We start from the raw sequence: 60,948 nt of genomic DNA, 5'->3' as shown, positions 1-60,948 counted from the left end.
TTTTTTTTTTTTTGGATGTTTGTTCGTTTTAAAATTTATTCATTTATTTATTTAGGCCACAGCACACGGCTTGAGGGATCTTAATTCCCCAACCAGGGATAGAACCCATGCCTCTGCATTGGAAGTGCAGAGTCCTAACCACTGGACCTTCATGGAAGTCTCAAGTTTGTTCACTTTTATCATTGCTTTTTAGGGAGAGGATTTGCTGAGCTCCTTACTTGGCCATTCTGGAAGTCCTGCTCCTTAAATCATACAAGTTGTACAAATTAATTATACAAACTTATCTTACTACTTGGGGGAGAAGGTGGGACCTTCCTTGGGATGTGAAATCTCCAGGGTAACGTCATCTTGGCAAGATGTTGACTTCAAGCCTGGAATCTAACTGGAGCTGCAGGAGTAAGTCCTACTTTGTAGATGAGAGTGCCTGAATCAGTGGTCCTTTTTGTTTTCTTTCAGTTACTCATTAGCCAGGCTTTTGCAAGAGCAATCATGGATCATATATATTCCATGAAAAAAAAGAGCTCAGTGGTCAAATGTTTGATTTACACCTAGCTAAACCAAATAAAAATGAATTAACATCAGGACTTCTCAGAGGAGATGTTTGTATTTGCTGTTTGAGATTCTCAAGAGATGAAATGTAGAATGAAATAAGATTATTGTGACCACTGAACACTTGCCCCATCCTCCACCCAGAGCATTTCAGGAGATTAATGATCTACAAAACACCCCTTGGTCTTGTTTTATTTAAAGTTTTCAACCTGGGTCAGAAATATTGGATATTAAGGGAAGAACTATCTGTTAACAACTGTATAGCTGTATGCATCAACCTTTTAGACATAGGAGCAGTGGTAGTGGAAACTGAATGGAGGGAAATTCCTCAGGGAGGTCAGTTTTGGCAGACAATCAAGCTCTCTAATAAAACTGCCCCTCCTCACCAGGAGTATTTCAGTGGTGACCTTCCAAGTTTCTGGGTTCTATTTTTATTAAGGAAGACTTACCCTGTCCCAGACATTATCAGATTCTTGGAAAATAAAAAGACAGAATCTTTCCTCAATGCATACAGTTAAAGAAGACAGTCATAATCAAGTGTCAAGAGGAGGTGATCTAGGTATGCATAGGGGACAGTTCAAAAAGATAGAAAAAGGCCATGATGCTCGGGCTGGTTCTTGAAGGTCAAGAAAGGGTTAGCCAGGAAAGGAAGATGGAAAGAGCATGTGTGAAGGAAGACTGGAGAAAACATGACATATTCAGGGAACTCCCAGTATCATGCATAGCTGGAGAACTGGGCACAAGAGAGACTGAACAGGTCCAATGGGCATGCTAAGGAGTCTGGATCTTATGGTGAAGAGGGATTATTAAATGCTGCTGAATCTCAGGACCAGATTAACCTTTTAAAAGCTCCCTCTGGCAGCAGAGTGGAAAATGGATTGTGGAGGTAGAAGATCGGAGAGAAAGCTCCAAGACGTTGGGGAGAAGTGGGAGAGGCAAGGGTAGACAATTCCAGGTTTCTGACTTGTAACGATCTCAGGCAGTGAGAGAGCCACATAATAATACAGGGAATACAGGACAAGGGGCAAGTTTGGGGGGGAAGATAATGCATTCAAGTTTGTACTTGTTCAGTTTGAGATTCCTATAAAACATGTAAGACATGTTCATGAGATAGTTGGAGATATTTCTCAGTTGAGAAATACAGATTTACAAGATATTAGAATAAAAGTGGTAGGTGAAGCCATAGCTGTGGGTGAAACTGGACAGGCAGTAGACTTGAGAAAAAAGCAGAGACAAAAACCTTGGGGAACTATATTATCTCCCTCTTCTGAATGTCTATAGCATCTTTCTATAGCTCAGGTAGAATTAGTCACATGCTACGATAAACATTTAGCTCAGTGCCTATTATGTACAAAAAGTATCACACTAGGTATGAGGGTACAAAAAGGAATAAAAGACGGTCCCTTCATCCAAGGAGATTATGATCTAATTGTGGAAGGAATTATACCCAACTAGTATGCAAAATGAAATAAGAGCTATAAATGTGTTGAGTACAGAAGAGGCAATTAATTCAATGGAAGTAACACAGGTTTCAGGAGGAGAGAAGAGTATTTGAGTTGGGCTTTGCAAAATAAATGGATTTTGCAAGCAGGGAAGGGGAAAGAAGGCAAGTGATTTGAAGCTGGAAATTAACATACAAAGATCACAACAGAAAGGAGTGCAGGAAGTGATAACAAAATAGGCTAGAAAGGTGGCTTGAGGCCAAGATCCATGGAGGCACACACGTGCCTAAAAATACCCAAGTGCTTGTGTTGTAGCAGATTCATTTCTGCTGGGTTCCCTAATTTCAGAAATGCCTTTAAGAACAATGAGGCAAAAATGCTAAAGAAAATAAAAAATCACCAAACTAAAGCTTGAGGGCTTATAAATGCTATTTATTAGTTCTCTATTTCCATTCTGCAAAATTCTGCTAGTGGAACTTTAATTACTTGGCTTCATTGTAAAATTTCCATTGCATGTAAGTGTAAATAATTTCACTCAAATGCTCTCATTTCAATCTGTGGCTGAAAGCATCAGTAGAAATTACATTTTTGTGGCACTTCCTTGGCAGGTTGAAGGAATATAAAATGTATACTGTTAATCAAGTCATGAGTGACTTTGAAAGTGATAGATTATATCAAGATAGTAAATAATAAGAGATGGAAGTATATTTTAAAGATTGAAAATATTTTATTTAAACTTTTCTTCATAAACACTTTTAACATTTTTTTCAATTTAAAAACAGAATGGATAGCATAAACATGTTTTGAATAGATTATATTCACGGCATGGGAAAAATTACCTGACAGAAATGTAAAGGCTTTCAAAATAGGTATAAAAGGCAAACCTTAAATTAGTCTAAGATTTTTAAATCAGTCCTAGGATTACTTGACTACTGGCCCAAAATGTACCTAAAGGTCAAAATATTTCTTCTATAGACAAAGTATGCCCAAGAGGTATAGGGCATAAACAAGTTAGATAGAAAATAACCTCTCTGATCACCTCACTGGAACATTCTTTCGGAAAGCAAACACCTAATCCTTACTGATATACTGATTAATAAGGTTCTTAATGTAGTTGTTCCCAAAGATGTAAAACGAAAATCCAATATTAAGGGGGAACAAATCTAATGACATTCTCTCAATGTTACTCATGTAATATTGAAGTTATACTGGTATACTGAAAGGATACGACTTGCATGAGTTTACCTATTCCAGTCTATGTCTATGGAATATTTGACTTTATAAACTCTTGATAAACTAATTTTTCAGGACTTTCATTTTTAAGATAAATCTCTTTTTAGAAGATACTTATTCCCAAACCAACTCTAATCTGATAGATGATCCCTAAAAATGTTCAGAGTACAAAAAAAATAAAATAAAAAATGTGTAATAGGCAAAGAGGAAAAATGGCACTAGCAGTTTTACTGCCATATAGCCCTCATTTATATCTAATTTTACTATTATCTATGTTGTGTTTTACTTCACTCTAAAACTTTAAATTATGTATTCTCAAAAGAGCTAGTCTTTTCTGAGAGATAGCTTATAAACTGAAATAACAATTTATATTATAAACTGAAATGTTATGACCTACAACCACATATACATATATAAAAATAGTCCCACTGAACGTTTGACATGTTTAGATTATGCAGCTCAAATAATTTGTTATAAAATATTTTAAAGCTTAGTTTCATGTAATTAAGACACAACTCTCCATTTTTTACCACTTCTCCCCACACAAATGTGTGTGTCCTTTACTATAACTCGAGCAGGCTTCCCAGAATGAGGTGTCCAAAGGTGCTGCTTCAGAAAAGATAAGTGAAGGGCTCAGTCAGTATTTCACAAATTATAGTAACACTCACACAGAGTAGTGAGGACACAGAAAGCTGTCTCAAGAAATGCTAATAATTCTATTAATTAAGCCTTGCTTTTTAAAAACCAGTAGTATTTCTTCCAATACAAAACCTTCAATGTGAGCATCTTGAATTTTATGAAAAGGTTGTAGTGCAAGGATTTTCTTTAAGCAGACTAAAATAAAAACTTAGAAGGTCAAAGACATGGAAGAGAACAAACGTTTCTAATTAAGATGCAATTAATAAAGATCAGCTATTTTTGTAAAGTCTGGCATTTAAAATGTAAAGTGAAAATACACAAAGATCACAGCGTGTTACACTGTAGTTTTAAATCTTACTGAATTAAAAAAAAAACTATTTTGAGCACATACAATGTATATAAACAAAAATGGTTCCAAATGAAGCACACAAAAAATAAACTTGAAAAAAATTCTATGAAAAAATTTTCCATAGTCTAGTATAACAAAAATAAATCTCTTTCAGCAATTAAACCATAATTTTAAAAGGGAATGTATGTTAATCATGGATTTAAAATAACCTAAGTCAGAACTACAAATAAACAGAAGAGTTTTCTCATACATTCAGAACCCAAGCAATAACAACTATTCTTAAAGCTCAAAACTGATTACAGCTAACATCAGGTCAGACATGACTCACGTGTGAAGCTGAACCCAAAATTAGTTCAAGTTAAGATTTCACAAATTTTCCAAAACATGAACTTTCATCTTGGCCTTGTGCTTTTACAATGAAGACCAAGAATATTCAATTGTTTGTTCCATCTTACTTTAACTAGGGCCGCTGCTACTGCTAAGTCGCTTCAGTCGTGTCCGACTCTGTGCGACCCCATAGACGGCAGCCCACCAGGCTCCCCCGTCCCTGGCATTTTCCAGGCAAGAACACTGGAGTGGGTTTTAACTAGGGCTACGAAGTCATATCTAAGCAATTAAAGAGAACCACCACGGGAGTGTAAAAGCCTGATAGGGGTACCCTGTCTCAGTCTTTTTCAGCAAAAGACAACAATGAGGAAAATAAGACATTGTTATTTTCTTTAAAGCAAGATAGCACACATATAAAACACTACACCAACTAATACATTAGAAAAAGAACCAAATGGCTCACCTAATTCCTAGTTTTCCATTATTAAAAATGATTTTTCAGATGTATAAAAAGACTTTTACCTATATAACCATGGGAAACAAGATATCAAATTTAATTTTTAGAAACTAAAATGACAGGTGAGGTGAAATTGCTTACTCATGTCCGACTCTTTGCGACCCCATGGACTGTAGCCCACCAGTTTCCTCCATCCATGGAATTTTCCAGGCAAGAGTACTGGGGTGGGGTGCCATTGCCTTCTCCATAACAGGAGTCATATCTAAGCAATTAAAGAGAACCACCACGGGAGTGTAAAAGCCTGATAGGGGTACCCTGTCTCAGTGTTTTTCAGCAAAAGACAAGAATGAGGACCACTTATTTCTAAAGCCAATCCCAATGTTTTGCTTTAAAAAAAACAAAACTACTTCTGTACCTGACTGTTTCTTAAACTCAAATGCCTCAAGCCGTGGAGTTTTAAAATCAGGTCTTTTTCAGTTGTCTATTTTAATCGCAAAAATGAAACAAGTCTTCACATTTCCATGATTTCGCATTTCCATTTTATGTTCAGTGGTGGCAGCAGCAAAAAAAAAAAAAAAAAAAAGAAAGAAAAAAAAAGGTGAAACTCGAAACTTTTTACAACAGCCGTATAGAAGGCATTGCAATATTGCACCAACATCTAAGATCTGGCAAGTTTTGCCAGTGTAGATCTAGTATCAGATATAGACTCTACTCAGGATAAAATGGCATCAATTTGAATGATCCACTCCCTGGTTATTCTTGCTTAATTTTGACAACTATATGTTTTTCCTTTGAGTTGAAAGAGTTGAAAGGTGCGGCTAATCCTAAAACACTTAAGAATGATTTTGAACAGTTATTCTTGATCCACTCTGAACTTGGAGGTTACTATCCTTCATGCTAGTAGCTCTCAGTAAATAAAACAAAAGCTGAGGGCTTACATCCCCAGCGCCACTAAATATTTTGTACTAAATAAACAAGAAGATATGACCAGTTAATATTATAATTCTATTCCTTACCTCGAAGTCAAAACTGAGCTCAAATTTTCCACAAGTTGCTACTTTCCATTCAATAACAGATGCAGCAGCCTTATTGAATGCAAAGAATGGGAGTTGCACTTACTTTGAAGGGGCCTTTATTTAGGAGTCTGGTATTACCTAAGTTCTCTTTAAAAGTGCTTGCACGCTGCAGGACCAGGCCTTGTCACATACCACTCCAATTTTCACTAAAAACAGGGTAACATTAAACAGACTGCAAAGAAAAACATTTTCAAAAAGAAGACATACATCGATAAGGAACACTAATGTTTACTTTTGAAAGTAAAACATAAAATGTTAGCTTTCATAAAACCATACGTTTCAGGAATATAAGGAGTTTGAATATTACTGAATCAGTATGGACTGAAGATAGGCTACTCTGATACGAAACGAGGACTCCAGTTATTATCTTTCTAAAAATGTTAATACATGAAAAGACGTTACATCTAAAATACAACACGTATGGCAAACTGTGTGTGCAAGTGCACTAGCTTAAAAATATAGAATCCTAACCACGCATAAAAGGGGATGTGCCTTATATATTCATAAGATGTAAGCAAGTATGGATATGCTTTCACTAACACAATGCAGGTAAGAGAAGGCAGCTTAGAAATAGTGTTCTGAATATAAAAAAGTTAATCTTGTAGAAAATTTATACTTTTGCGTTTTCAGCAAAAAGCCATGCAAAAAGGTCAAGAGTTTTAAACTTAAATAATAAAATCAAAAAGTCTAACAGACTGAAATAAATGTTCAAAAAGATTTCAGCTAGAGATAGGAACTGAAATTACATCCAGTGACACTTATCAGGTCTTCTCTTAGAAGATGCATGACTCCTACACTGACATTTGAAAGAAATGTTTAAAGCATAACATCAACTTCCCAGATAAGTGAATTGTTCTATTAAACTGCTTCTGGAAGTAGTTTCAAGAGCTAGCACTTACAACTGACTTATTGCATGAGTTTGAGGCCACTAAAAAGAAAAAAAAGGATGCTAGCACAGAATGAAAACATTTTTACGATATTAGACCAATGGCTTTGATAGTAAAACTGGTGAGGTTTTTCTTATGTTTTTTAATTAACTACTTTGTCACAAATGGATTTTGTTTGGCTTTTTTGAAGGGAGAAAGATGTCATCAGTTGCAACGTCTGACCTCATCCAGAATATATTCTGGAAAATGCAGGTTGCATACTTGTAAACCATCCAGCTTGCAGGGCATCCGCGGGTACTCATCTTCCTTCCACTTGTTTTCATCCGGATCAAAGGTGAGAATAGAATCGCTGTAATGACCATTGTAGCAAAGGCCTCCAAGAACCATTATTTGTCTGTCCAGCACAGTCACACCATGGCCACTTCTACCAATTGGCATGGATGCCAAGATGGTCCACTGATCAGTCTCTGGGTTGTACACTTCTGTGGAAGGGCATCCCTGAGACTCAAAAGAGGCTCTCAAGATCACACAGACACCACCAAAGACATAAAGCTTGCCGTTGTATGAAATCATCTTGTGAAAGCATCTGGCATAATTCATTTTGCTCTTATTCTCCCAACAGTTGGTAACTACTTGCGTTCTCCTGGTCCGCTGTTCTATGGTCCCTTCTTTACTGGGGTCAAACACGCATACTTGCTTGGAAGTGGAAGATGAGGTGATTCCACCAGTGATAAACAACTTGTTATTGAGCACTGTCCCCTCATGTCCATATTTGTTAACTGGATAAGGATCCACAAATTCCCATTTATCATTGGTGATGTCATATCTCTCAGTTGAATAGAAAGTCTCATCTCTGGTTCTGCCTGCTACAGCATAAATAAACTTCCCAATAACACCAACTGCGAATTCTGAACGTGGCACAGACATGTCTGCCATTCGGAGCCAGGAGTTTTGTCTTGGGTCATATCTAAACACTTTGGAAGAAGCATGGAATTCGCCATCTGGACCCAGCTCTTCCCCACCCAACAAGAATACGAAGTTATTGACGATAGCAAGGCAGTCTGGACGCAGAGGTACTTGTGGGCCCTCTAGTTCCCACCAGACTCTTGGTTTCTTTAAGAGAAGTATTTTACTGTTAACCATGCTATGTCCAATCATGCCTCGGAATACTGTAGTTTGGGGTTTGGCAGAGCGGATGCGGCTTGATTTCATATCCAACAGAGGCTGCTGGTGAATGTTCTGAAAGTAATTCAATGCTTGGTCAACTTCATAGCGCAGCTGTCGAGAGTATCTGTAAAATTCTGATGTCTTAACCTAAGAATACAAGTAAAAGAATTTAACAAAAAAAAAAAAAAGAAAGAAAGAAAAGAAAAAAGAACATCAATGGCAAAATATCAAAGCCCACTAAGATTAGCTTACCATTCTAAGCTACTTTCCTAAAACTGATTTCCTGTTAAGATCATATAGTTTCTATTTTTAACAAATCTCTTATATTTGTTTTTATAATTTGTATTTGTAGTAATTAATGCACATTCCCAATCTTTTTCAAGTAAACAAGTTATTCTCTAGGCACAAGCTAAATTCCTCTAACAAAATGTTATTAGTCACCTATGTCAGGCCCTGGGCTACAAGTGGTGGCTATAGAAGGACAAGTAGAGGTTTCACAGCAGAGGAAACCTTGGCCATGGTTTTGTTAACCATAAGGAACACTGTAAGAACAATCATGACTGAATAATCTCAGGAATTAAGTTAGTTGAGTTGGTAAAAATTTAAAGACACAAAAAAATTCTCAGTTGGTTTTAGACATAAAATCTTGGTTTAGTATCATCAACTCCTACAGTAATAGTTCAGTTGACAACAAAAGGTCAAACTTTTTCCTTTGTTTTTAGAGTTGGAACTACCTAATTATGATTGCTAAGATCTTATGAAACTTTTAAATATTATGCTAACTACTGTGGGGAGATTTTTTAAAAAAGCAGAAGATGTGGTCCATTCACTCAAAGAACTTAGAATATACTTGGGGAAATAAAAAATATATACATCTACCAATTTTAAGTAAATGAGGCAATTGACAGCTAAGTATGAAGCTGTATAGCACATCTGAGTGCTATAGAACTTTAGATAAAGAAAATATCAAACTGGTCCAAAACATTCAGGGGATATTTTGTGAAAGAAGTAGGAAGTTGGAAACCAAGCAGAAAGAGTCTGTATCGTAATGACAAGGATGAGGTAAGAGGGTTAGGATTTGGATGGTTACCATTTGGATGGTAGAATTAGACACTGTGGAGATAAAATTGACAGAAGTGTGTGGCTGATTTGAAGTAGCGATAAGATGAAGAAATGAGGACTCAAATGTGATTTGAGGATTTAGAACTAGGTGATAGGGAGAGTTGTACTGATAAGGGAAACAAGGATGCTGAGGTGGAAATGTCTAGGAGCCTGTTGGAAATCTGGGATGACAGCTTGGGAGGGAGTCAAAACCAGGCATATGTATTTATGAACTTGCTTTCCTTCTTTGCATCTCTCCTTTCTCTTCCCTTCTATCTTTCTCATTCACTTCCCACTGTAGTCCAAAAAAACGTATCTGAAACAGAAAGCACTACAGATGTTTACTTGAAGTATTTTGATAACTGTATTTCAGTATAGTTGGTTTCCTCTGTAATCCTAAGCATTTTATGTACTTAAAATCACTATTCTGGGTGGGTGGGGAGGGTCCTTCCATGGATCTTGCCAGACTAGCCAAGGGGTAAATGGCACAAAAAAGATTGAGAACTCCATGTCTTGGTAAAACAGAGAAAACTGACATTACTGCTGCAACGGGTGCTTTATGTGTGCATCTCATGTTAAATTATTCCTCCTCTGAGAGAGTGATAACTAGTCTCCTAGTGAGAGAACTGAGGCTTGGAATGTTAAGTGACTTGCCCAAATTATTTACATGACTAAAACTAGTAGAGCTGCGAGCTGAACCTTCAACCAGGACAGTCTTATTCCAAGGCTCAATTTCTAGTATGTTGTAACACTGCTTCCATCACTCTTTAGAAAACTCTTTAAATGACACGCTTATTAACAACAACAAAAAAACACTTAACATGTTTCAATGAATTAGTCTAATGATTCCTCTAAGAGAAAAGAGTAAATAATAACGGTAAACAATTTCAGTAAAGAGAAAAGTGATTAAGCTCTGAGGTCTTATCCTCTACTACTTTTACTTCACATACAAACAGTTAAAACAGACTATTTGTTACCATGGAACGATCACAATATATTTTCTAAAAGGCAATAGTACTCTGGTATCCCAATTAAATAAAATTTTGTGTATGTTTGCTTGTGTTAATAGTGATTATTTCTGGTATTCCAGATTTTTGCATTCTTTTTCATGTGTCACATTTACAGAGTCTTGTCATTCAAACAGTGGGGCTCCTAACCATCATAAATGTCTGATTAGTTAAAAAAAGACATCTTTTCCAATCTTCATTTTCCATTTGTTTCTTCTATGAACTAATAGTGTGCCTCACCCATTTTTCTCATCTTTTTCTTATTGATTTCTAAGAGCTAAAAGGCAATATCCTGGAAATCAACAAGAAACATAAACCTCAAATTAAATATTTAAGTGCCTACTGTGCACAGCCAGTAGACTGACAGTTACACAGGTTTTAAAGTAATAGAATCAGCATAGTAATTCAGAACTGCATCAAACAGCCCAGTACAGTGATTAAGAATTTGATTTAGGAAATATCTGACTTTCCCGCTCACAAGCTGTGTGATTTTGGGCAAGTGACTAAACATTCTTAAGCCTATTTTCTCATCTGTATTATTGGGACAACAGTATCACCTAAACCTCATAACCCTAAGGTAGGAGATGGGCAAGATGATCCTATGTGGAAAGTACTTAGTATGGTGCCTGTCATGTGGCTGTGTAGAAAACATTACCGCTGCTATTAGCTATTATTACTGACCAGGGGACATCTGTTTGAGTATCACTCAGTTTACATTAGTGCATCTGATGATGTGCTTTTGGTTTGTGTACAAATTCAGTCTTCCAGAAACTGGAGGAGAAATTAGAAAAACTGGTACTTTGTACCTAATCTTCACCAGGAAAGCATGACTGGTGACATGCAAGTAGGAGGAAGCTTTAAAGGAAGCAGCCATATTGTCTGGAGATCAAAAAAGAAAAGGAAGGGGAATGCTGCCCATATTGGATAGTCAGATTTCAAGATTTTCAAAGGAAAATTAGGATCAATTCCAAGATCAGGAACTGTAAAGAAGCTTGAAAAAGCTTGGAGGCTCTCAAAAGTATAATGCTGACTGCATAACTGCAAAACACACTGATGAGGGGAAGAAAAGGGGAAAGCATCTAAAAAATCTGATGTGCTGCACAGAGAGCTTTCTGGAATTCAGATGTTAAAAAAACATTTACAACAGATGGTAAAAAAAAAAAAAAAAAACAGGCATATAAACCAAGTATTATGAAGAATGAAATGGAGCTGCAAGAATATTGTGAACAAAGCTAAAGCCTAAGGATGAATTGTGACTTTACAAAGTGCCAGATAGTGAATAAATGGCATTTTAGAGGCTAAAGTTAAAAAAAAAGTAGAGGAAAAAGTGAATTCCCCCCTGGGTGACATGGTTAATGTAATATTTACAAAGATAAAGAGAAACACCCTCCTATCTTATTTCCATTCTCAGCTAAGAATATTATATTCTTTCCAATCTGAAGATCAAACATAATGACTAAGAAGAAACTTAAATCCAAGATGGCTGAGAAAAAAAGAAAAACCAGCTAGATATTCTCACCAAGTTCAAGTCATTTGATCTCGCAAATCATGTCCTGAGATCCTAGGAGGCTTCACAGATAAGGCTGCTTAATTGCTTTCTGTAATCTGTGTGGAATCATGAAAATGGAAGAGGACTAGAAACCAGACAGATTTCTGAACTACAAACCAGTTAGCTAGAGACTGATCCTGAACTGTGAAAAACTGTTAGCACTTGCATGTAAGAAAGCACTACAAACCAGGAGGCAACAGACTCACCAAGCAATGCCAAGACTGACCATTTCTGGTTTAATTTTTGATGCTGTAACAACACTGATAGAGAATGAGAGAACTTATGACTTTGGCAAAGTAATCAACAAAGCCTAATCATAAACAAAACAGAAACACTAGGGACCCATGAAACACGTGAAGTTCCAAGTTCCAACAATGACTGTGTTAATTCATTTGGGGTGGGAGGTGGGAAGTCCACAGCTTTTATCAAATGCTCCAGGGATCCACAAACTTCAAATGTAAAGCTTTTAACTGACTACCCTCACTACGAACCAAAAATGGGATATGACAGTCTTCAGAACTAATAAAACTGTGGACCAAGTTAAAAGAACAGACAACCCCACCCTCTCTGTTCAGGTGAAACCACAACTAAGACAGTGCTCAATTCCACCACTGTACTTTAGATGACAAAGTGGATCATGTCCAGAAGACAGCAAAGGGATCCAAATCATAGGAAGAGTGGTCAGACTACGGATGTTTCAATTCAACAGAAGACGCAGGAGAAAGATGGCACCTGTTTTCAAGACCAGTAAGTAGAAGCTAAAAGAAAGATTTTAGGCCAATATAAGGAAAAGCTTTGTAATCAGGACTGACAACTTAATGGATGTTCACTGCCTTATTATTTGTAAGAGCACAAAAACTGAGCATAACTCACATATCAATATGAAACTGGTTGAACAAACTCTCTTATATAACATATGCAATCAAAAAGAATGAGATTAATCCATATGCAGTAACACAGACATTTAAAATGTCAAATGACAAAACCTGCAGAGCTGTATACATAATATTCTCAAAAAATAAAAATGGACTCACAGTCGGTAGTCTATGCAGGGGGAAAATGCACTTAATATGTGTACAACATATAGTTACTAATGAGCTCGTGAGGGACTTGGCTTTTCACAAATACTCTAGTAAAAAGGGTACAGGTCCATGTTCCCAAAGTCAAGAGCAGTATACCTCTAAGCATACTGCCACTGAAGGAACTTCAGGTATGACCACCTATCCAGTGTCTCACGAGGACTAGGCACCATGGCCTGTAATGGCATTCCACCTTCCAACCCCAGGTTCTTGCAGATCACATCGAACGGGACCAGCTTAATGGCTTCCTACAGTCTATTTCCTAGTCTTTCTTTGTGTATACCCAATCTTCTGGCCCCTCTGTCCTCTCCCTATTCATTCTACATTGCTCCTTTGATATCTGGGTTCCAATGGGTTCACAAACATCACTTCAGCACTATGTTGAAGTCCCAAAGTTACACCTTTACCCAGTTTGTTCTACCTCTAAGTCCACCATAATGGAAGTTGTGCCTTTTGAGATAGCTGTTATACCATAAGAGATCTTCTAACCAAAGAAGTTTAGCTCATACTTCTCTCTGCCAAGGATAGAAGTTCTAGATCTACCTTGCCCTTTTCTCCGGGCTACTTATTGCTGCAATTTTACTCTAAAGCCACACAAAATTCATAAGCATAACTAGCTTCTCCTTTCATGGCAGAAACAGGAAATTAATGTCTCTCTGAAAATCCTAGACAAAGTAATTACAGACACTCTGCTTTAGAACAGAAAGCATAGGGCCGAAACCTTAAAACCTTCTCCGTGAATGCAATCACTTAAAACGCATTAATGAAGGGGACTATCCAAAAAGAAATGTGTGGCTCACCTTTTAACAGAGAAAGCATTTTTCTCATCATTGGCTCCTCATATAACAGTTTACCTATCTGTATATCAGGTGCTCTCAAAAGAAATAATATGGGAAGGACAACACTTCTTTCATGTTCTGAACTACTTTCCTTATCCTTTCTAGGATTTAAAAAGCTGTCTTATTTTGAAACTTGGAAAGAATATATTATCACTTTTCATGCTTTGATACTTTAAAAATTGTATTATGAAAAGCATTTTGAAGTGAAAGTATTTTCAATTCAGTTCAGTCGCTCAGTTGTGTCTGACTCTTTGAGACCCCATGAATCGCAGCATGCCAGGCCTCCCTGTCCATCACCAACTCCTGGAGTTCACTCAAACTCATGTCCATTGAGTCAGTGATGCCATCCAGCCATCCCATCCTGTGTCGTCCCCTTCTCCTCCTGCCCCCAATCCCTCCCAGCATCTGGGTCTTTTCCAATGAGTCAACTCCTCGCATGAGGTGGCCAAAGTACTGGAGTTTCACCTCAGCATCAGTCCTTCCAATGAACATCCAGGACTGATCTCCTTTAGGATGGACTGGTTGGATCTCCTTGCAGTCCAAGGGCCTCTCAAGAGTCTTCTCCAACACCACAGTTCAAAAGCATCAATTCTTCGGCTCTCAGCTTTCTTCACAGTCCAACTCTCACATCCATACATAACTACTAGAAAAACCATAGCCTTGACCAGACGGACCTTTGTTGGCAAAGTAATGTCTCTGCTTTTTAATATGCGATCTAGATTGGTCATAACTTTCCTTCCAAGGAGTAAGCGTCTTTTAATTTCATGGCTGCAATCACCATCTACAGTGATTTTTGGATTGGCCATTTCCTCCTCTAATAATCTTTTAGTTTAATGTAATTGTGTGCATGCACATAGAGAAAATGTGAGAAATTAATAATTTTAAATGTGGTTCCTAGAAATATATTTATTAAGTCAAAGAATTATTAGCTAGCCATTACCACTGGGTAAAAATTCCATGATTCTCCCCTCACTGTCAAAATGTTGTATAATCCACTTATTAAATTTTTAACTTTTAAAGGTAATTTGTTTACACTATTCTTAACTTTGAAAGAATTAAAATATAACAGGCAATACAATTAAAACAGGCATTTCCATAGAGCTTACTACTTTGATTAAAAATCTACAATTTAAAAATATCTACTAAAAAGGGGTACAGTCTAAAAAATTATTTTACGTTTTCAGCCAACTAATTTAAGGTATTATCAGCTGTTTCACCTTCTGAAAGGATTTTTAAAATGCCCAATACACTTATACTAAACCAAAACAAAATGTCTTTTATTAGTTTATCCAGTTGTGGGGAGGTAGAAGGGGTGGGGACTGAGGGTTAGAATAATCTCTGAACTCAAGATCCCAGGTCTAAGACTTGATACTGTGCACAGGCCACTGTGTGACCATGGATAAGCCTCCAGTTTAGGTATTTTCCCATTATAAAAAGGAATATGCTGCATGAATAGACATGTCTCTGGCCTTCCCACATTCACAACTACTAACCTAATATTTGGAATGATGAGTATAAGGTGTCCTGTGGAAGGAAGATTGAGTCCTGGTTGTCAGTTTTATCATCCTTTCTACATGATCCAATATTCTCAAATACCCAGAAATAAAGCAGTGACTGTCATGGAACTTTAGTGGGAAAACAAATTATGTCTTTGGGGACCACAGCTACATTTGATACTGATTTTTATATTCAGTAAAATGTGGAAATCTTTATATGTTATACTGCAAAAGCATCTATCCTGGTATCAGAAGTCTATTTATAAAATCATGCTCAGAAATGAAGTTGATCCTGATTTATGTGAAACAAAATCATCACAAAAAAGCTAGCTGCAAAAGGCCTTTAATTAATCCCTTTGTCCTGAAAAACTGAATAATGACCAGGGATAAGGCTATTTTAAAAATATCAGTTCCTGCTAAGCACAAATCCTCTTAGTAATACTGTAATTGCAGTCAAATGCCAAACGGTAAAGGCAAACTTTAAAAAGGATTTACCCATCCTGTCTTCTCTAAGCAGGCAAGTCTAAAATATTGACAGAGCTTCAGAAGGCAAGCGACCAGGGCAAATGGGAGCAAGGGAGAGGACTCCCTGAGGACAATATTCTAATAAGAGTTTCAGCACACTCTGGTGAGCCCTCTTATCTGCTCAACTTTTCTATACAGTGAAAAATGTTTAACTCAAAAATAAATGTGTTTCAGATGTATAAAACAAATTATGGTTACCAAGAGGGTAGATGGGCAATAAACTGGGACATTGGGATTGACATATACATACTATAGCACAGGAACTCTACTCAATACTCTATAATGACCTATATGGGAAAAGAATCTAAAAAGGAGTGGATACATGAATATATATAACTGATTCATTTTGCTGTACAGCAGAAACTAATACAACACTGTAAATCAACTATACTCCAAAAAATTAATTATAAATAAATGTGCTTACGGAACTCCCTGGTGGTCCAGTTGTGAGGACTTGGAGCTTTTGCTGCCAAGGGCCTAGGATCAATCCCTATTCAGGGAACTAAGATCCCACAAGCCCCGCTGTGCAGCCAAATAAATAAATGTGCTTAGAAAGCTTAATTTCCTTCCAATTTTGATGCAATAGTAATAGAGCACCACTAGAAATTAAGAGTACACAAGCCTAAAGGTAGAAAATTCTGAAAGACTTAAGAACATCTTATCATTTACTTATACTACTATTTAGAGAATACAACTAAGTTCTAGAATTCACAACATTTTTTTACACACTTTTTTCCTATTTATGGAAATACTCTCAACTATGTAAATATCTTATTTATAAATATGGAAGAGTAGAAAAAAGTCAAAAGTTTAATCCTAAAACTAACTTCTGAATGAGCAAGGCTTATCTATGACACAGAACATTTTCTGGGCAAATATTACATTTGAGAATTAAAACTTTAAAGCCTAAAATCTTAATATGTCCCTGTGTTTCCTTTCCTGCTCCTAACTTTTTCTCCAGTCACTTTCTGACTTCTCTGATCCTTTTCGATTTCTGTTTATCATGGTTTTTTTTCCCCTTAATTTTTTCCCGATTCATTAAAAAATTTTTTCTCCTTTTACAGGTAAACATGCTATCCCCATTCCATGTCTTCCTTTCCTTTTACTACAGTTAATTTCCAATTCTGTGCTTTTGTTTTCATCTCCCTTTTATTTAAAAGGAAAATTAGCACATAAGGTTGAATTTTTTTAACTCCAATTTTAGTAGGTTCCTGTCAGCTTAAGATAGTCTCTTTCAGGGGATGAACACCAGTCAACACCTAGACTACCAGCACTCTCCAGGAACCTGAACCTGGAGTGAATGCAAATCAAAGGTGGAAAATAAGAACATTCCTATCTATACACAAAGGGCAGAAGACTTGAGAAAAATACCCTGGGTAATTTTTAAAAACTGTACGCGTATTAATTACAATCATCCAAGTCCAAGGGGCTGGAAGGGAGAGGTCGGCAAAAAGGAAACACGTAGAAAAAGATTTTAAATTAACTAAGAAAGTATGCTTAACCCATTGACCTCGTTTCAAACAAAAACCTGCTAATCTCTTGCTTTCACTCCAAGGGGCAAGTGAGATGATAGTTGACTTAAGTAATTTCAAGTTTATAGCTATATAAGTCCTGTTAATATACGAAGGGGATTTTAAACTTTTTCAAAAACAACTCAAGCTTATTAGAAATTCTAATCAAAGTTCACATTTGAAATCCAGGTTATTATCTTTTTAAAATATTTTTACTGTCAAATACAGCACTGCTTGTTTCTTTTAAAACTGTGAGGGTTAGAAGGAAATTTATTTTTCCTCCAGATTTGTCTGATTGTAGCTTAACTCATTAGAAGTAATTACTTTTTTTGAATTTTGGGGCAAACTGTGGTAACACTAGAGTTATTGGTTTGGTTTCTGGACAGAAATTTTGGATTGGTCAAGTGCGAGAGTAGTCAAAACATGTTACAGTGCCTAAATGAAAGAATTCTGAAGGGTGCATACCACCTACACTTTTTATAGATGTGTCCTTGCTAAAAGCAAATGGAATAAAGTAGAATTAATCTGTATCATCTATCAAGCGTGTTGTGCCTCAATTAACCAGAATATCATACCACCCAAGCATGACACATTAATAAGTTTCCTTATGTGTCACAGTCCATTGTTAATGCTATATAAACCAACTACACTGATAGGGAAATATTTGGAAGATTATCAGTGCTTTGTGAAGACCAGTTCTGAGAGCTACCATGTTCTTAGGAAGGTATTATAAGGGTCTTAGTAAGGTAAACTTGTAATACTTAAATTCTTTCTATCAGTTTCAAGGTGAGTCCAGGACACCTACCTTATCCCCATTTTACAGTGTAGCTTTTAAAGTCACACATTCTGCTCCTTAAGTAAAAGACATTTTAAAAAAAGTGTTAGCCTTTCTAAGCCAGAGAAGGCAATGGCACCCCACTCCAGTACTCTTGCCTGGAAAATCCCATGGGCGGAGGAGCCTGGTAGGCTGCAGTCCTACCAGTTCAGTCCGTGTCACGAAGAGTCGGACACGACTGAACGACTTCACTTTCATGCATTGGAGAAGGAAATGGCAACCCACTCCAATGTCCTTACCTGGAGAATCCCAGGGACAGCAGAGCCTGGTGGGCTGCCGTCTATGGGGTCGCCCAGAGTCGGACACGACTGAAGTGACTTAGCAGCAGCAGCAGCAGCCTTTCTAAGCATAAAATTTCACTCTGATCCTAGGATTAATATTCACTAGTAATGAATTTATCTTTTAATGGACTATCAAAATTATCTCAAGGCTGTAAATATCCTTATAACAACAAATTTTATCAAACGTAGATATGATTTGTTAAATCCAAATATAGTCTCAGTGAAGAATTAACATCTTTTCTCATTAAAACATTAGTTTTGCTCTTCAAAAGTTTATATAAACTCAGTTTGGGGGGATATGGTGAATTACATTTAACAGATCAGAGGGAAAAAGCACATTAGGTATCTGAATATCATAAACTAATTTATAAAATGAAATATTTGAAATAAAGCAGAATTCATCTATATAACCTAATTCCTTCAAAAATATTTTCTTCTGATAAATTTTAAGATTTTATGATTATGATTAATACAATTTCTAGGGACATCATTGGTATGCTAAATCTTACTTTATGCATATTTATGATATGGAAGATAAACCAATATATGAGTATTTTAATGACTAACGTAACAAATTTGCTAAAAAGATCTCTTCTGTACAAAAAAGTACATGTGCCTTTTGCCAAATATATGTTCACTTCATGTTTTTGATAAACCAATAATTGTTTCTTAAAAACTAAAAGACCAAAGAGAACAAAGTTTAAAACTATTTAAATCTTCACATCAGTGAAATTCAGAATGACAAATGTCAGGCCTAATCTCTGTCAACAGATGCAAAGACCATTAGAGTTGCAAAAATATATGCCACAGACACTTACATTATGTAAAAACTGAAATTGATGTCTAGTATTAAAACTCGGAATCCACTATAGATAAAACGAATCATAAGAACTCCTTAACAACTATATCAAAAGGACAAGATCCTTAAATTTATTTTCAGCTTTCCTTGATTACGCAGTAAAAACTCCAGAATTGTGCTTTCATATCTTATTTCCATATCTTATACCTTTTTCAGTGCCATTAAAATTTTTAGGCTATGTTTCATTCATGCAAACATGTTAGGATTTTCACATCTCTGTACCAACTTTTAAGCCACCCAGGCAGGGCCACAGGGTTAATTACATGCTTCCTGCACCACAGAATCTTTTCCTCTCCCTACTCCAGTAGCTCGAACTGAGAAGCAAGCAGACCTGGGTTCCAGTCTGGACAGTGCCACCTACTCTGGGATAAGACTCCCAGACCATTCTGAGCCTGTTTCCCTAGCTACAAAACAGAGAACCTATTAACTTTGCCTATGTGTAGAGCATGGCCTGGCATGTTATGTGTAAGGTGTTCAGATTAGGAGAATCACTGCCTCGAAGGAACTTGGTGTGGAAATCTGGGAGTCTTGGTCTCTTGGGTGAAGATCCTATCCCAGAGTATACAGTACAGAAGTTTAAGACAGTCTGTTTTCAGCTGGGGGGAAATTCTAGTAGAGGACTAGGGGAAAAGAATAAACCCAAAGACTCTGGCAGATCTAGAGGGCATGATCCAGGTCCCTGGAATCAGTGGGGGCTCTTCCTTGGGGAGAGGCAGAATGACCCCTTACAAAGCCACTGCTCAGATCTGATTGAGCGTTAACTACCCAAGAAGAATTAAAATCTCTCAAGATTCCTTCACCAAGTTCTGTTCAATCACTTTTAAATTGTCCTGGGGCCAGGGGAAGGATTCAGACAAAGAAATGCTATTCTCAAGTTATCTGCATCAATAGAATAATTAGATAAAGTATCTGTTAATTGAACACTAAACCTAACAGAACATTTCTAAAGGCTAAAACTCCAGGAGAGGGGTTAAATATGTGAAAAAGGCTGTTTAACGTATGCACCTTTAGAGTTTCTAAAGCACAACTTAACTCCTTGAACTTCTAGAGCAGCTTGGTGCAACAGAAAGATGATCTGAGCCACAAATGTGAGCCAGAGATATAATTTTTATACTTTCTATCAGCCATATTTTAAGAAGTAAAAAGGTAAAATTGACCTTAATAATGTATTTTGTTTAATCCAATATATCCAAAATATCATTTCAACATATAATCAATATAAAAGTTAGTAATGAGGTAATTTATATCCTTTTTGTCATCTTTTAATCTTTGAAATCTCAAATCAGATGTGTCACATTTCAAGTATTCAAAAGCCACAAGCGGTGACTGTACTGAACAGAGCAGTTCTAGAGTTATAAATATACAACTTTTTTTAAGTAAGAAAGAATAATCTTTTAATTTTGACACTTTAGCTAGTTTCAGTTTCTATAAATTGAATGGAAGAGTTCCAAATTTTTTAAAGGGAGGGGAACTTTATGAATGTAAAAGAAACCTAACACAGAATACTGTGAATGAAGTCCTTGATGATTTGGGGCTACTTAACCTCCTAATACAAAAAAGAATGGTAAATTCTAAGTTTGATCAGAGCTGCTAAGCGGTTTTCCAAGACTTTCTCTGGCATTACAACAATATTTTCCTGTAACTGTTCCTGAAAATACAGGATGCTAGATGTTAGATGTGTTAATAGGAAATATAAGGAAGAGAGCAACTAAGTTAACATCAACACAAGGAAATCTGATAAATCCAGAATGTGGGGACACACTAAGATAATTGCTAATTTGATTTTTCTCAAAAAAAAAAAAAAAAGTGGACTGTTTTAGATTAAGAAAGATTAAAAAGACATGATAACTAAAAGCAATGCATAAACCATGACTGGATTGTAGGGCATTTGGGGGACAACTTTGAATATTAACTAGCTATTAGTTGATACTAGGGTCTTACTGTTAATTTTCCTGGGTGAAATGTATTGAACTTGAGTAGGAAAACATCGTTATTCTTAGAAGAGTTATGTTAATAAGTATTAAGAGACAAGATGTTGTATTTTCAACTTATTCTCTAAGATTCAGCAAAGGAAAATCTATATAGAGAAAATATGGTAAAATGTTAACAGTTCTTGAATCTAGGTGATAGTTACATAGCTATTCATTATACTATTCTTTCAACTTTTTATATGTTTGAGTATCCTCAGCATAAACAAGAAAAAGAAAGGACCATTCCAGATTAAAAGAGAGACATCATAACTAATGTGCTATATGAACCTTGATTAAATCTTCAAAAAACAGCTTAAAAAAGACATCTTGGAGATAACTGAGAATATCAGAAAATAAACTGGGATATTACATGATATTAAGGAAAGACTGTTAATTTCAATAATGGTATTATGGTTGTGTAGAATTACCTCTCTCTTGCAACTCAGCACTAAAAAATCACTTACTGCTATCAATTACCCATCATAATGTCTTACAAGAGGGAAAATTTTATTTTATTTTCTATTTCATGAGCACCTCCATCTAAACTGAAGTTGGGGAGGGCAAGGTTGTTTGCTTTAGTAGTGGGAAAGCATCTGCATCTAACATGTAAAGACAAAACAGGATTCCCCAGGAAAAGAAGGCAATAAAAACAATAAAAAAATCAAAACAGCAGAGAAAAATGATTTGCACTGCTGACATGGGGCTGATTATCACTGAACAAAAAGTAATTAAGAAGTGTATTCTTTAGTTTCAATTATGTCTGCCGTATCAGTACATTCTGAGAATAAAGATAAAATCCCACAAAATTGAGTTATCTATTGAAAGTATAATTTAATGATATTTCACACCATTTCAGAGGGGGAAAAAACACATCCCAGGCTGCCGAGTGTTATTTAAGGCACAAATTTGCTTATTTTTCAAATGGTATAAACAACCCTTCTTTGCAAATATTGTATTTTTATCACCAGGTCTGGTAACTAAAACTGAGGAACTACCTAACATGAAGGGTGTCAACCAAAGATTTAAGTATGCTTTCTAGAAAGAAGAAAAGATGCAAGAGGTAAACAGAGCCTCAGAGGTAACCATGTGATTAGAAACCAATTAAGTTAAGCAATTACCGAAAATGCTTTCTCTCCTTTGGGCAAGAAAGGATCACAACTGAGACTGGTAAAAAACGAAAAATGCTTACATGCAAAAAGGCCAAGGCTGTTTTGGAGAAAGACAATTTTAAGATAGCAGAACTGTTACATGGGAAAAGGTACACAGGAATGTTTGATCAATGTAGATAGAAGATTTATTTATAGTCTTATTTGCTTTGAAATGCCAAAAACAACGGTTTTGGACAAATATATGTTTTCATGGTTAAATGTAGTTAGTATTCACAGTGCGGGGCAGCGGGGTGAGGCGGGGAATGGACAAAGAGGGGGATGCAGAACTAGGTAAGAGAAGGGAAGAAAATCACCACCAAGGCCTACTGCTTTTCAACGTCTATTTTATGTTCCTCCTTACTACATTTTAGAGGAATAAAAGGTTGTGTTAATGTTTAACATTCAGAACTATAAAACTCCTCTCGACTCTAATTTCAGTATGGATCACTTAAATTAATTTTTAAAAAGAGAGCTAGACTGACCCAGTTCAGATTTAATTACTCTGTGAAAAGAATGAGAAGCTAAAGCAAACTTACAATCTTTTAGATTAAATAATTATACTTCAACTTTAAAAGTACCTTCTAAGTGAAACTACTTTACCACCTACCTGGTCCATCTTTTAACCACAAAATGTGTTTTTAAAAAACCTAAATACGCAAGCTACAACAAATTAGACTTCTTATATGTAACTATTCTTAAAAACTATTCATTCCCTTTTTGGCTCAAACCAAGCCTGGGAATCTTATCTCTAAAGACATGCTGCCTTATTAACTAAATGATGAGTCTTGTCTATTTCTTTCAAATGCACCAACCTTTTCAAAAACACTGGATGGGGTCATCAGACAAAATCTGATGTTCTGAATGATGGTATCGGTATGTCTCCAGCGTCTTCTATCATGCCGCAGCCAAGACTGCACAGCCTCGTACAGCTCTATCTCTGGGAATCTGCTCAGATGATCATTATCCAAGTAAGACATGAGCTTCTCAAAGCTCAGGTAAGACAGGAAGTCAGGCCTGGACATGAGTGGTACAAAGTTGTCTAGCAGAAAAGTATCCAACTTCTCCCTGACTCCTTCGATGTTTACACCGAAATCATCTAAGAGTCTCATAATTTCTGCACAATTTTCTAAGCAGATTTTCGCTAACAGGAAAGAGCAGCAGAACTTCACCACCTCTATAAGTTGAACATACATGGCAGCCTGAAGAATCTCGTGAACTGTACTCATACTCAGTTCTATAGTTCCATAGTACATAAACTGAAGGACGTGGCTGAAGCCTGTAGCAGTTAGACCTTTTAAGTGAATTTTGTTCTGATCCCGCTCCCTCATGTCTGCAGTAAACATAATTCTGAAGTAATCACTCTGGGTAGCCAAGAGTGCTTTATGGGCCTGGAACTGATGGTCTTCAATAACCAGAGTGACATCAAGAAGCAATCCCTCCTCATACAGTGCTCTGAACCCAGCAGAGACACTGGTGTCATGGATGGAGGAACAGAATCCTTCCATGTCCCCTGCCATGGATCACCTGGAAAAAAAGTAATCAAAGAAAACTGTGTTAATCATTTCCATGCATTCTAAAGACATTATTAACTTAGAACTTAAACAATTTTTAAAATTATCTCAATTCTACTGTGTTAAGTCTCACATATACAAACCCTTTGGAAGAAGACAACTTAAAGATTTGCAGGTTAATATTTTTGGCTCCCCTACCTGGTGAAAAAAATCTATTAAATATCTATTCAACAACAGTAAATTATTAACTTACAAATATATGCCTATCACAGTGACTTTACACTGTTTACCAAATATATTTAAACATGTCCCCAAATCATCAACCAAAAAGAATTTCTTAGCCAAATGCTAAATCGTGAGAAAGAGAGACAAAAAAGAAATTAAACCAAAAAGTATACTGTTGACCTTGAAACTTACCCAAACTTAAACTGACCTTGAAACTTACCCAAAGAAAATAATCAGATAGATATGCCAACTTGTACACACAAAGGTTTTTCTTTCTAGCCTCATTTATGATTTAAAAAACTGGAAAGTATTCAAAAGCCCAACAACAGAAACAAGTATGGTACAGTCCTATAATGGATTACTGTAGTAACTAAAAATGATGGCAGCAATATACCTAATTCTGACAAATAACATTTACTATGCATTGTTATGTGAAAAAAAGGCAGGTAACTACAGTATGCTCAGTATATTTTCAAATATTAAATACACACACACATATATATATGTTTAGATGAGAAAAAGTCTGGAGGAATATATACCAAAATTATGTCCCTGGGGTAGTGGGATTTCAGGAAATTTTGAGTATACTTACTTACCTCATTAACCTTGTTTTAAAACAGTGAGCTTATATTGCTTATATATTTAAAACATAAATATACAATTTTAAAGGAAATTAAACTGCATTTTTGCATATCAGAGAAATGAAGCCAAAATAGTGGAATTATAATTAGATCTCTTAAGCAGAATAATTCAGTCTATCAGACGTCTTATGAAGCTAAGTAATTTTCTTCTTTTCACACAACCCCCCCCAGGCCAACTATCTGTCCTCTCCTCAACTCTCACCCTCACATACCTCTGAGCTTCCTCCCCTATGACACATCCTCATCCACGAATTCCCTCCCAACCCTTTCCACTGTGCCCTGTAGAACCTTGCTTCAGTGTAAACAAACTCCCCTACAGTGTCATGGTGGTCACAGAAAGTTTTCTCTGCAGTCTGATTTAAAAACAAAACAAAACAAAATGAAACGAAACACCCTCTTCTATGTTCTTAGAACAAAATGCTCTTCTACAGCTTACAATCTACCTCCTGAGCCTTCTCTTGGCTTTCTACTGTCCTTTTTCTAAAATATGGCTTTTCTCTTAGTTAAAATCCACCTTCTATTGCTCCCTGTTATTTATCACATACACATATCCTGATCTCTCTTCCCTCCACATTTGCTGATGACTGTGTTACTTGGCTAAGAGTCATTTTCTCCACCTCTTCAATGTTCACCTAAGATCGCTCACCCAAAAACTGAGAGGTGAAGTTCTCTGATCACCTAAACTCGTGTCACCTCCCTTCTTACTCCATTTTAAAATCTTATGCTCAAATCTGCTGGGCCTCACCAGAGTCAGGAACTGATCCACACCTGAAATCTTGTCAACTGCCCACTCTCTGGCTTAATATTCTCCTCCCCTTTCATTTGGTCTGTCACCTCCAAACTTTACCTGGCCTTCTCCAGCTTAGATCTTCTGGTATCAGACCCCCAACTCCCAACCTCTTTCCTTACCCTGGTTGGGTGTTTGGGTGGGCCACGAGCCCTCCAGCGAAGCAGCTGGAACCAGTCACTGCTGGCACCTGCTCCATCCTCTTCTTCATGTAGACCATCGCTGCCAGCCTCACCACTCTTATCACAGATGCCTTCCCCTTTGTTAACTAAAAGAGCACCTCTGTGTGCCAGGCACTATTAGACATAAAGGTGTGTACCATTCAGGAATCCCCTCTGCACCCTGGGTTTGGCAGAGCCTTCAGCTGCCGAGAGTAAAAACGGCGCTTTCACAGACTAGTGTACTAACAGGCACTGTCTCTCCAATCTTTGGGCAAGCTATCACTCGATTTGACTACTTTGTTTGACACTCTATTTTAACTCCCTGACATATTAACCCATTTATTCAGTAGTTATCCCAGTCTGGGGTTATCTCCAAGAAAATAAAAACCCTTTGTTAATAAATAAGAAAAAAGTCTGAAAGGATAATAAACTAAAATGCTAAAAAAAAAAAAAAAAAAAAAAAAAGTTATTTTGGACGGGAGACTATCTGGCAAGTCTTTTTTTTTTCTTTTGGCTGATCTGTGTTTGCTAATCTATCTTCAATAAAAGCATATTACTGCTTTCAAAAAGCTCATTTTTAAAGATCTACAAAATCCTCTGTCAAATCCAATGGTTACATCATAGTCCCTTGTTTCTCAGGATCTTTCTGCAGCATGACTTACTCCCTTGGCTCATCACTCTCTCAGCCTCAGGCCTCTATTTTCCTAGTTCTCTTCCTATTTTGGGGCTGCTTATTTCTCAGTCTCCTTCCTGGACTTACTTTTCTTGAGCTATCCCTTAAACATGGGTGTTCCCCAGGATTCTATTCTTGCACCTTTTATCTTTTCATCTAAACACTGTATTTCCCTCAAAGAGCTCATCTAAACCCATGGTTTCTACTAACATTTACCTTTACCAATGCCTTGACCATCACTGTCCCAATCACTATCCTTACACTAGTACTACATAGCACATCTCCTGTTAGATATCTCTGGGTACACCACAGGGATCTCAAAATCATGTCTAGGCAGAATCCTAATTCTCTCCTCTCCCCAATCAGTTCTTTCTTTTGTATTCCCTTCTTATCAAGAGGATTCTAGGTACCTCTTTCTCCCCATTTGTCCCTAACTTACCTGTAAGTCTTATTAATTATACTACATGCTCACTTACGTTAACCTACTTAAGACAGTAAAGTATGCACAAGATACTTTACATCAAAATTTTTATTAGTAATCCATTAATCCAAAAGCTTTATACTTTCATTTTGGAAAGGGAGAACACAAGAGAGCTGTCTATAATTTGGAAAATCGATACAAAATATTTTAGACACTGTAATCAATGCTTGGCAGAACTACTTTACTAACACATTCAAGATTAAAGCAAGCTATCAGATTTTATTTCTTGAATTACTTTTAAAGGCAGGATGGGGAACACGTGTATACCTGCAGCGGATTCATGTTGATGTATGGCAAAACCAATACAATATTGTAAAGTAATTAGCCTCCAATTAAAATAAATTAATTTATATTTTAGAAAAAGGCAAATTTAATAAACTTAGAATTTTCCAACTGATATAAAGTACATATACACAAATGCATACTGTGAACAAAAGGAACATCACCCACCATGGTATCCGAATAATTAAACATTCCGGTTAGTAGAGTGCTATGAACATCACACGAATTAGCAGTTTTCAAAATAATTTGAATAAAAAATATAACAAATTAAACTGGATGAAAATTTCAGTATTTCACTATCTTTCTCAGGATCATTAAGGACACCAACTATCACTCTGACTCATCAAGATTTATTGGTCATTTTTAATGCAGATTTAATAATGGAAGGCTGAACACCAGCATTCACATACTTGAGATGAAACTGCTTTGTGTCATTATCTGTTATTTGACAGTGCCTAAAATACCATGTATTTCACTTCTTGTCAAAGTAACCCTCTCTATTCAACAGGTATCACTATGTGATAAAGTCTCAAACAGCTAATATTCACCTTTCTGACAAAGATTCCATCTAAAGCAAAGTTTTTCAAGGAGACACTATGCTTTCTCAAAAAAAAAGTAACCTAGCTTCCAGATACTTAATATGGTGTAAACATCATAGCACAAAGGAGGTGGGAGGGAATTGGTAAGCTGTGAGGCAAAAGATCCTTTCGGCCTTTAGATGTAAGGGCAGCACCTGCTGTCCTCTAGGCACCCAGCCCACAGAGCGGGGGTTCCTAGCAGACAGGCTTCCATGGACACACTAACAGTATGTCAGATTCGGTCAGATGGGCTGGGAAATATGAATTAAGATGAGTGCTCCTGTGTCGAGAATCTACAAAGAAGAGAGAAAGAAAAAGAAATAGACGTGCACTGTGTATGACTGGAACTAGAACATGTCAAAGAGTAGCTTCTGCTCAGTTGTGGGCACCAACTTTTGCCTGTCATGTGGGCTGAGTATCAGAGAATGCCAGTCAACTGAGAAAAAAGAGGAAAGCCAAGACAGAAGAAAGAGAGTGCTCCTTAACGCCTTCATTTTCCCAGTTCCTAGGCCCAGCTCCATTCCTGCCAGTGGGTGCTGAGAGAAATCCTTACATGCTCAGGATAAATCCCACCCCCCACCCCCCACTGGCCTTTACTACCTCAGGTGGGTTTTTCCTACCTATAACCAAGGTTCCTAATTAAGAGAGTTTTAAAATAGAAATACTTTGAGTAAGTTACTCAAACTTTCTTGGCCTTATCTCCATATCTACAAAGGCATTAAACATGATGATTTCTAAATATTTTTAGTCATAAAACTTTCATTTATTTTACTTTTATATGATTTTACAGATGTGTAAAGCACTTTAGCTTGGAAATTTGCAGTCACTCTTTCTACATGAAAAAGCTTTGTGCATCTATCAGTGTGACAGCTTTAGGGAAGTAGCAATATCTTACACTTTTATGGGAAGCATGTATATCGATAGTATCAATGTTAACTGCCCAACATGATACAGTCTCTAAACAGTAGTGAGTACAGGTCTGGAGTCAGATGCCCGTGTTTGAATCCTGGTTGTATCTCTTATTAGCTCTGTGACCTTGGGGCAAGCTACTTAGCCTCTCTGTGTTCTAATGTCCTCCTCTGTAAAAAGGGGATACTAATATTAATAGAGCCTATTTCATAGGCTGCTGTGAGAAATAAACGAGTTAATACACATGACAATGTAGAACAGCATATGGTCCTCAAGTATACTATAGCCTTAGGGCCTATTATTACGCCCCTTCACTTACTGTTACTGGAACGAATAAAATAACCCTGACCCTTTAACAGTCCAGTTAATGTGGAGAAACCCTTCTTAGCAACACCACTTCAAACCTAGCTTATTTTCTTAGTAGTCTCCCAGGACTCAAGCCACCTCTGACTTGATAGATGAAGATACTAATATCCATAGGTGATATTTTTCTTCAAGGTCATACAACTAGTTAGAAACAGAATTAAGGCTAGAACCTGATTTGCAAAACATACAAAATAGTGTGGCTAGAAAAGAGCAAAATCTTTGAAATCAGAGCACTTATTAGTACTTACCATCAGTGTGTCTGGGAGAAATCTAACTTCCTGACCTCAGTTTCCATCCATATATTAGGAACAATCATCATCTATTATTATTGAGTTGGGGTGATGATCAAATAAATTAAGGTAAGTTAAATGTCTAGCCCAGAGGGAAGCACCCCACCAGAGGTCAATCAATGCTGCCTTCCCTATCTAACTCTTACCTAATGTCCTTATCACCCACACAACCACAGGAACTTAACACCCTTCAAACTCCCCTCTATAGACCCCACACCACCCTAAGGTTTACCACAATGCAAATTTATAAGAGATCAGGAAATGTATTGGTAGTCAAAACACTGGACCTTGTTTGCAATGGCATTGTTTTCCATTTTTTCTCTTCACACAAGCACAATTTTCTAGCTTTTCTGCCCCAACAAGAATAACTACTCTTTGTATTTGTGCTGTTCAAAAACCTATGGGGTTTTTGAACACTGGAAATATGGTTAGATCAAATTGAGATGTGCTTTAAGTGTAAAATGAACACCAGATTTTGAAGACTTAGTACAAAAAAAGGAAAATATCTCATTATACAAATTTTTAATAGTGATTACATGTTGGAATAATATTTTGGATATACTGAGTTAAACAAAACATTACAATTAATCTCACCTGTTTTCTACTTTTTAAAACTGTGGCTATGAGAAAATTGTAAATTACATATGTGGCTTGCATTATATTCTGTTGTACAGCATGGATCTGTAACATAAATGTTTAAGGCATCAAACAACCAAACTTACAAATGAACACGTGAAACAAAACCACCTTGTTCACAATCCATACCCTGGAAGCTATAAAGAAAAAAAAAAAAGGCTTAAATTAAAATAAAACAAAAATAACACACAAAAAAACACATATAAACAAATAACAAGAAAAAGTGTAAGAAAAAATACAAAAAGGAAAACATAAAATTTATATAATTATAGAAATTTAAGGAATTAATAATTGTAAGAACTAATCACTAAAAGTAAACAAAATCAAGTAATTCTACAAAATCAATGAGGTTTGGAAAAAAAATCTGTTAAGGAGCTTTGAGAAAAGTTATTTACTAACAAACAAAATGCTCAGTGTACAAAAATCATGTATCCTCACTCTTGAAAACAGGTAAGTCAGATTAAGAGAAATCATGGGTTTATAAACCTGCATACCCTTGGCCTTCTACACTTCTGTATTCTACATTTGGCCTTCAGAATTTCAAACAGTAGGTTTTTTTCAAAAGGGGAACCAACTTAAACTAAATGACAAGGCATACTTATATTATCAGGAAAGAAACACTGGAGTTTGTCCTATTCCATAAACTTGGCACTGACTAAAGAAAAACGAAAGCCTCACATTCTCTATGCATGAGAATGAGTGGTATAGTATTTCTCAAAGTGTGGTCCAGGGGCTTCAGTCTCCACAGAGGACTTTGTGAGATCAAAACAATTTTCATAATAATTTTAAAAGTGATTTTTCTTGTTTACTTTCATTCTCTCAGTGTTTTCCAGAGACTACATGTGATAAGAAATGATAAGAAGCCATTGTTTTTTATTAAGCCAGACATTAAAGAGACTTTCAAAAATGTAATAAAACTATGCCATTCTTCTAAGTATTTTGTTGTTTGGGAAAGTAGTTATTTTTCATTTAAAAAATGCTATTTAGGAACTTCCCTGGTGGTCCAGTGGTTAAGACTCTGAGCTCCCAATGCAGCGGGCTCAGGAACTAAGATCCCACAGGCCCTGGTGAGGCCAGAAAAAAAAATTTAGAATTAACAAGTAATGGGACTTTAAATTCATTTTAAGTATTTTTTCAAACTTCCCAGTTTTAATTTCTAAAATGCTCAATATAAATAGATACAACCCACATAAACAAAAGCTCTTTGAGATTCCAATAAATTTTAAGAATATAATGACGTTCTAAGACCAAAAAGTAAGTGCCACTTACTGTACAAGAGATAAATGACAATACACACACACATACACAAAGCAACCTCTTCCCACCTCTGCTCTGAAAGACCATTATTGCTATTTATACCACAGAAATTTCTAACAGTTCAAACTCTCTAGTGACGAGTAAACAAAGTCTGATGAGGGTAAAACTAGACAGGAACTCAAAGGCAAAGAAATTAAATGCTTCCTTTTCAGCTAGAAGGCTGTCACTCTGATTGGAAGGCAAAATTCTAGGCAAGTAGAGATGTTTCAAAATTAACTAACCTCCATATTTATGCCATAAGCAAAAATTTAATGCTTTCACACTATCCCCACAGCTGCTTGAAAATTCATACAAATCCCTAATTTATTCAGTACCAAAGCTAGATTCTCAGAGGTTGATATGCACATCTTCAGTGAAAATTTGAAATTATTTCATATTACCTTTATCCTCAAACTGTTAGCCTACCAATGTTAAACCCTATGTAGAAAATGCCATAGTTGCATACTAAAAAAAAAAAAAACGCAAGGCTTACTATAGATAAAAATAGAATTAATTTCTGAGTCATAAAATTCCTCACAATTTCTTTAATCTATAAAGTAAAAATCTTTTATTTAACAATCTCAAAGTGACCAACTTAATCTAAAAGGAAAGAAAAATTCAAAAACAGACCAACTTTATTAGCTCTATTCATAGCCCTTTTACCCTGAGATATACTGCTCAAATTGAGAAACAATTAAGTCTAATATTAGAGAAAAGGCTGCCTAAGTTAACTAATTTGTTTAGTACTGGAAATTCTTTCTTGTCCATCAGAATGTTTTTATAACTCAGTACCAAACTGCCAATGACTATTTAACTAAGCTTTTAGGAAGGCTCTGGGTCCTCCAGCCTCCCAGTTGGCATCTGTTATCTAAATTACTTCATTTTTCAGGTATGTTTAGCATTTAGTCATCCTATAATAAAAAGAACCCTTATGAGAAAAAAAACCCCACTCCTGTTTCAATGCTATTTTTTCATCAGAAGATTTTAATTTAATGCTCCTCTGCTTATTCCTCACAAGTAAAAGTAGTCCAAGAGTGATGTCATGGAAAACAGCTTCCCTAGCCTTTAGAGATTGGATCCAGTGAGAATTCTAGGAAAAGCCTCTACTGGGGAATAAAACCCCAAATCTTCTAAGTTACTTTCTAACATGAAATCATCAATACTATAATGTTAACATCTTAGTTTTACACAAGAAGTAAACAACTAAACTGAACCTTCTGGAAGGTCTTAATGTTATGATACGGATTTCCTGTAAATCTTTTAAGTGATGCAGAATCATTAACTAAATTCAATGATCTTATCAGAGACAAAGAATAAATCTTCTATTCGTTTCTATCTGCTTCAGTGATTCAGCCAGATGAATTTTAAAGGGCTTATATTAAAAACAGAAAGCCTGAGGAAATATCTTGCCTTTTCTAGTTTCTTTATTCCAAAGTTAAAATTTTTAATTCTGAAAAGGCCTCCCACTTTCGGACCAGCAGTATATATATGTATATGTGTGTATATATATACACACAAACACACACCCATGGCAAAGATGAACTATGAGTTTCTCCAGTGACTCCTAGAACAGCAGTAATAAATAATAATTATCTCCTAATTCCTGCCCCTTGTTCACCCTGTCCCAGACACACTAGCCTCTTTGCTGCTTCTTGAAAACCAGTCAACACACCCACCTTAAAGCCCCTAAACTTGCCGTTCCCTCTGACTGGATCACTAATCCCAACATACATGGCTCCCTTTAGATCTTTACTCCAGTGTTTTATCTTGGTGAGGCACCCCCCACCCCGCAACCCCTCTTTAAAAGAGAAAACCACCCACCCACCATATTCAACAGAAAATCTTCCTTTTCCCTTTCTGTTTTTTCTCCACAGTATACTAAATGAGATACAGGCTATATTCCTTACTCAGTTTATTTTTCTGTTGTTTTTCTTTTTTTGTTTTGTATTCACTGTTGTATTCCCAGAACCTTGCTAGGAACGCTGCTTGGCACATAATAAGTGCTTAATAAATACTTACAGGATGAATAGATAAGTTTAACTCTCAGAACCCTCCATGTTCTGTAACCATCCCTGATTTAGAGATAAATCAAAACTCGAGGGGGTTAAGTAACTTGCCCAAGGCTGTGATTCCTAATAAGATGGGGCCAGTTTGACTTCAGAGCCTTGGAGTTTAACCACTATCCTGCAATCTTTCACCAATAACTGCCTTTCATGTCTCTTCAGTTAAAAAAAACAACACATCAGGACTTCCCTGGAGGCGCACTGGTTAAGACTCCCCTTCCAATGCAGGGGGTGCAGGTTCGATCCCTGGTCTGAGAACTAGGATTCCACATGCAGTGTGGCACGGCCAAATATTTTTTTTTAATTAGGGGGGAAAAAAGTCCACACGGACTGAAAGTGAAAGTCTCTCAGTAGCATCCGACTCTTTGCAACCCCATGGACTGAATTCTCCAGGCCAGAATACTGGAGTGGGTAGCCTTTCCCTTCTCCAGGAGATCTTCCAAACCCAGGGATCATACCCAAGTCTTCCGCATTGCGGGCGGATTCTTTACCAGCTGAGCCACAATGGAAGCCCAAGAATACTGGAATGGGTAGCCTATTCCTTCTCCAGCGGATCTTCCCCACCCAGGAATCGAACCGGGGTCTCCAGCATTGCAGGCGGATTCTTTACCAACTGAGCTATCAGGGAAGCCCACATGGACTACAGCATACCAATTCAAAAGAAGTATATTCTAATAATTTAATCCAACGTCTCCTAAACTACAGATCCATTCTCCTCACAGTTAATGTTTTTCACTCTCAAAACATTTAAAATAGGAAAAGGCAAATTTGACAACTGACGTGCTACATAATTTGGGGAACCCAGGGCAAAATGAAAATGCGGGACCCCTCGTTCAAAAGCTGGAAAAAAGTGTCATTAAAGGTACTAAAGTATTAAAAAAAAAAAAAAAAGTTACTGAAGTATAAAGCTTTCTCCTTTCTTCTGAGGTCTCTCTCTACATATCATGGTGTTCTTTTAATTTGCTATTTAATGCATTCTAAGTAAAGATAAATCAGAAATTTACATTATTATCATGAATTTTACTGTTCACCTTTATACTGTACAATACCAGTTTTACGCGCTGATTATTAAACCAAGTTTGGGGTTCTTCTGGACACCCATGAAGCCACACCAGTCCCGGTTCCAAAATTTTACCCCCAGGTAACCCAGATCAAGGCAAAAAGATGGCCAAACTTTGAAATTCCCAATAAAGCAATGATTTGCCAAAATTTTATCTTCAGGACAAGCAGTAAGTCCAACGTATAAAAGCTAGCACATTAAAGTAGGCTCTTCCTTTTGCTAATTTAATCCTGCCGCCTTATATTATTCTGCCTTTTTTTAAAAAACAAAAGCATATTCATAAAGACAGTCGGCACTGGATTATAAATTTAATAAAACATTTCAGGAAAAAAACTCAGAAAACCCATTTATTAGCTAAAACTAACTATATATTTTAAAAAGCTTCTCTTTCACTTTTTATGACCCATTTTTAAAAGCCAGACCATATATTTTTAATGTGCCGAATAAGAATGATCCCATACTGTTACACATATGTATTATAAATTCTGATAAAAAAATCCGATTTTCAACCCACAAGTATTTAAGGCTTACGTATTTCATTATCCCCCCCCAAGCTAATCAGCAATAAAAAGTGCAAATTAACATCCCTTACCATAGAAAAACTGGTTCCAAGCACCAACTAAGTGTGGTGATGAATAAAAAGAGAATTAAATTACATAAACACTATATTAAGTGTCAAAAAGCTGAGATTTTCTATACATTTCTAGATCTATTAGTTACAGAAATCCGAATGCATGTATAAGCTCTCCAAAAACAATTTTCAAATTAGTAGAGATATTCAGGCATCTTGTTTCCTAGATATGAAAAACAAGCAATAAAAATTAAGGTATATATCTTGACACCATTTTCCAAATGACAATTTTATCAAGATATTAATCTTGAAAAGAAAAATGTAAATCCGAAAAACAGAAAAGACTCAACAAATGCAAGGTGTTTAATATTCCGAGTAAGCAAAAGGGCATAAGCGGCCTAGAAAAATGAAAAGCAAAGCACCTCAGAAACGTTAAATTTGAATTAAAGAATACCGTTATTTAAATAAGCAGTTAGCATTTCGGAGGAAGAAGGCCAAGCAATGTGACTATATCTAATCGATTCAGAGCAGTGCTTTACTAATTTCCGTCCTTATCGCTTATACTTATAATATAGGGAAAAAAGAGGCAGCAACAGTTAGCCACTACAACATTCACCACTCTGGCAAAGGTTACTTTAAAAATTGCCTTGCATTTTTACAACACTTTACAGCTACGGATTATTTTCACATATATGACCTCATACAGTCCTCACTACCCTGTGATGTGGCTATTACCGACTCGATTTCATAGATAAGAAACCGAGGTTCGGTAAGCGATTTTCTCAGAGTCACCTAGTCGAACCCAGACCTTCTGATTCCGCGTTTTACGCCTCGCATTTCACATAGTTCTATTTCAGGCAAAAATAGCATTTTTAAAGGGAAGGAGCGGGATAGGGAGAAAATAATCATGGTACCTGCAGCTGTGTGCTGCAAAAAATGGCTGAATTATGCTTCCTTTTTTTTTTTTCTCCTTGGGAAAAAAATTAGATTTCAAACAATCTAAGTAAACTCAAAGACAAATTAGATTTCGGCGTCAACCAAATGTGCGACTGGGGTCAGTGCTGAGGGGCTACCGAATCCGAACCTAGCGCGGAGCCGCGGACGAAGCCCGGGCTCCCGCAGGCCGGAGGGCCAGGGGCGGCTACGCACCTCGGGGGTCTGTCCAGCCTCTAGTGGACGGCAGTCTGCATCAGGAAGAAGCGGGCCAACGGGCCGGACGGTGGGCGGTCGGGCGCCGGGACGGCACTCGGCAGGCTCCTCGAACGTCTACAAGAAGCCGCTCCCGGGCCGAGCCAGGGCGCTCTGGCGGGGGGCGAGAGTGCGCGCCTGCGGCCCCCACGAAACCAGTCCTGGGAAAGAAGACAGCTCTGAGGAGAGATTCGAGACAGTCGGGCGAGGCGGAGCGGCGTCGGGGCCGGGGTCGGCCTTGCCAACGCCAGGGGCTTCGCAGCGCCCGGCGGGGTTCGGCGGGAGGGCCGACGCGGGGCCTCGGGCGGAGAGAGGGGCTGGGGGGCCGCGGGTAGCAGGAGAAGCACCGGCGGTGAAGACGTCGACGACGGCGTCTCCGGGCTTCTGCCCCAGAGCGCGCGGAGCCTCAGGATCACCCACGCCGGGGGTGGAGGAAGGCGGGAAAGGGGCGGGAAAGGGGCGGAGCTTGCGGGGCCACGAGCCAGGGGCCGCTCCGGGCCGCGCGCCCCCTGCGGGCCGCGGGAGCCGCCCGGGGCCCGCCCAGGGAGGCGGGGCCCGCCGGCAGGGGGCCCAGTGCGCCGTCGTACAACGCGGAAGCCTGCCACGCGGGTAGGGCGGTCGAAGGGTGGGAAGCCGAGAGTTGGAACGCAGGCCCGGGAGGCACCCTCGGCCCCCGCCGGCGCCTCGAGGGGGCCCGCGCGCGGGCAGCGGCCTGGAGGGTGTTTACCTTCCCCCTGGTCGAGCGCCAATGCCGCCATCTTTCAGCCAGCGCGCGTCACTTCCGGCGCCGCGGGAGCGGGAGCGGGTGTGGGAGCGGGATGGGGGCAGGGCTGTCCCACGCCCGCGGGGCCCCACGTTCTGCCCGCCACGCCAGCGGGCCGCAAGGAGGGAGTAAAGCGGTCGGCGCTGCGGCCGTGGGCCCGGCCCAACGCGGCTTCCCGTGCGGCTTCGCCGTCGGGGCTGGGAACTCTCGGCAGTGCTGGTCCCCTCGCCGCGGTCCCACTTCACTTGCACGAGCGGTGGGCTCGAGCCACTGTGGTGCGCCCACCCTCCACAAGTTGAGGGTTAGGAAACCCGGAAAATGTCTTTTTGCATCTGGCACACGGTGGGGGTGGGGGACTCGGGGACGATATGGAAGGTGCTTTGCGGTATCTACCTGTGTTATAAACGTGACTACATCTGCGCCAAATGACATCATTGTTTTAAAGGCAACTTGCAGCGGACTGTTGCGTCATAGTTCCACTTGGCTAGTTGCACAACAGTTACACGGTTTAGAAGTACATTTCCCAGAGGTGAGAAAATTCATAGAAGCCGGCATGTCTGCACCACACAGAAATGCCGGATCTAAAAACGCTGTTCTGTTTCTATTTGCGTCAAAATAGATGGCAAGAACGAACATTCAGAGAGCAGTGATTTTAAGGGTTGTTGTTCGTTTCTGACAGATCGGCTCTAGAGGTGTAGCTCATGCTTTTTACATACCGCCTTCTCTCGATTTAATAATTTAAAACTGCGTTACAGGACTGTTTTGTAAATTTATTGTTGTGAAATCTCTATGTGGGAAAAGTGTAGATGACAGAAAAACACAGTTGGAAGCCAGTGGTTCTACAGTTAACTGTAAGTCATCCATTGCCCATTTCTGATCCTAAACACAAATTTCTCTTACCCCCACCCCCCGCCGCCATTTTCTCTTCAGACCAATAAATATCCCGAAGAAGTCACAGTGAGATGTATGGCTGAAAGCTATCATTAATCTCTTTCTAGCAAACTTGACTATGTCATGTTTCCCAAGAGGCCAGAATAGCACACGGTGTACCATTTTGCTGAAGTAGTCTACTTCGTGGGAAAAAATAAGAGAATCACTCTCATTTTTTTAAAATAGGGAAATACGCGTCCTTTTCCAATTTAAAGTATAAAACCAGCTTTTAAAAACTGTAAGTCATAAAATAACTTTAAAACGGCATAGATTCAACTTTGCACATCCAAAAGCACTGATTTTGATTTTTCCACATTAGCTAACAGACATACATTTTAAACTATGCATTACGGAGTGGCACTGACCTCTTGGAGAGAGACTTCTGTTCCTTATTCAAGCGGGAACTGAAATGTATCTGTATTCTGAGTAGCAGGTGTGCATACAACTGTAGTGGGTGACATGAGCTGTTGTCTTCCACACACTCCTTTTTTTTTTAAAGATTTATTTATTTATTTTTGACTGTGCTGGGTCGTCTTTGCTGCGTGGGCTTTCTCTAGTTTCGGCAAGCGGGGGCTACTCTTCCTTGCATGTGCAGGCTTTTCATTGCAATGGCCTCTCTTGTTGTGGAGCATCCACCCTAGGGCGCAGGGGCTTCAGTAGCCGCTGCGCTCTCGGGCTCTAGAGCACAGGCTCTGTAGTTGTGGCATATGGGCTTAGTTGCTCTGAGGTATGTGGGATCTTCAGGGACCAGGGACCGAACCTGTATCTCTTGCACTGCAAGGCAGATTCTTAACCACTGGATCAGCAAGGAAGCCCCATCAGTACACTCCTTATTATGATATTTCATGGTTTCATTTGTGAAATTTCATCAAGTCCAAAATGTGTGTGTATAATAGATGGGGAAACAGTGGAAACAGTGTCAGACTTTATTTTTCTGGGCTCCAAAATCACTGCGGATGGTGACTGCAGCCATGAAATTAAAAAACGCTTACTCCTTGGAAGAAAAGTTATGACCAACCTAGATAGCATATTGAAAAGCAGAGACATTACTTTGCCAACAAAGGTTCGTCTAGTCAAGGCTATGGTTTTTCCAGTGGTCATGTATGGATGTGAGAGTTGGACTGTGAAGAAAGCTGAGTGCCGAAGAATTGATGCTTTTGAACTGTGGTGTTGGAGAAGACTCTTGAGAGTCCCTTGGACTGCAAGGAGATCCAACCAATCCATTCTGAAGGAGATCAGCCCTAGGATTTCTTTGGAGGGAATGATGCTGAAGCTGAAACTCCAGTACTTTGGCCACCTCATGGGAAGAGTTGACTCATTGGAAAAGACTCTGATGCTGGGAGGGATTGGGGGCAGGAGGAGAAGGGGACGACAGAGGATGAGATGGCTGGATGGCATCACTGACTCGATGGACATGAGTTTGAGTGAACTCTGGGAGTTCACTCAATCGAGTTCACTCGATGGACAGGGAGGCCTGGTGTGCTGCGATTCATGGGGTTGCAAAGAGTCGGACACGACTGAGCGACTGAACTGAACTGAACTGATAGATTCTGAAACTGAGCCATGTCTTTCCACCAATCTTTATATTTACTATGTAGAGCCCACCCCTGAAAAAAGTTATCTTCACTCACTGATGCCTCCCTCAGTACCACTTTTTAAAATGTGTTTTAAAACAAAATTTTTATAAAAGCATAATACATTTTTTAAAGTGAGTGTTTTATGGAAAGGTCTTAGTATATAATAAGAAGCATTCCGCTTCTAAGAGACCAACCAAAGTAAAACCACATCTTTTAAATTAACTCCTCCAGGTAATTCCTGTCTTCAGTTCTTTTCCTCACTGGAAAGTAATAGGAGCTCCTTAATGCCTTGAGGGCATCCTTTCACTCTGATAGAGCCCCATGGGGGAAGTGAAAGCTGCTTTTCCTAGCAGGCTGGCTTACTTTTTAAGAATACAGTCCTCAAACCAGGTATCTAGCTGTCCCGAAGCATGCTAGAGGCTTGGGATTGGGAGTGGTAGTGGAGTTGGAAGGAAGTTCCCAGCCAGGGATTCTGAGGATTTAGGATACTGTATATCCACTATAACCCCTCCTCTCCATCAGTTTTTTAAGGGTCTTTTAATTTTTATTTACTTATCTGGCTATGCCGGGTCTTAGTTGCAGCTTGAGGGATCTCCGTTGTGGCATGCGGGATCTTTAGCTGTGGCATGTGAACTCTTAGTCACCACATGTGAGATCTAGTTCCCTGTTGTTCAGTTGCTCAGTTGTGTTTGACTGTTTGCAGCCCATGGACTGCAGCACTCCAGGTCTCCCTGTCCTTCACCATATCCCATAGTTTGCTCAAACTCATGTCCATTGAGTTAGTGATGCCATCCAACCATCTTGTTCTCTGTCACCCACTTTTCCTCTTGCCCTCAATCTTTGCCAGCATCAGAGTATTTTCTAAAGAGTCAGCTCTTCACATCTGGTGGCCCAAGTGTTGGAGTTTCAACTTCAGCATCATTCCTTCCAGTGAATATTCAGAATTGATTTCCTTTATGACTGACTAGTTTAATCAAAGGGACTCTCAAGAGTCTTCTCCAACACAGTTTGAAAGCATCAGTTTTTCAGTGCTCAGCCTTCTTTAAGGTCCAACTCTCACAAGCATACATGACTACTGGCAAATCCATAGCTTTGACTATATGGACCTTTATTGGCAAAGTAATGTCTCTGATTTTTAATAATGCTGTCTAGGTTGGTCATAGCTTTCCTTCCAAGGTGCAATTGTCTTTTAATTTCATGGCTGCAGTCACCATCCACAGTGATTTTGGAGCCCCCCAAAATAAAATCTGTCACTGTTGCCATTGTTTCCCCATCTATTTGCCGTGAAGTGATGGGACCGAATGCCATGATCTTAGTTTTTTGAATGTTGAGTTTTAAACCAGCTTTTTCACTCTCCTCTTTCACCTTCATCAAGAGGTTCTTTAGTTCCTCTTTGCTTTCTGCCATAAGGGTAGTGTCATCTGCATATCTGAGGTTATTGATATTTCTCCTGGCAATCTTGATTCCAGTTTGAGCTTCATCCAACCCAGCATTTCCCATGATGTACTCTGCATGTAAGTTAAATAATCAGGGTGACAATATACAGCCTTCAGGTACTTCTTTCCCAATTTGGAACCAGTCCATTGTTCCATGTCCAGTTCTGACTGTTACTTCTTGACCTGCGTACAGGTTTCTTAGGAGAGAGGTAAGATGGTCTGGTATTCCTGTCTCTTTAAGAATTTTTCATAGTTTGTTGTGATCCACATAATTGAAGGCTTTAGCATAGTCAATGAAGCAGAAGTAGATGTTTTTCTGAAATCTTGCTTTTTCTATGATCCAAGAGGTGTTGACCAAGAGGTGATCTCTGGTTCCTCTGCCTCTTCTAAATCCAGCTTGTACATCTGGAAGTTCTCAGTTCACATACTGTTGAAGCCTAGCCCTTGAAGGATTTTGAGCATTACCTTGCTAGCATGGGAAATGAGTGCAATTGTATGGTAGTATGGACATTATCTGGCATTGCCTTTCTTTGGGATTGGAATAAAAACTGACCTTTTCCAGTTCTGTGGCCACTGCCGAGTTTTCCAAATTTGCTCGCATATTGAGTGCAGCACTTTTACAGCATCATCTTTTAGGATTTGAAATAGCTCAGCTGGAATTCTGTCACCTCCACTAGCTTTGTTCATAGTGATGCTTCCTAAAGCCCACTTGACTTCCCAGTCCAAGGTGTTTGGCTCTAGGTGACAGATCACACCACTATGGTTATCCAGGTCATTAAGATCTTTTTGTATAGTTCTTCTGTGTATTCTTGCCACCTCTTTTTAATATCTTCTGCTTCTGTTAGGTCCTTTATTGTGCCCATCTTTGCATGAAAAGTTCCCTTGGTATCTCTAATTTTCTTGAAGAGATCTCTAGTCTTTCCCGTTCTATTGTTTTCCTCTATTTCTTTGCATTGATCACTGAGGAAGGCTTTCTCATCTCTCCTTGCTATTCTTTGGAACTCTGCATTCAAATGGGTATATCTCTCCTTTGTCTTTCAGTTCTCTTCTTTTCTCAGCTGTTTGTAAGGCCTCCTCAGACAACCATTTTGCATTTCTTTTTCTTGAGGATGGTTTTGATCATTGCCTCCTGTACAGTGTTAGGAGCCTCCGTCCATAGTTCTTCAGGCACTCTGTCTATCAGATCTAATACCTTGAATCTATTTGTCACTTCCACTGTATAATCATAAGGGATTTGGTGGCTCAGACTGTAAAGAGTCTGCCTACAAGGCGGGAGACCTGGGTTCAGTCCCTGTCGGGAAGATCTCCTGGAGAAAGAAATGGCAACCCACTCCAGTATTCTTGCCTGGAAAATCCCATGGATGGAGGAGCCTAGTGGTCCAAGGGGTCGCAAAGAGTTGGACACAACTGAGCGACTTCACTTTCACTTTCATACCTGAATGCTCTAGTGGTTTTCCCTACTTTCTTCAATTTCAGTCTGAATTTGGCAGTAAGGAGTTCATGAAATGAGCCACAGTCAGCTCCTGGTCTTGTTTTTGTTGACTTTATAGAGCTCCATCTCCGGCTGCAAAGAATGTAATCAGTCTGATTTTGGTGTTGACCATCTGGTGATGGCCATGTGTAAAGTCATCTCTTGTGTTGTTAGAAGAGGGTATTTGCTATGACCAGTGCGTTCTCTTGGCAAAACTCTGTTAACCTTTGCCTTACTTCATTTTGTACTCCCAGGCAAACTTGCCTGTTACTCCAGGTATCTCTTGACTTCCTACTTTTGAGTTCCAGTCCCCTATGATGAAAAGGACATCTTTTTTTGGTGTTAGTTCTAGAAGGTCTTGTAGGTCCTCACAGAACTGTTCAGCTTCAACTTCTTCAGCATTAGTGGTTGGGGCATAGACTTGGATTACTGTGTAATTGAATGGGTTGCCTTGGAAACAAACAGAGATCATTCTGTCAATTTTGAGATTGCACCCAAGTACTGCATTTAGACTCTTGTTGACTATAAAGTCTACTCCATTTCTTCTAAGGGATTCCTTGCCCACAGGAGTAAATATATAGTCATCTGAATTAAAGAAGCCCATTCCCATCCATTTTAGTTCACTGATTCCTAGCTGCTGTTGTTCACTCTTGCCATCTCCTGTTTGACCACTTCCAATTTACCTTGATTCATGGATCTAACATTCCAGGTTCCTATGGAATATTTTTCTTTAGAGCATTAGACTTTACTTTCACCACCAGATACATCTGCAACTGGGCGTTGTTTCCACTTTGGCTCAGCCTCTTTGTTCCTTTTGGAGCTATTTCTCTGCTCTTCTCTAGTAGCATATTGAGCACCTACCAACCTGCAGAGTTCATCTTTCAGTGTCATATCTTTTTGCCTTTTCATACTGTTCATGGGGATCTCAAGGCAAGAATGCTGAAGTGGTTTGCCGTTCTCCCTGACCAGGGATCAAACCTAGGACTTCTGCATTGGTAGCTCAGAGTTTTAGCCACTGGACCACCAGGGAAGTCTCTCTCTCTCTCTTTAAATAAATTGAGGCTTTTCAGAAATCCAGAGTCTGCAGTAATTATCTTGGTAATCACTTTTCATGTAACTAACCTCCACTCCAGTCTCAGGGAATCAGAGTTACATCCTCAGGAAAACCTAATAAAGCTGCACATGCATTTTCTTTCCTCTTGAAAACTTTTGCCAGGCACTCCCCTGAAGAGGTAACTTGTGGGATCCAGTCTCTCTCAGTCCTTCAGGGCCCACCAGTATCCCCCAAATCCATACAAACTTCTTCTGTGGATCCACTCCAAGACCTGTACACTGACCCATTCAACAAGTTGGTGGCTCTTGCCCTAAGCATTATTTCCTGGTCACTGTCCCAGATGAGTGCTAAGTTGCTCATTTGTGTCCTCTTTATGACCCTATGGACTGTAGCCCACCAGGCTTCTCTGTCCATGGGATTCTCCAGGCAAGAATACTGGAGTTGCCATGCCCTTCTCCAGGGGATCTTCCCAACCCCAGGATTGAACCCGCCTCTCTTTTGTCCCTGCATTGGCAGGTGGGTTCTTTACCACTAGGTACCCCTGGGAGGCCCTAACCCAGATGGAGCCTTCAACGTGCAATCTGAGGGTTCCCAGATTTTCCAGCCTTGACAGTTTGTTGTTTTAACAGCCAAATAGAATAACTTGAATCTTTATGTTGCGTGACTAATAGGAAATTGGTGTTTTCATGAATGTTGGAGGACTCCTGGTTAATGTTTCCCCATCTCAGTTATCACTGGTCACGTGTCACTTGGAATGGCTCTTCTTAGCTTCTCTCCAATTACTTCTGGCCTTCTGATCTGTCACCACCTCTCCACATTTCTCCAGCTCTCTCCTTGCACTTCATGACACACAAACTTAATTTTCCCTGCACTTCCCTAGGAAAGCAAAAGCCTAAAGCCTTCACAAAGAAACTTCAATCTCTTTAAAAACAGGTCATAGGTTCTAGAGATCCTTGCACAGGGATGTTCTCTTTGATCATCTCAAAGTCAGACCTGGACTATTTGGTGTGAACCCATTGTTAAACATATCAGTTGTTTCTCCCATCTCTCTTCCCAAATCTCATGAGCCCCCAGACCCATCCCCTGGGCCCAGCTAGGAGAATACGAAATCCAAAAGGGTTGTGGACACGAAAAGAAGCAAAGGCCCTTCCAAGGGCCCTCCCCTCATGAAACTGTGTCCGAAATATGTACACATGTGTCATTTCACCAACATAGGGAGCCACCGCACCACCGAAAGGAAAATTGAAGTGATAATTTGTATCTTTATTGTCAAGAAGACTCAACACTGTGATTCTTCCAGAAACCCAATGCTTCTTCATATTTCACTTCCATCCTTAAAGCCCTAGCAAACAATTCTCTGCTAGAAGTGGTTAGAGGAACTGCTTTGCACCTGTGGTCAGCCAAAAGGGGTTCAAAACTATTCAGGTTTGGTTTCAGAGTCCCTAACACACGGTGACAGGTTTAGACAGCATGGGGTGCTATGTGTGCAATCACAGATGAGAAAGTGCAGTCTAGGGTTCAGTGGGTCAAGCAAGGCTACTCAGAGGCAATGATTGCTAAGTACAGTCCAAAGGAAAGGAGGAAAGGGGAAAAGGAAATGGGTAAAGGACACCCATAGGGCAGTGCCTTCCAGGCCTGAAAGAGTCAGCCAGGCACATTTATTTAGAGAACCGCCAAAAATTTAGTAGAGTCACAGTAGGACATGAAGGGGAGAGGGAAAAGAAGCAAAACTCAGGACGGCTGGCATGTGTAGACCTTGGCAGTCAGGGCTTCTGCCCTCCTGTGTCACCACTTACCTCATGCTCTTTCCACTGTATTATGTTATTATGTGTCCTCAGTTACTCAGTCCTGTTCAACTCTTTGCGACCACATGGACTGTAGCCCACCAAGCTCCTCTGTCCATGGAATTTTCCAGGCAAGAATGCTGGAGTGGGTTGCCGTTTCCTTCTCCAGAGGATCTTCCTGATCCAGGGAACAAACCCATGTCTCTTGGGTCTCCTGCATTGGCAGGCAGATTCTTTACCAACTGAGCCACCTGGGAAGACCATTATGTTATTATACTAATTAGCATATTAAATGATCTTCACACTGTTGCATTTTTTTTACTCCTAGTTAATTAAATAAATTGTTCATTATAATCTACTAATTTATTTATTCATGCCATAAATATTTATGAGTGCCTTTGTTGTTGTTCACTCTCGATAAGTTTCATCCGACTCTTTATGACCTCATGGACTGCAGCTCGCCGGGCTTCCCTGTCCTTCACTATCTCCCAGAGTTTGCTCAGACTCATGTCCATTGAGTTAGTGATACCATCCAACCATCTCCCTGGTGGCTCAGACGGTAAAGAGGCTGCCTGCAATGCAGGAGATCTGAGTTCGATCCCTGGGTCGGGAAGATCCCCTGGAGAAGGATATGGCAACCCACTCCAGTATTCTTGCCTAGAAAATTCCATGGACAGAGGAGTCTGGACAGAGGAGTCTGGCAGGCTACAGTCCATGGGGTTACAAAGAGTTGGACACAACTGAGTGACTTGAGTTTCTTTCCAACCGTCCTATCCTCTGTCACCCACTTCTCTCGCCCTCAATCTTTCCCAACATCAGATCTTCCTGTGAGTCAGCTCTTCACATCAGGTGTGCAAAAGTAGTGGAGCTTCAGCTTCAGCATCAGTCCTTCCAACAAATATTCAGGGTTGATTTCCTCTAAGGTTGACTGGTTTGATCTCCTTTCTATCCAAGGGACTCTCAAGAGTCTTCTTCAAGATCACAATTCAAAAAAAAAAAAAAAGATCACAATTCAAAAGTATCAGTTCTTCAGCACTCAGCCTTCTTTATGGTTCAACTTGGACATCTGTATGTGACTGCTAGAAAAAACCATAGCTTTGACTATATGTACCTTTGTTGGCAAAGTGATATCTATGCTTTTTAATACAGTAAGTTTGTTATAGCTTTTCTTCCAAGGAGCAATTGACTTTTAGTTTCATGGCTGCAGTCACTGTCCACAGTGATTTTGGAGCCCAAGAAAATAAAATCTGTCACTGTTCCCACTTTTTCCCCTTCTATTTGCCCTGAAGTGATGGTACTGGATGCCATGATCTTCATTTTTTGAATGTTGAGTTTTAAACCAGCTTTTTCACTCTCCTCTTTCACCCTCAAGAGGCTCCTTTTTGCTTTCTGCCATTAAAGTGGTATCATCTGCCTATCTGAGGTTATTGATACTTCTCCTGTTGACAGTCTTGATTCCAGCTTGTGAGTCATCCAGCCTAGCATTTCACATGATGTAATATATAATATATTATATATAATATATATATTTATATATATATATAAATTAAATAAGCAGGTTGACAAAATACAGCCTTGAGGTACTTCTTTCCCAATTTTGAACCAGTTGGTTGTTCCATGTCCAGTTCTAACTGTTGCTTCTTGTTCTGCATACAGGTTTCTCAGGAGACAGGTAAGATGGTCTGGTATTCCCATCTCTTTAAAAGCTTTCCACAGTTTGTTGTGATCCACACAGTCAGAGGCTTTAGTATAGTCAATAAAGCAGAAATAGATTTTTTTTTTTAATTCCCTTGCTTTTTCTATGATCCAGCAGATGATGGCAGTTTGATCTCTGGTTCCTCTGCCTTTTCTAAATCCAGCTTGTACATCTAGAAGTTCTCAGTTCACGTACTGTTGAAGCCTAGCCCTTGAAGGATTTTGAGCATTACCTTGCTAGCATGGGAAATGAGTGCAATTGTATGGTAGTATGGACATTGTTTGGCATTGCTTTTCTTTGGGATTGGAATAAAAATGGATCTTTTCCAGTTCTGTGGCCACTGCTAAATTTTTCAAATTTGCTGGCATATTGAATGCAGCACTTTTACAGCATCATCTTTTAGGATTTGAAATAGCTCAGCTGGAATTCCATTACCTCCACTAGCTTTGTTCGTAGTAATGCTTCCTAAGGCCCACTTGACTTCACACTCCACAATGTCTGGCTCTAGGTGAGTAACCACACCATCGTGGTTATCTGAGTCATTAAGACCTCTTTTGTACAGTTCTTCTGTGTATGAGTGCCTACTATGTGCAAAGTCTTGTTCTAAGCACTGCATTTCTATCAGTGACACATGCATGAAAATCCTTACCCTCTAATAGACTACATAAGTCAGGCAATAAACAAATGAGCAAATTGTAATTATATGGTCTCTTAGAATGTGGCCATACAGGAAATAACAGAGCAGGATAAAGAGATGAGGGGTGTCAAGGAGGAGAGGTGTTTCCTTTTTAACTAAGATGATTGGGTAGTCATTTTAGCCTTGACTTGAAGGAGATAAGGGGCCAGACTGTGTAAAGCCTTGTTGGTCATTATAAGGTCTTTGGTCTTTGGCCTTTTGAGAAATTACGAACCACTGGAAGGTTTTGAGAAGAGGAGTAATATGATTAACACTCAGGCTGTTGTGTAAGAAATAGAACTTAGGCATAATGTAATATTCAATGTGACAACTATAGTTAACACTGTGGTATGGTATATTTGAAAGTTACTTAAAGAGTAGATTCTAAAAGTTCTTATCACAAGGAAAAATGTATTTTTTTCTCTTTTTTCCCCCTTATATCTGTATGAAGTGATAGATGTTAACTAGACTTACTGTGGTAATCATTTCACAATATATGTAAGTCAAGTCATTATCCTGTATACTTTAAACTTACATAGTGCTGTAGGTCAGTTAAATCTCAATAAAACGGAAAGAGGGAAAAAACTCTGGAAGATAACACACACACAAACAAAATGGTCAGTTAAAGAAAGAATTAGGCAAACAAGTGTGGAAGCAGGGAGATGGGTAAGGAGAGTATTCTAACAATGGAATGAAGTGGGAGGCAGAGTGGAGACATGAGAACTGGCCAGACTCTGTAAATGTTCTTGAAGGTAGCGCCAACAGAATTTCCTGGATGTAGGGACAGACGAAAAGGAGGTTGCAAAGAAGGGTGGAATTTTCATTTCCTGAGATCTGGAAGACTTCAAGAAGGAGCAGGTTTGAAGGGAATGGGGGAGAAAAGAGAAGGTGCGAGGAGTAGAACCTGGGGCATGCAGGGTAGGGAGCTGTCCAGGAGAACTTTGGGATCTGGTCTAGGAGACTAGAGGGTGGCACACTACAAGCTGTAGAGACAGGTACCGTAAATTGCTAAGCATCCACCATCAATAAATGGTATAGTGAATGTCGCCATTCTTTAAATTAATTTTTGTTGCAGTAGTTGATTTACAATGTTGTGTTCATTTCTGCTGTACAGCAAAATGAATCAGTTATACATATATTCACTCTTTTTTAGATTCTTTTCCCATACACGTCATCACAGAGTATTGACCAGAGCTCCCTGTGCTATACAGTAGGTTCTTTGAGTTATCTATTATATATATAGTAGTGTGTATATCGGAGAAGGCAGTGGCACCCCACTCCAGTACTCTTGCCTGGAAAATCCCATGGACGGATGAGCCTGGTGGGCTGCAGTCCATGGGATCGTTAAGAGTCGGACACGACTGAGTGACTTCACTTCCATGCATTGGAGAAGGAAATGGCAACCCACTCCACTGTTCTTGCCTGGAGAATCCCAGGGACGGTGGAGCCTGGTGGGCTGCCATCTATGGGGTCGCGCAGAGTCGGACATGACTGAAGCGACTTAGCAACAACAGCAGTGTGTATATATCAATCCCAATCTCCCAGTTTATCCCTGTCCTTCCTTCGAACCCCCTTGGTAACTGTAAGTTTGTTTTCTACATTTGTGACTCTATTTCTGTTTTGTAAATAAGTTCATTTGTACCATTCCACATATAAGTGATTGATCTCATGATATTTGTCTTTTTCTGTCTGACCTACTTCACTCATTATGGCAATCTCTAGGTCCATTTTAACTGAACATATTTACCTTGAAATACAGTGTTGACAAGGCCCTCTTGAAAACATGAAAAAGAATAAACTTTTTAAAGAAATTAATCACATTTGTGTTGCTTACAAACCAGTGAAAAATAACACTGTGTTTCAGAAGCCTCAGCATGGAAGCCAAATATTCATGACATGTTTGGGAGATTACCAAGGGACTGAGGGGAAACAGAGCAAGGTCTGGGGTCTGGAGCACCAGGAGTCATCCAGGCAAAAGTAGAAAACTGTCACAGAGAAGGAATAGCCAGGGAGATGAGTAAAACAAAGAGTGTGATATGCTAGTCTAGCTAGAAAAGTACTGTAACTTGTTGAACATCCACTATCAAGCAAAGATAAAATTAATGTCATCATTTTAATGAAATATATTTACTTTGAAACACAGTACAGACAATGCCTCTTTGTAAATGAAAATTTTAAAAAGAATGAACCCTTTTCCTAAAGTTAATCTTTTTTATCTTCTTTATAAATCAGTGAAAAGCAGCACTATACTTCAGAAGCCTCACGATACAAGCCACATATTCACCAGTTCTGCATTTCAGTGGATGTGCATACACACATACACACACACTGACGTCCCAAGTGTGAGTGGCCGAGTTGAGTGAGTGGGAGCAATGAAAAGCTGCTATATGGTGTTTGCTTGATGGAAGAAGTGAAGAAAAGCCGCCAGTAATGACTGTTGCCAGGAGCACAGCTTTAGGGTTTGGAGACTGTGGTTAAGGATAGAGACGAGATTGAATCTAGGCTCTGAGGTTATTTATTGGTTCTAAGTTCTTTGGAAAAAGAAAAAAAAACAGCGATTGCATAGCTGTCTCAGGACAAAATATCTTTGTCCATACAGGGCATGTAGGGACTTGGGTAAGTTAGTTTGGCCTCTTCTGCTTGGGGCGGGGTTAGCTAGAGTGCAAGCTGGTGAGAGGGTGCACACTTGAACAGCCAGGACCTAGGCCTGGCTGAGAGTCCCACTGTCCTGGAAGCATGACTGGGGAGGGCCGTATAGGTGGGGCTAGATAGCCCTCTGGGAATGGAAGTCTCAAGGTCAAGAAGATGGTGATTCTCTTCAAACTTACCTACAGATTTAAAACAGTCCCCTGAAGTAAGAAATGGCAACCCACTCCAGTATTCTTGCCTGGAGAATTCCATGGATGAAGGAGCCTGACAGGCTACACAGTCTGTGGGGTCGCAGAGTCAGACACAACTGAGCACACACCCACACAAAGCAATCCCTATCAGAAGTATTCTCCTTATACAAGCAAACAACATGTGCTTGTGGCATTTGGGTCAGCTTCACCAAAGAGCCATGCAGGATACTTGCAGCATGATGCTTCAACATGTGGGTTCTGGGTCTGACTGCATGGATTCAAATCCTAGATCCCCCACTGCTTTACTTTATGCCTTAGGGCAATTAATTAAAAATTTTTTTATTTTATGTTGGAGTATAGTTGATTAACAATCTTGCGTTAGTTTCAGATGTACAGAAAAGTGATTGGTTATACATAGACATGTATATATTTCAAATTCTTTTCCCACTTAGGTTATTACAGAATGCTGGGCAGAGTTCCCTATGCTATACAGTAGATCCTTGTTGATTATCTCTTTTAAATATAGCAGTACATGCCAATTGTACCTTTCTATATGACAGCACAAAGATGGAAGTGAAGATAAACAAGCAGATATTTAGAAGAAAGATATTTATAATTAGTAAGACTATGCTCAATTCGTACTGAGATTTCATTTCCTTTAACTGTTGCTCCAGTCAGTTACTCCAGGGTTCCTGACAAAGAAGGTCATGAATAAAATCTGGTATACATGACTTCTTAACACCTACCAGGTATTAACTTGCTTACTTTTGTCAAATGTTGGATGTATATTATCTCATTTACTCCTTTTTGAGGTCAATACTATTTCTAGCCCTTTGTTACAGATAAAGTTGCTGAGACACAGAATAGCTAGTGCCTGGTGCATGCGTGCTCAGTTGTGTTTGACTTTTGCAACCCCATGGGCTGTAGCCCGCCAGGCTCCTCCGTCTGTAGGATATCCCAGACAAGAATACTGGAATGGTTTGCCATTTCCTTCTCCAGGGGATCTTCCCAACCTAGGGATCAAACTGACCTGTCTTACATTGGCAGGTGGATTCTTTACCACCTGCGCCATGTGGGAAGCCCAGAGTAGCTAGTACATGATTTAAATTTACGTATATGGAAAATGAAGAAGTTAAGATTTGAACTGTTCTGATTCCAGAACCTGCTTGCCTACTACTGTCCGTGCTGCCAGAGAGGCCAGAAAATGTTTGTGGAAAAATAAATGTCATTGTACACATCAAAAAAATTTTTTCACCTTTGTAAGGATATAGAAAATTTCCGAGGGTAATTGTAAGGAAGAAATGCAGAAATGACTGCAAACCACTCAGCACCATGCCCAGTACACAGTAATTATTACTAGGAAATGTACGCTGAGAGTTTGGGGGATATTTAGGAAGACGAGAGTTTCCAAAGGAATAAAAGGATATAATCCACCCCCAAAATAAAACAATCCCTATCAAAAACCCAGCAAACTTTATTGCAGGAACTGACGAGCTGATCCTGAAATTTACATGGGAATTCAAAGGCTCGAGGAGAGCCAAACCAGTTGTGAAAAAGAACATAGTTAAAAATGTATTATATGACTACAGAAGTCAAGGCATTGTAGTACTGGCATAAGAATACACTTGTACATCAATGGAACAGAAGTGAGAGTCCAAAAATAAGCATTTTTATGGTCAGATTTATTTTTGACAAACATGCCAAGACAATTCCATAGGGAAAGGATTGTCTTTTCAGTATATAGTGCTGGTACAATTGGATATCTACATGCAAAAATATGGAGTTAAACTCTTACCTCACACTGTACACAAAAATTAACTCAACATAGATCACATATCTGGAAGGTAATAACTGAAACCATAAACCTTTAAGAAGAAAACATAGGAATAAGTATTCATTACCTTGGGTTAGGCAAAGTGTTATTAAATTTGACAACCAAAGCAAGATTCATAAAAGAAATTGGATTTCATCAAAGGTAGAAATTTTTGTTCTTCAAAGATACCATTAAGAAAACGAAAAGACAAGCTACAAACTGGGAGAAAACGTTTGCAAATCACGCATTTGATGAAGATTTGTATCCAGAATATATGAAGAACTCTTGCAACTCAGTAAGATAAACAACCCAATTTTAAAATGGGTTTAAATAAAGACTTTACCAAAGAAGACATTTGAGTGGCTATTAAGTACATGAAAGGATGCTCAATATATTCATTAGAGAAATGCAAATTAAAACCACATCTACAAGAATGTCTATAATAAAAAGAAGAGACAATATCAGGCATTGGTAAGGAGAAACTGGAGCCTCATATATTGGTGGTGGGAATGTAAAATGGTTCAGCCATTTTGGAAAAATTTGGCTATTCCTCAGAATGTTTAACATAGGTTTACCATAGGACTCAGCAATAGCACAAGTAGATATTTACCAAGATAAATAAAAATGTTTTCATAAAAACTTGTACAAAAATGTTTGTGGAAATATTATTCACAACACCCAAAAAGTGGAAAAAATCAAGATCTGTCCATGAAATGGAATTATATTGAGCAATAGAAAGTAATGAACTACTATTCATAGATGCTGCAGCGTAGATGAACCTCAGAATCCTTATGCTGAGTGAAAAAAGACCATATATTGTATGATATGTACAAAATGTCCAGAAAAGGCATATCAGTATAGAGAGAGAGACTACTTGTGATTGCCTGGGGCCAGAAATGCATATGGGGATTGACTGCAAAGGGGATTGACATGAAGGATCTCTTTGGGGTGATGGAAATCTGGATCGGCGTGATGGTTGCACAATTCTTTGTGTGTTAGTCGCTCTGTGGTGTCTGACTCTTTGCAATTCGATGGACTACATGTCACCCACTAGGCTCCTCTGTCCGTGGAATTGTCTGTACTAAAATGTCACTGAATTGTATACCTTTTTTTTTTTTTTTTTTTGGTCACTCCTCACAGCTTGTGGGATCTTAGTTCCCTGACCAGGGACTGAACTTGAGCTCTGGCACTGAAAGCACCAAATCCTAACCACTGAACTGCCAGAGAATTCCCAAGGTTGGAGCCAATATTAATACTATTATTATTAATAGCATTATTTTCAGTGACATTTCTACTTCCAATAAAAGTTTCTGATAGTGAAGCATATTATATATTATTACCAACAAGTTTTATATTTTTATTGAAAAATAATTCACATGCCATAAGTTTCATCCTTTTAAGAAGTACAATTCACTGTTTAGTATATTTGTAATTGTGTAACCATCACCACTAATTCCACATCTTTATTACCTCAGTGGGTTTTCTGAATTGGCTGGTACAGTTAACTATTTAGAATATAATATAAAAATTCTAAATTTAGGAACCTATAAATTTATAAGTTATATTTTGTTGGAGACATTTGGTTCCTAGTATAAATTTAGGAAACAAATGCCTCCGCCCAAATACAATATATGGTACAGTATCTACCATCAACCAATGAATACATTTATTGAAATGTAACTTCCTATTTTAGGTAAACTCTTGTATCCAAAACTTGTGTGATAGAAAAAAAAAAATGACAACCTAGAGGGGTGGGATGGGGTGGGAGGTGCGAGGGAGGTTCAAAAAGGAAGGGAACATGTATACCTTTGACTGATTCACGTTGATGTATGACAGAGCCAACAATATTGTAAAGCAATTATCCTTCAATTAAAAATAAATTTAAAAAAATATATGGATTTTATTGAAGTATAGTTGATTTACAATGTATTAATTTCTGCTGTACAGCAGTGATTCAGTTTTATATATATGTATATAGGTAGGTCGGAGAAGGCAATGGCACCCCACTCCAGCACTCCTGCCTGGAAAATCCCATGGACGGAAGAGCCTGGTAGGCTGCAGTCCATGGGGTCGCTAGGAGTCGGACACGACCGAGCGACTTCACTTTCCCTTTTCACTTTCATGCATTGAAGAAGGAAATGGCAACCCACTCCAGTGTTCTTGCCTGGAGAATCCCAGGGATGGGGGAGCCTGGTGGGCTGCCGTCTATGGGGTCACACAGAATCGGACACGACTGAAGCGACTTAGCAGCAGCAGCAGCATATAGGTAGGTAGGTTTAATCGCTCAGTTGTGTCCGACTCTTGTGATCCCATGGACTGTAGCCTGCCAGGTTCCTCTGTTCATGGATTCTCCAGGCAAGAATACTGGAGTGGGTTGCCATTTCCTTCTCCAAGGGATCTTCCCCACACAGGGATCGAACCCGGGTCTCCTGCATTGCAAGCGGACTCTACAACTGAGCTACTTTTTTCGTATTCTTTTTCATCATGGTTTACCATAGGATATTGAACATAGTTTCCTGTGCTACACAGGACCTTGTTGTTTATCCACTCTCTATATAATAGTGCACATTTAATCCCAAACTCCCAAACCATCCCTCCCCCACACCCTGTTCCCTTTTGACAACCAGAAGTCTGTTCTTTATGTCTGTGATTCTGTTTCATAGCTAAGTTCATTTGAGTCTTATTTTAGATTCCATATATAAGTGGTATCATGAGGTATTTGTCTTTCTCTGATAGAACACATATATTCATTGTAATCTTGCTTACATAGTCAATGACCACAGATAACCTAAATACATACTCATTTCTCCTTACACTATTTTTCTGGCTAGAAATGAAGACCTGTACATGATAGAAAATTTACAAAGTGTAGAAATGCTTAAACAGAAATGAACCTTATTGAAAAAGGGGTTAAGAAAGTCTCAAAAATCTTTAAATTTTAAAATACCGATTTATTGGTAATAGGTCCAGTGAAAAAATGGGCTTTCTCAGATCTTTTTTTTCACACAGAATAGTTTATTGTTATTATATGCACATTTTACTGAAAATCAGGAAGTCACACAAAAAAGCAATAGCTTTTAACAGAAAAAATTTCAAGTACATTAAGAGATTTTAAGTAGCTTTTAGTACATTCACTACACTTTGCTTTTCACTGTTTTTTTTTTTAAACAAATCCCCAAAGAATAATTTTACTTTTGATTTTAGAGTGACTTTTAATTATATTTTCTTATATTTAAGGTTTCCAAAAAATATGTGTGTACAGACTGTTATGTTCTTGGGATTAAAAAAAAATTGATTCCCAATTTCCGCTGAATACGGTCTGTATTCGCAAACATGACATTTGAAAACCTTCAGTTTTCATTAGCTGCAGGAAAAGAACAATGAATATTTAGAAAGGAGAAAGAGTAAAGAAAATAGAGATTCGGATCGACTAAAAAACCAAAACACCTTTGGGCGCTCTCACGACACCTAGCTTCTATCCTGTGCTAACTCCATTAGCATGGAGTCCAACACCATGGACCACCTCCCAGGCTCTAGAAACCTCTCGCTGAGAACAAGTTAGAGACTTTGCTTTTGCCATTTCTGGGTCGCAAAACATCCGCTTGAGGGCGCCCTCCTCACCGCCCGCCAGCTCGGTACGCGGCCACCTCGCGGCCAAGAACTCCGTCACAGGCGAGACGGACCCGGGGCTGATCTCGTCTTATTAAATTATGGAAATCGGTAAAGAAGGACACTCCAACAGTCTATCCTCACACCCCAGATAAGAATCCCAGGTTCCGGGAAACTTTCGGCCATCCCTAAGGGAACCGGAAGTGAGTTCACCCTAGTCAGCGCGCGCCTCGGTGGCATCGCCCGCCTCGTTAGGGGCCTTTATTGGGGCTGCCCGCACCGTTGCCTGCACAAATATCCAACAGATCTGCCGCGAGTAGATCCCGCAACTTGGCCTTGTGTTTTTCAGTCAGCCTGCCGGCAGGCACTATACAAATTAATTAAGTCCAAACAGTGAGGCCTCCGCTGCTGCGGCCATCCTCCTCTCCCAGGCCTGGGCCCTAGCCAGCCCTCCCGTCTCCGCTGCCCCGCCCTGCACTAGGGGTCTTGCGCGCGGTCAGGCAGGGACGCGGCCGACTTCCTTCCTCTCCGGGCAAGATGGCGGGGGGCGAGGCTGGTGTGACTTTAGGGCAGCCGCACCTTTCTCGGCAAGATCTCGCCACTTTGGTAAGGCATGGCTCTGGAAGTATGCGCTATGCGCTCAGGAGTGGGGATGACCGGGCCTCCCGCAAGGCTGTGAAACGAGGCGGTGCTGGGCGGTCAGGAGCATGAGTTAGGAGGGAGACCTGCCCGGCGCCCAAAGCCGCGCTCGCGCTGCCCCACGCGCTTCTGTCAGTCAGGGAGCTGGGCATGGGGCTGTGCGGTCGTGGGGACCCGAACCTCCCGAATGATTTGGCTAGAAACTTAGTGTTAAGTGTCATTAAGGCTCTTCATTTTGGAAGTTTTGAGAAAGGAGTATCTACACATTCCTTAGTGCTAATGCTCTCAAGGTTGGGGGACCCAAAGCCTCTACGTCTCCCATAATCAGTGTGCAAGGATGAAGGACTTTTAGTGCTTTCCAGAATGCAAGATTGTACAGGAAAAGCGCTTTAAAAGTAGAAGAGGGCTATTCAAATGGTAGCGAGCTGTAGGTAACAATGTAAAGTCAAAATTCTGATTCATCTTATGTACAGTGATTTAACATAGAAATGTTTGATTGCAGGATGTTTCCAAGTTGACGCCACTTTCACATGAAGTTATCAGCAGACAAGCCACAATTAATATAGGTGAGATAAGAATAACTTGGAGATTTGATTGATTTCCAGCAAATAATTTTAATCTTTGCCTTTGTGTAAGTACCTGAATTACATGAAGATGCAGATATTCGAGAAATAGACGTTGAGCTCTCGGGAGCAATGCATCTGCTAGATTTTTGGTGGGAGGCCCCTGTTGCCTATGTCTAGCTTATAGACTAGGTGAGAAGAAAAGGTAGAGACTTAAAGAAAACTTTTAATAGCATAAGGTGATATGTAGTCATCTAGTAAAGAAGAGGGGAAATGTGATTGTGCTTGCCACACAAGGATGTTGCAAGAGCAGAGTTTGTGAAAGTTTGTTTGATATGTGCATAAGCTATAATTAGGGTGTTTTTTTTTTTCCCCCTTAATTGGCACCTGGAACTTTGGAGAAGTTATGTTGACTGAGTGTAAATTTGGGGTATTTGAGAGTCTGTACAAAAACAGTAAAACCTCCTTAAAAGTAAGGCTCTACCTTGAGATTCTTAAAAAAGTTGTAAGATACGTACTAGCCTTAATAGCATTACTATAATCATACCTGAGTTTTTTTCGTGTTTCCATGGATTCCTTTTTTGTGTGTCAGGGCTCTTCATACTTACTTCGCTCTGAAAATGCTGAAAAGTTCCTTGATATACAAAGTTTCATGCATTTTTTTACAAGTGTTTATTTTAAATGAAGGCACTGTTTTCTGTGATTAAAGATAGATAACTTTTATTATGCTCAGTATGGTTTAAAACAAGGTTGTCACATGGAAAGTTCTCTTCAGTCCTGTATCATCATGAGTTTTTGTAATCAGGGATATGTAGGAGGAAAAATCAGTCACTCTTGGTTTTACAGTGATATTGACAGTGAGTTATGGCTTTGGGTTTTCTACTCTAAAATTGAAAAAATATGTGGTGTAACTGAATGCACTTGAATTAATTTTTTTGTACTTTGTAGGTACAATTGGTCACGTAGCTCATGGGAAATCTACAGTTGTAAAAGCTATTTCTGGAGTCCACACTGTCCGTTTCAAAAATGAACTGGAAAGAAATATTACAATCAAACTTGGCTATGCTAATGCTAAGGTGAGCTGTGTACAGTGAAATGAAAAACTCAACTTTAATTGTTGAGTGTGCAGATAACAAATCCAAGTCTTGTCTCATTGAAACTTTTAGATTTATAAACTTGATGACCCAAGTTGTCCTCGGCCAGAATGTTATAGATCCTGTGGAAGTAGCACACCTGATGAGTTTCCTACAGACATTCCAGGGACCAAAGGGAACTTCAAATTAGTCAGGTGACCTTTTTTGACTTAACATTTCATATTTTGTTGTTGTGTCGTTTGTACTTTTTGAGATACTTAATTGAGATGTTAAACAATGAACCTAATTGTTGAATGGCTTTATTTTTCCATTATTTTGTTTTTCTGGTCCATAATGACAGTAATTTGAAAAGTCAAATATTTAAAACTACCTTAAGACACATATGTGTAAGTGCTCCAAAGGAAAAGTATCACATAAGCAAAATGAGACAGAAACACAGCTCATTGGGTTTAAGGGATTCTTTTTGCCAGGTTTCCTAAATTTCTCTTAAACAGTGTTGGTTTTGTGTCTTAGATAAAGGAACAAAGCCATTCTTAATCCCCTCTCTTAAATACAAGGACTTGTAACCCATTTATTTTCTGAATATGATTATATATTCTTTATCAGAGGATACTGATATCCACCTGGTGATGTTTATGGTGATTGGGGATGTCCACAAGGAAGTTGTAGAGCGAGGCAGAGCTGGGACTAGGAAGAGGTGAATGAAACTCAGAGTTTGAGGCGAGGGAGAATGCTTTAAGAAAAAAATCAGGCCTGGTAATCAAGATGAAGATAAGGGCTTCCCAGGTTGCTCAGCAGTAAAGAATCCACTTGCAATGCAGGAGATGCAGGTTCTGTCCCTGGGTGGGAAGAATCTTGGAGAAGAAAATGGCAACCCTGTCCAGTAATCTTGCTTGGGAAATTCCATGAACAGAGCAGCCTATCGGGCTATGGTCCATGACGTCACAAGAGGGAACATGAGTTAGCAAATAAACAACAACAATCAAAGTAAACAGTGTTATTTATTTACTTTTAAATTAAAAATTTTGGGGGGCGTGCCATATGCCTTGTGATCAGGGATCGAGCCTGGGCCCCCTGCAGTGAAAGCTTGGAGTCCTAACCACTGGAATTTAGGAATTTAGGGAATTCCTAAAGTAAAATAAAGAGAGGCTCAAATTACTGTTTTTTTCTTTTCATTATCACTGGATTTTTTGTTTGTTTTGCTTTTGGCATGACATCGTTGCTGATCCTGTTTTCAGTAAGTTTTTCGTATTTTATTCATCTTGGATTTTCTTGTATAAATTTTTTTTTTTAAGTACTTAAATATTCTTTGTTTTGATTACTGGCTTTTTGGGTATACCCTTAAATTTTGCATGCGTGTTTAGTGCCTCACTTGCCTCACCCTACTTGTGGCCCTTATCAGCAAACTTGTCCTGGAGAGGGCCCAATAATAAGTATTTTCAGCTTTGCAGGTCACAGATTCTCTTTTGAATTACTTATTTCTACTCTTGTGTTAGGAAAGCAGTCGTGATGTGCATGAGTGGTTATGACAGTGGGGCAGTTTGGTGCCCCTATTTTAGATTATGAGTGTGAGTATACAGCTATTAAAAATAATGGTTCCGAATGAGTAGCATAGTTTTGTTAAGATAGTGCTGCCATCTCTACTTCTGATTGGCATTTCCAGCTTTTCAAGATGCTGGAGAAGTTTTTGGCAAATTTTTTCAGATAGCACTACCCATTCTGTTAACGTTTTAGCTTTCAAATCAGTGACATTCCCAGGTATTTACTTTATACCATATTTTCTTTGATTGGATTTGGGAGTTTGTGTTTCTTCAGTTATTTCTATACATAACTAATTTCATTTGCTTTGTAATGATCTGCAGTGATTTTACTCTTAGCCAATAGGTAATTTTTGTTCTTTCATATTTTATATTTTTCCCTCCAGTTTTATTGAGATATAATCAGCATACAGCACTGTAATAAGCTTTAAGGTATACAGCATAATAATTTGACATACATTTTGAAATGATTTTCACAGTAAGTTTAGTGACCATCCATCATCTCATATAGATATAAACTTAAATAGAAAACAATATCTTTCCTTGTGATGAAGACTCAGGATTTATTGTTAACAACTTTCATGTATGACATATAGTGGTGGTAACTATATTTATTGTATTGTATGTTATACCCCTGGTACTTCTTTATCTTAAAAAAGTTTGTGACTGCTTTCATCTGATTCCTTCTTCCCCCAACCCCACTGTTGGTAACCATAGATCTGTTAATTACAAATCTGATCTGTTTCAGTGAAATTCTTGTTTCTTTCTGAAGTATAATTGAGCCAGTAGGTGATCTTATTTCTAAAGTCTAGAAACACCAAGTCCTGAAACTGCTTGACTTTACAGAAATAATTATTTGCATATTTTTATGCAGTATTGACATTCTATACTTCAAGGGGTTTAATTTTAGGGAATCTAACTCAAATGTTGATGTATTGATTGATCTTAGGACTGATGGTTATTTTTTAATTTGTTAGGCATGTTTCCTTTGTTGACTGTCCTGGCCATGATATTCTGATGGCTACTATGCTGAACGGTGCCGCAGTGATGGATGCCGCTCTTCTGTTGATAGGTAAATACATCAGAATTGGTTCCAACAAATCACTGTGGAGCAAATCCAAGATGGAATACTTAAAGGAAAACTAAGGCCTTTAAGGACTACATCCAGTATCTAAAGGTGACAGGAATGAGAACTAACATGTCAACCAGTATGACATCCTTGTCTTCCAGCTATCAAAAGTCTGGGTCCATGAAATGATTTATTATTTTAGTTTTTAATTTTTTTGTGTGAGCATCTTTGAACTGTTTACTACAACATTGGTATATAATGGTTTTATTAGATCCAAATTTCATTTATAATAAGTGCTGAAGTCTAGTAGATGAACTGCGATTTTCAAGTCTGGGGTTGTGCCACCTTATGT

The 60,948-nt window shown here is 38.8% G+C and overlaps 2 protein-coding genes across 3 annotated transcripts in view; one reads left to right on the top strand and one right to left on the bottom strand.

Moving 5' to 3' along the window:
* Positions 1–4,852: 4,852 nt before the first annotated feature.
* Positions 4,853–36,450, bottom strand: KLHL15 (kelch like family member 15). Of its 2 annotated transcripts, XM_070365317.1 has the most exons (4): positions 36,006–36,450; positions 29,953–30,003; positions 23,139–23,850; positions 4,853–8,273 (listed from the first exon to the last, which is right to left on the bottom strand). In XM_070365317.1, the coding sequence occupies exons 3-4, from the start codon at positions 23,841–23,843 to the stop codon at positions 7,164–7,166; spliced, it is 1,815 nt and encodes a 604-aa protein (XP_070221418.1). In that variant the 5' UTR covers positions 23,844–23,850; positions 29,953–30,003; positions 36,006–36,450; the 3' UTR covers positions 4,853–7,163. The 2 variants fall into 2 exon arrangements, with proteins under 2 accessions (XP_070221418.1, XP_005904095.1); XM_005904033.3 differs by lacking the exon at positions 29,953–30,003 and having other exon boundaries at positions 36,006–36,449.
* A 19,765-nt stretch (positions 36,451–56,215) lies between these two features.
* Positions 56,216–60,948, top strand: part of EIF2S3 (eukaryotic translation initiation factor 2 subunit gamma) — a 15,066-nt gene continuing 10,333 nt past the window's right edge. The window contains exons 1-5 of the mRNA XM_005911994.3: positions 56,216–56,299; positions 56,835–56,898; positions 57,844–57,971; positions 58,062–58,183; positions 60,505–60,599. Of these exons, the coding sequence (XP_005912056.2) occupies positions 56,231–56,299; positions 56,835–56,898; positions 57,844–57,971; positions 58,062–58,183; positions 60,505–60,599 (478 nt within the window). The 5' untranslated portion in view covers positions 56,216–56,230. The remainder of the gene's footprint in view (positions 56,300–56,834; positions 56,899–57,843; positions 57,972–58,061; positions 58,184–60,504; positions 60,600–60,948) is intronic.

The sequence above is a fragment of the Bos mutus genome, chromosome X, assembly GCF_027580195.1.
Source record: "Bos mutus isolate GX-2022 chromosome X, NWIPB_WYAK_1.1, whole genome shotgun sequence".
Lineage (NCBI taxonomy): Eukaryota > Metazoa > Chordata > Mammalia > Artiodactyla > Bovidae > Bos > Bos mutus.
This window is presented reverse-complemented; position numbering and strand designations above follow the sequence as displayed.

Bases quoted from the DNA above. Each gene is read 5' to 3' on its own strand.
- KLHL15 (XM_070365317.1), bottom strand. From the start codon at position 23,843: ATGGCAGGGGACATGGAAGGATTCTGTTCCTCCATCCATGACACCAGT. The intron at 8,274-23,138 runs GTTGGTGCATTT...TTGTATTCTTAG, and splicing joins CATCCAGTGTTTTTGAAAAG to GTTAAGACATCAGAATTTTA.